The following is a 70148-nucleotide window of genomic DNA, read 5'->3' on the forward strand; positions in this document are numbered from 1 at the left end:
TGACAAAAATAAACTGCAGTGCAAGCTAAATGTTTAATTGTCGTATGTACAGAAATAACCTTCTACATCAATTGAGGACCCTCTTAATGCGAACTATAAGATTTGTTAAGATCCTACATATTTAAATGAACATGAATTATCAAAACCACTGCCATTCTCAGTTATTTTATTTACATAATTTTTAAACGTTACATAAAGCTAATACAACTAAAAGCAACGCAATTGAGAATTTTTGTTCATTTTTTAAGCTTTAGAGTTGATTTATTAAGCCAGTAAAATCTTGGATGTAATGCTAAAACACGCCTTCTCCATGAACGTGCAAATGGCCCTCGCCACTCCCTGTGATGGCCTGAAGGTGAACACAACTACCCTCTACTGACCCCTACTGGCAGCCACAGACATTATTCAGACGGTCGTACAAACCATTTCCCCGATCTCAGGGATTCACTATAATAAACATGTTTTCGGGAGAATATTGTTTTCTTCACTTTTGCTAGTCAGTGCTGGTTACTCAGTTATGGATACACACATATTCTATTTCTGAAACGTTGCCTTAGTTAGTGATCTTGCAAGAGAAGCAAGCCATATTTTATACTTTATAATTAGCTATTGACTTCAATAGCTATGGTTTGGGATGTGCACAACGTAAAACAGGTTTACAGTAGCTACTGTAGATTTATGCATGACCATATTAGAAGAAAACATACATGAGTTATTTCTTATTTCATGACTTATTAAAACATGATTTATTTCTGATATAATTTGAAATATGCCTGTTTATCGTAACACTCAAAAGAAACAAACATCTGAATATATTGAATATTTAGAAGACTCACTCGAAAACGCTTCTGTACTTCTACTGTTAGTCGTCGCTTTGCTTGTACTACACTTTGCCATCAGCAGGGGGCGCCGATGAAGCATCATTGTTGCTTGAATGAATGTTGTTGACGGTGGTATTTAAAACAACGAAACGTCCTGTCCTGTATATCCCTAATATTCAGCACACCTACCATTAATTTTTCTGAGGAACCGGATAATCAATATTTTTTGTTTACACACATAACTTCAAGAACATGATGTATGACCAATTTTATTATTAACACGTTCAATTCAAAATAAAACCATTTTGCGATGTCCGGCACATCTGCAAAATATATTCGATAAATATTCAAATATATGTCGAAATGTACCTCTAGTCGAGTTCATTCCCAGTGGCGACTGCTTGTCCGTGTAGTTCGCCCTTAATGCCGCTAGAGCCTGCGAGATGACGGCTCCGCGTCCTCGCGCGCTCCTGCCGTCCGCGCGCACCGCTCGTGCGAGGTTCGAGTCGGTAATCCCGGCTCTCCGGTCTGTCGCGCGCACTCACACTACCGACGATGGAGCTGGCGTGTTAAGGAGCCGCACGTTCCCGCGCCTGTGTCGTCGGGGAGGTGAACTCCACCTCCACTAACATAACCGAGAAGACCGTGGGGCGCAATGTTGAACGTTATCTCCGTGACGGACGATTTTTATGGATTAGTAACCGGACGTGGATTAAATTGGACTGTAGGCTCATCACGTTGATTAGTTCGGGTTCGGACGTACGGAAAGCGTGGAAACAACTATTTTCTTGAAGTCTGGATTGCTTCTAAATTAGCTTAACATTCAACTTTGTCACGGTATTTGTGTGTGTGTACATTTTAGGACTACGTGCACACCGTAAAAAAATAAAATGAATATATGAACATTTTAAAGATACACCTTGCAGTAACGCGAAGTAGCGCAACTGTTACGATCCGTTCTAAGTGTTACGAACTATTTAACGAGGTGCAACTAACGAGAACGCTGTAAATGTAAACTTCTCTAGTCTTGTTTGTAAATAATCGTGAAAGTCATAGTCGATCGTGAAAGTTTGTTTACATTTCCATGTAAAATGCAGTAGGTTCTGCGCAGAAGGATGCGTAAACTTCTTAACTAGACGAGGAGTGTTACTTGTGAATGGGAGAAGCGGCTCCGGCCCAAGCCACGACTACTGGGTTTTCTCAGATGTTGGGTGTCGGTATGGTAGGACCCACACCAGCAGGAGCGACTGGACCAATATCCGCTCCACGGGGACCGGCTGCGCCCCAACTGCACAGCGCCATAGTGGAGCGTCTGCGTGCGCGGATCGAGCTGTGCCGACGGCATCACTCCACCTGCGAAAGCCGGTACCGGCGCGGCCAGGCGGAGAGCTCGGACCGGGACCGCGAGGCCACCCTTCAGCTCCTCAACATCGTGCAGCAGGGCACAGGAAACAGGAAAACCAAGGGAAACAGGTCCGGTACTCAACATCCCTCGGAGTACAATAGGGTGAACGGAGAACAGAAAGCTCACACCTCGTCAGATGCAGAACCGAAACTTTCTACGCGGATTGCCGTAAGTATTTCTAAGTGCGTTTACCCTCCCACTAATAATAATGTTCTTATAGTATATTGATTAATCTATACAGTTTGAGGACGTCCTCGAGGAGAACAGCACTGCATGGATCTGCTCTGTCTCATTACATTAATTGTTTAACACGTTTTTAAAAGCAGAAATGAAGTTTGTCCACTGGGAGTTCCCACACTGAGATGTTAAGTGTTAAGCACATCCCTGTAGTACAGCACAGCTGTACTGAAAGATACAAGTACTGAACTCGGGATGTTGCAGTTCAGTAAACAGGAGAAAAAAATTACCTTGCTGTTCATTCCATACTGTCCAAGCCATTGTCTCTTATCAAAGGGACTAGGGTTAGGGTTAATTAGGACTAAGGTTATCTATGGTTAGGGATAGGTTTAGGGTCAGCAAATTATTCACAAATCACTGTCAATCATTGTCTATTATTTGTCTATATATCCATAACTTCATGAATGGATGAGGCTCAGATAAGCAACTATGGTTCTAGAGTCACAGTCAAACTTATCTGACTTAATTTTGTGATGTTTTTAGCTTATAGTAAAAAGCTTTTGTGCTGTGTGGATGTCTGTGCCATGTGAGCATGTGTCTACATACATAGAAATGTTTAAAATCTTGCAGTTATTCAACACGGTGAGCGTTAGGTGGAGTCTCTTGGCTGGTGAGGTGTGACCCTTAACACACTGTATCCCAGAACCACGCTTAGCAGCTACTAACTACACTCCCTGTTCTGGCTCTGGAGTAACATTACCGGACCTTCTGGAAGTATTAATACCAATGTGCCTACCGTAATGTATCTGCTCCAAAACATGTCTGCCTTAAAAGAGGAAAGCACAGATCGAGCCATGAAAAGGTTTAAGTTAGAAAAAAGATAAAAGTTTGTGTGTGTGTGTGGAGTGGGGGTGGGTGAAAGATTTGCATGTGTATGTGTGTGCATGTGTTTATGTATTAAGAGAGTTGGCAAAGGAGTGGAAATATGTGAGGGGACTTTGATGGAAAACTCCACTGGGGTTGTTCATTCTGCTGAAATCCAAGCTGTTCCAGTTTCATGTGTGCAAGCATTCCCTGTGCATCTCTGTGCATCTCTGTGCATCCCTGTGCATCCCTGTGCATCTCTGTGCATCCCTGTGCATCTCTGTGCATCTCTGTGCATCTCTGTGCATCTCTGTGCATCTTTGCAAGCTGCTGTGTGATGCCTCATGTTTTATTCACAGCCCGTGAGACGACTGAAGCTTTGAGGAGCTGCTCTGATCTGCATTTCCATCCCCTGGTCACATTAGCACAACATAATGGCTCCATTTTGAGATTTTGCCAGCCTGGTCTAGGGCCCTAAAAATCCTCCTTAACTGTTGTGAGTAGAATGATGAAACTGATCTCAGAAAAAAGGGCAATTTCATCCACCTCCATACAATGGTTAGCGATCAGTGGGCAGTCTGGTTTAACCCTAACTCTAACCCTAGCCCTAACCCTAACCTAACACATTACAGTCCTAATCTTAATCCTATACTAAATCCCAAGATCTTCAACACCTTTGGTAAAACCTACTGAGGATGCAAAATAGATAATTACACTGAAATAGCTTTGACACTTAAGACATCTGCACATTTTCTCTCTGCATATAATTGCTGTTAATAATATGTTCAACCACTGGCTGTTATTGTAATGAAATCATTAAAGCTCATGTGCGGCTTGTATTCACCAAATTATGCTGCCATTATTATTATGAGAGAGTTTAGTCAGAAGCTCCATGACAATGAGTCAGAGGATATGGCTTTGGTGGCAGAAATCTACTTCACGTCTGGTCTTAAAAAGTCAAGTTCTTTCATTTAGTTGAAAACTGAGCAAAGTAAAATATAGCTCTTTAAATATATTTTCTTCATAAGCTAAGGCTTATTATGCAGCGACTGCTCATAAACCTTCCAATAGATGATTGTTGGACTGTCCAGCAGGTTAGGCTTAGAGTTAAGATTAGGGTTATGGATTGTGTGTACATTGTGGCTATTCAAGCCTTTGAATAACCTGAGAAGCATTGCCTCTCCTGTCTGAGGCCAGGGTTAGGTTAGGGTTAAGATTAGGACTGTAATGGGTTAGGTTAGGGTTAAGATTAGTACTGTAATGTCTGTCTGAAGCTGAGACTGCTGGGGTTGAAAGGATCCAGTTGAAAGATTTAGTGCAGCAGGGAATATATTGTGCATATCTGTCCGTGCTCCATATAATTTAAGCAAGGTTTTTGCTGCTTGACTAAGCAGGATGATCTGGAGAAAAGAGGGTTAAAAAAAGAGATGATGTGAAAGAAAAGGTTTGGCTTACGGTGTCTTTTGACAATCGCTGTGAAATTCGACCCTTGTGGGAACCATCGCCTGCAGGTGTGCATGTGTTCACGCATGCCTGATACAATCTCTGAATCTCTGAGTCCTGTCTTCCACTGTTCAGGGAAAACAGCTAGTTTCTTTCTACCCTTCACATTTGTACAAACTGCAATAAACCTAAGCAATGATGCATTAGTAGTTTGTTTTATAAATGGCATTATTGCATAATTGTTGTAGGTTTTTGTTTATTGTTGCTCTGTAGTAGATTATCATAGACCAGCAGGAACCATTAGCCTATTTTATTTGGCACTTATGTCTGTCAGTTTTAGCAAGTCTAAACAAACTTTAGTAACATCTCAATCGTTTTGCAAATGTTGCGTCGCGATAGACTTCGTTTTTGGGCTTAAAGTAGGATATCATTTGAGGGACATAAAATACACTCCAGACTCCTGAGAAGTCATAAAATGGGAAGAATGGGTTCTTGATGAAAGCATTGGACCTCTGGGTGGGAATGTCGGGTCAAATTGGGGCCTTTCTGACTGAATCCAAGTTCAGTACTGTTTACATTACAGCTCAGGGTTTTTCTTGCAGAAATAGAGCTCTAGGGTTAGGGCTGTAGACCATATAGAGCTGTGTTCCCATGCCCTATGCTCACACTCTTCCCAGAGCCCTCCCCTGGAGCATGACACGCCCAGATTCTTAGGTTAAATGTTGCAATGAATGAATGATCCACACTACAATGTTTTGCTTGTGTTTTAACCATGTCTACGGAGACTAACTTAAATGAGCTGTGTGACTCTATTGATAATACAGCATCACATATCCCAAACATAAATGTCCTCAAATAAGAAATGTTTTTTTTTTTATGCAGAAGTGCAAACCAGTGGCAATAGAAATACATGATGAATGTTTTAAAAACTGGAAATATGGGATGTAAATACAGGATTGGGTCGATTTTTTACAAGATGTTTGCGACACAAAGTCTCAGAGAAGATGGTATTTTTCTCATTAATACTTATTCTGTTCTTTTAATTTCATACAAAACGGATGTTTGGTGTTTCAGCTTTCATCCACCCTACTCACTGTAGCTCATCCACCCACCCACTGTAGCTCATCCACCCTACCCACTGTAGCTCATCCACCCTACTCACTGTAGCTCATCCACCCTACCCACTGTAGCTCATCCACCCTACCCACTGTAGCTCATCCACCCTACCCACTGCAGCTCATCCACCCTACACACTGCAGCTCATCCACCCTACTCACTGTAGCTCATCCACCCTACTCACTGTAGCTCATCCACCCTACCCACTGTAGCTCATCCACCCTACCCACTGTAGCTCATCCACCATACACACTGTAGCTCATCCACCCTACCCACTGTAGCTCATCCACTCTACTCACTGTAGCTCATCCACCCTACACACTGTAGCTCATCCACCCTACCCACTGCAGCTCATCCACCCTACCCACTGTAGCTCATCCACCCTACCCACTGTAGCTCATCCACCCTACCCACTTTGGCTATGCCACCCTACCCACTGTAGCTCATCCACCCTACCCACGTTGGCTATGCCACCCTACCCACTGTAGCTCATCCACCCTACCCACTGTAGCTCATCCACCCTACTCACTGTAGCTCATCCACCCTACCCACTGCAGCTCATCCACCCTACACACTGTAGCTCATCCACCCTACCCACTGTAGCTCATCCACCCTACCCACGTTGGCTATGCCACCCTACCCACTGTAGCTCATCCACCCTACCCACTGCAGCTCATCCACCCTACCCACTGTAGCTCATCCACCCTACCCACGGTAGCTCATCCACCCTACCCACGTTGGCTATGCCACCCTACCCACTGTAGCTCATCCACCCTACCCACTGTAGCTCATCCACCCTACCCACTGTAGCTCATCCACCCTACCCACTGCAGCTCATCCACCCTACCCACGTTGGCTATGCCACCCTACCCACTGTAGCTCATCCACCCTACCCACTGTAGCTCATCCACCCTACCCACTCTAGCTCATCCACCCTACCCACTGTAGCTCATCCACCCTACCCACTTTGGCTATGCCACCCTACCCACTGTAGCTCATCCACCCTACTCACTGTAGCTCATCCACCCTACCCGCTGTAGCTCATCCACCCTACCCACTGTAGCTCATCCACCCTACACACTGTAGCTCATCCACCCTACACACTGTAGCTCATCCACCCTACACACTGTAGCTCATCCACCCTACACACTGTAGCTCATCCACCTTACACACTGCAGCTCATCCACCCTACACACTGCAGCTCATCCACCCTACACACTGTAGCTCATCCACCCTACCCACGTTGGCTATGCCACCCTACCCACTGTAGCTCATCCACCCTACCCACTGCAGCTCATCCACCCTACCCACTGTAGCTCATCCACCCTACCCACTGTAGCTCATCCACCCTACCCACGTTGGCTATGCCACCCTACCCACTGTAGCTCATCCACCCTACCCACTGTAGCTCATCCACCCTACCCACTGTAGCTCATCCACCCTACCCACTGTAGCTCATCCACCCTACCCACTGTAGCTCATCCACCCTACCCACTGCAGCTCATCCACCCTACCCACGTTGGCTATGCCACCCTACCCACTGTAGCTCATCCACCCTACCCACTGTAGCTCATCCACCCTACCCACTGTAGCTCATCCACCCTACCCACTTTGGCTATGCCACCCTACCCACTGTAGCTCATCCACCCTACTCACTGTAGCTCATCCACCCTACCCGCTGTAGCTCATCCACCCTACCCACTGCAGCTCATCCACCCTACACACTGTAGCTCATCCACCCTACACACTGTAGCTCATCCACCCTACACACTGTAGCTCATCCACCTTACACACTGCAGCTCATCCACCCTACACACTGTAGCTCATCCACCCTACACACTGTAGCTCATCCACCTTACACACTGCAGCTCATCCACCCTACACACTGTAGCTCATCCACCCTACACACTGTAGCTCATCCACCTTACACACTGCAGCTCATCCACCCTACACACTGTAGCCCATCCACCCTACCCACTGTAGCCCATCCACCCTACACACTGTAGCTCATCCACCCTACACACTGCAGCTCATCCACCCTACACACTGCAGCTCATCCACCCTACACACTGCAGCTCATCCACCCTACACACTGCAGCTCATCCCTGGCTCCTATGTGCTCTTGGAGGTCACATCTTGTAAGATGTTGTGTTAAGAACACTAAGATCAGTTCCCAGAGAACACAAACTCTGCCACACTGATGCATACCTGTGAGCCTCTCTAAGCAAGAGGATCTGTGCAGTGCTGGGAACACGGTGATTTAAGTGTGTTTGGGTACACTGGAGATTCTTGTGTTGTAAAGTGAACAGCAGCAGTCTGTGAGTTTGCTGACACCTGTGGGTGTATTGTACTTTAGCTCTGACTTGTTGAGTCATCAAAAAGAACCTGTTCTGTCAGAATTGTCCGACCAGTAACTGCTAGAGCCAGTAATCTTGAGTCGGATTTGCCTCATACTCTAGATATTCCCCACGGTGAAATCGGTGACTAAACGGTTGTTGATGTTCATGTAGTCTCCCATTCAGTGAATGACTGATGTTGAATTCCTCTGAATAATTGTTACAAGGTGTGTGTGAGTGTGTGTGAGTCTAAAAGAACATTCCTTTCCCAGTCTCACCCCAGTTCTCCCCATTAGCCCACTGCTGCCCCCCCCACCCCCCGTTTCCTTCCTGTTCTTATTTTAGAATCTATTGGACGTTTCCCCCACATCCGGGCGGGTTTGTGCCACATCCGGGCGGACACTCCTCCACAGCCCGACTCCAGGGCATCAGATATGTTCATAAAACATGTGTGTGTTTCTCTCCTTGCACACACACTGTGTGTCTTGTGTAGTCTTGGTGAGATAGGCAGGCTTTTACTTCCCCTAGCACTGCCTGTTGCATTCATCCTAAGCTCAGAGGCATTTAAACAGTATGGTCAAATAAACGTAATTAAACTTTTTTGGCACAGAGAATGGCAAAAGGTCTGAGTATGTACTATTAAAAATGCAAAGGAATAATCCAACTTTTTGTTTATCTCTATATACTACATCTGTTATGTACAGTCAACTTCCACAGATCATCATTAAACACATTTCCCTCTACTTGGGACATAAATATAATGTTCATGAATATCATCTGTAGTCAAATCACAGTTAAACGACCATGCTAAGGGCAGTTGATGAATTTTGTGAAAATTTGGAAAATAAATAAATGTGAAATACATGATTAAATAAATAATAATAATAAATAATAATGGGGCAGTCATGGCCTAGTGGTAGGGAACTGGTCTTGTGACCGGAGGGTCGTGGGTTCGATTCCCAGACCTGAGGCCATGACTGAGGTGCCCTTGAGCAAGGTACCTAACCCCAACTGCTCCCCGGGCACCGGGCTAGGGCTGCCCACCGCTCTGGGCACGTGTGAAAATGAAACTTCATTCTCTTAAAAAAAAAGGTGAATCATATGGTTCCAACAGAACATTGTCATGTATCGTAACATATGGTCCCAACAGAACATTGTCATGTATCGTAACATATGGTCCCAACAGAACATTGTCATGTATCGTAACATATGGTCCCAACAGAACATTGTCATGTATCGTAACATATGGTCCCAACAGAACATTGTCATGTATCGTAACATATGGTCCCAACAGAACATTGTCATGTATCGTAACATATGGTCCCAACAGAACATTGTCATGTATCGTAACGTATGGTCCCAAAAGAACATTGTCATGTATCGTAAGCATAACAATGACAGGATGATGTATGGTTCGTATTTGCCCCATATCTAACGTGTATAAAGAATATAAAACTGACCCTAAAATGGACCTCCAGTGGACCCCCAAACACAGCCACAGCTGATGGAGAAATGTTCTCACCAACACTGATGAGGATCCCTATATATAAAGTAAACCATTTGTGTTAGCTGTGTCTTTACTTTGCATTCATATTTACATTAACTAGTATGTTATTTGTTACAATAGATTTTCAGTGACAGGCAGATTGTAGCTAAATTGGCATTTTTTCTATTTATAATATGTGCTGTTTTATTGGTACAAACATTTGGTTCTATACTGACAAAGTTGCATAAGTAAATTAACAATCTAGATTAATTCCCAGATCAGCATGAGGAGTTCAGTTGTCACGTGTAAACATCTTGTTGTCATTGTCTATATCATTGACTGCCTGTATGTAGTACTAAATTAAAGCTTATGGTCAGCATTACATATAGCTTGTATTGTAACTGTAGGATGGACAATGTACAGTGGGGAAAATAAGTATTTAGTCAGTCACCAATTGTGCAAGTTCTCCCACTTAAAAAGATGAGAGAGGCCTGTAATGGACATCATAGGTAGACCTCAACTACGAGAGACAAAATGTGAAAAAAAATTGAGAAAATCATTTTGTCTGACTTTTAAAGAATTTATTTGCAAATAATGGTGGAAAATAAGTATTTGGTCAATAACAAAAGTTCATCTCAATACTTTGTTGTATATTCTCTGTTGGCAATGACAGAGGTCAAATGTTTTCTGTAAGTCTTCACAAGGTTGGCACACACTGTTGCTGGTATGTTGGCCCATTCCTCCATGCAGATCTCCTCTAGAGCAGTGATGTTTTGGGGCTGTCGGCGGGCAACACGGACTTTTAACTCTCTCCAAAGGTTTTCGATGGGGTTGAGATCGGGAGACTGGCTAGGCCACTCCAGGACTTTGAAATGTTTCTTACGAAGCCACTCCTTTGTTGCCCTGGCAGTGTGCTTGGGATCATTGTCATGCTGAAAGACCCAGCCACGTTTCATCTTCATTGCCCTTGCTGATGGAAGGAGGTTTGCACCCAAAATCTCACAATACATGGCCCCATTCATTCTTTCATGTACACGGACCAGTCGTCCTGATCCCTTTGCAGAGAAACAGCCCCAAAGCATGATGTTGCCACCCCCATGCTTCACAGTTGGTATGGTGTTCTTTGGATGCAACTCAGCATTCACTGTCCTCCAAACACGACGAGTTGTGTTTTTACCAAATAGTTCTACTTTGGTTTCATCTGACCATATGACATTCTCCCCATACTCTTCTGGAACATCCAAATGCTCTCTAGCAAACTTCAGACGTGCCTGGATATGGACTGGCTTAAGCAGGGGGACACGTCTGGCACTGCAAGATCTGAGTCCCTGGCGTCGTAGTGTGTTGCTGATGGTAGCCTTTGTAACGTTGGTCCCAGCTTTCTGCAGGTCATTCACTAGATCCCCCCTTGTGGTTCTGGGATTTTTCCTCACCGTTCTTGTGATCATTTTGACCCCACGGGCTGAGATCTTGCGTGGAGCCCCAGATCGAGGGAGATAAGTAGTGGTCTTGTAGGTCTTCCATTTTCTGATTAATGCTCCCACAGTAGATTTCTTCACACCAAGCTGCTTGCCTATTGCAGATTCAGTCTTCCCAGCCTGGTGCAGGTCTACAATTTGGTTTCTGGTGTCCTCCGACAGCTCTTTCGTCTTCACCATAGTGGAGTGTGACTGTTTGAGGTTGTGGGCAGGTGTCTTTTATACTGTTAACGACTTCAAACAGGTGCCATTAATACAGGTAATGAGTGGGGGAAAGAGGAGCCTCTTAAAAAAGAAGTTACAGGTCTGTGACAGCCAGAAATCTTGCTTGTTTGTAGGTGACCAAATACTTATTTTCCACCATTATTTGCAAATAAATTCTTTAAAAGTCAGACAAAATGATTTTCTCAATTTTTTTTCACATTTTGTCTCTCATAGTTGAGGTCTACCTATGATGTCAATCAGGCCCGTTGACAGTCTTGCTGGGGCCCGGGACAAGAAAGTTTCATGTGCCCCACCCCTCCCCCCCTCCCCCGGCTTACGTCATTTGAATTTCCTCTGTAGCAGACAATCCTTGTGTTATAGCCACACATCAAAAGCTGTTTCTGACAGCTCACTGGTTTATATTTGAGGCGGCGCGAGGGTCCGTGCGGCGAAAATGTTGTAATCGCTCTGGCTCCGCCTGTGCGCGAGGGCCTCACGCGCTGTCGATTCGCGAGCTCGTGCACCTCTCGAATTTTGTAACATCGCGCGCACTGCCCCTCAGCGCAATGAACAAAGTCATGTTTGCAGGGTTCATACACCTTTGTAAGGTGGAATTAAAGCACTTGTACGTCACTTTAAAGGTCCATTTCAATATTTCCCAGCACGTTAAACTTCTGATAGAATGTCTTCACGTTCTCTCATGTTTCGTCCTGGAATTACATAGGGCTGCCATGATTAGTCGACTAGTCACGATTATGTCGACTATTAAAATAGTCGACGACTAATTTCATAGTCGATGCGTCGTGTTTTTTTTCTCTCTCCATACTGCTGCGGTCGCGTCTGCCTTTCTGTCCCTAACGCACATGCGCAGTAGTGGAAACCGAGGTAGACAGTGGACGACATCCCAGGACATTACACAGACTGGTATCATGGCTACCCGGCTACGGAACTCAAAAGTGTGGGATCATTTTCCGTAACCGGGTTCCGAAACGCGTGCAATATCTGCAAGGCAGAACTTTCCTTCCAAGGCAGCACAACCGCGATGTACGAGCACCTGAAGCATGTTGTGGCTTATTGTGACAATGATGAAGAGTGACCGTCATCTCTGTAATCTAAATCGCTAGTTAGCTGCTAACGTTACCGTAAACAGAGCGTTAACTTTGTACTTACTTATCGTGGTAACTGTAAAAGTTACTGCGATTTGTTTCATTAGCCTAAGCACGCATTCGTGTGTTTTCTGTAACGTCAGTGAGACCAAAACTTTATTTTTGTGAATAATTCCTTAGTTTCAGGTACCTACCTAATTTGATTTTATATGTAGCTACGTTTGATGCCAGAGACAAATGAAAGAAAGAAAAACCTAAAAAAAGAAAAATTCTTTATTAATGTATTTATTTTTGTGTTGTTTAAACCAGTGCCTTATACTTATTTTAATAATTGTTGCAACAAGTTGCATATTTCATTAAAGGTTTAATGAACTATGATCTTAATTGTTTTTATTTTTAGCTGAAATCGAATGATGATTATATAATAGCAGCTGCATTCTAGTGTGATAAGCTGTATGTTTTATATTCAATTAACGCACGATCCGATTAGTCGACTAATCATAAAAATTAATCGGTGATTAGTCGACTATAAAAATAATCGTTTGTGGCAGCCCTAGAATTACAAGAGGTTCGTATTTGTTAACGTAATACAAGAGAACTGTTCAGTCAGACAGATATTTGTTCTGAAATGAAGTAGTCACAATTTCAAGCATTTTCAAGTACTTTAGCCTCAATTATTTCAAACCTGGAACACAATCCAACTTTAAAATTCGTCAGGTAAACGTTTTTCCTTTCTTTTCTGCGCTCCAGATTTCTGTATTTACTTTAACTATCCACCACTGTATTTCCCGCTGTTGGGCGGGTACCAGCCGGCTACAGTCGGTGCTGGATCAAACCATTTTTCAGTGGCAGGCGGGGGTGTATGCACTTAATGGAAAATATGCAAATAGGTAAAAACATATATATTTTAGCCATTGAGCTTATTTTGAGTACAGAATTTTATATTAATGAAAGATTTCAAGATTATATTTAAAATTATAGACTTTAAATAAAAATAATAAATTGTTGGGCTCTTTGATGGGCCCCCCTGTCCCTGGGGCCCGGGACAACAGACCCGGTTGTCCCCCCCTGTCGACGGGGCTGATGTCAATTACAGGCCTCTCTCATCTTTTTAAGTGTAGCTGTAGCTGTTGGTTTAGGAGACTTGTGTCTCTCCCTGCGGGTACACGTGTCCTCTCCCTGCGGGTACACCTGTCCTCTCCCTGCGGGTACACCTGTCCTCTCCCTGCGGGTACACCTGTCCTCTCCCTGCGGGTACACCTGTCCTCTCCCTGCGGGTACACCTGTCCGCGGGTACACCTGTCCTCTCCCTGCGGGTACACCTGTCCTCTCCCTGCGGGTACACCTGTCCTCTCCCTGCGGGTACACCTGTCCTTTCCCTGCAGGTAAACCTGTACAGGTATGGGTATGGGTACATCTACCATTGCACAAAAAGGTTTTAAACCTTGATTCTAAACCTTATTCCTAAAACATAACCCAAGAGTTAACCATAATCTAATCTACCTTGTACATATGTTTCATATACAGCATATATACAGATTATATATTTGTAGTTTTATAGTTGTTATGGTTTGTTAACCACCTTAAAGATTGCTGCTCAAATTCATTGTACACTGTGCAATGACAATAAAGTATCTTATCTTAACCCTATCCCTAGAGCAAACCCTAACCCTAGAGTGAACCCTAATCCTAAAATAAGCCCTAATCCTAACCCTAGAGTAAACCCTAATCCTAACCCTAGAGTAAACTCTTATCCTAGCTCTCTTTGGCTTTATCTCATCTCCAACTTCCTCCTCTTTCATTAATCTGCTACAGACCACTTAATCTTTGCAATGCTAAGTGGATTGCTGACTGAACTGTTTTGTGTGTTTCATCATCAGTGTGATGTGTCTGTAGCTGATGATGAGCTCACAGATTGAGTGTGTGTATTGAGAGACTGAGCTTACATTTACATTTACATTTACGGCATTTTGCAGACGCTCTTATCCAGTGCGACTTACAAAGTGGGTCCTTACATCCTAGGTAATAGTATGGATAGGCCAGAATTCAAGACACCATTGAGTCAGACTACTACTAAACTACAGGAGTCAATGTCATTACCTAGTGTTTTTCAAGTTAGACGTTTGCCAAGAAGCACAAATAACCATAGACAGACATACAATTTAAGAACAACGGCAAGTGGAGATAGTGTTCTGGTAAGAACTCAACAAACAGGTGGGTCTTCAGTCTACGCTTGAAGATAGCGATAGACTCTGCAGTCCGAACAGCTAATGGAAGATTGTTCCACTATCTTGGATCCAGGACAGAGAATAGTCTGGACCTTTGTCTTCCATGAGACTTTAAGCATGGCGTTTCAAGTCGAGCCAAGCTTGAGGTTCTGAGTGTTCGCTGTACGGATCGGCTTTTTACCATGGACATCATGTAGGGAGGGGCCAGTCCATTTTTGGCTTTGTAAGCAAGCATCAAGGTTTTATATCAGATGCATGCCGCTACTGGAAGCCAGTGAAGAGAGCGTAGCAGAGGGGTCACATGTGAGAACTTGGGTAGATTGAAGACCAGTGGTGCTGCAGCATTCTGAATTAATTGTAGAGGTCTGATGCGCTGTACTCTTCCTGTCAAAACTACACAGCTCAACCGTCGTGAGGCACTTGCATGAACGCCTGATGAAACGCCACAGGACCATATAACAGGAGTCAATACGTAATGCATGTTCATCATATGTAGCATGTCCTATAAGGACGTCATGTACATGTGTTGTGTAAACATTTTGTATCTTCACATCAGCTGAATTTGGTCACTGCTGTGTATGGGGAATTTTTTTAGAAGTATGTATTTGATACATTTTGGAGCAGAGTATAATCATATGAGTACTAAGCCTACAGGCATTCAGTGCTCGCAGGTTTACATAGTGGTCAAGAAATTCAGTGACAGCAGACAGCTAACTGTTGACTTATCAAATGATATAAAAGCATAACATTAGGGTTACATGGCCATTAGGCACATGGCCATATATGGCAGAGAACCTTCGGCCAATATTTACACCAGTCAGTAAACAAAATCGTAAATGTATTCAGTTTGTTACAGTGTCCAGTGCCCCCTATGCAGAATCACCATTGCTGATCTCTTACATTGAAATAATTCTATATTTAATTTTCAATGTGTGAAAATCAGACATGCATTTACCATTCTATAATATATTTTTCTTGTAATTTTTGTTTGTTTGTTTTTATACATTTGGGGGAGCAAGTTGTGCTTTAACTGATTGGTTAGTGTTGGCTCTAGTCTGCTTCAGTTCAGACCTTCTTTACGTTTGGCATGTCTGGCATAATTCAGTTCAGACCTTCTTGCGTTTATTTTTTACAGCATTTGGCAGATGTCCTTGTCCAGAGTGATTTACAGAAGTGTTTTGTAGTTTAATTGAACTGTGTTCTCATAAGAATTCATCCTTATATCTTTATGTAATATTAGCACTCTTGAATGTAATATAGTTTAGTTGAAGATTGCAATGATAATATTGCACAGCAGAAATGACTTCCCCAAGTACAGACACTCGTATGTCATGCAAGACATTTCCTCTGCTTGCCAGACATCACTTTCAAAGGTCTCAGAATCTTCAGAGTTCATTAAAGCTTAATCAGAAAATCTATTTTCAGATCACATCAGGAGTATTTTCCATAAACACAGGCCGCTGTTTCTGCACCAACTTTCTGCCAAAATGAATTAGGATTTATTTGTTACGTGTTTCCTCTAAAGTATCTGTCCTGCAGCTTTACACCTTTCCTGTTGAGTCTTCCATATGTCCTACAGACCTTTTAAAAGTATGTCTGCAAACGGGTCTACTATATATTTGCATAGATCAATAGGTCAATTTCTAAAACACTATGTAATCAATTATTTCTACATAGCCAACTGACAAATTTTGCACTGTATTCATTTATTTACCATTTTATATTCATTCACCATCTACAGCTTTGGATACATTGGCCAAGTCTGCATCAGTACATATTAGATGAACTGTACCTATAGTCATGTATACCTTGCAAATGAGGGTTAGTGTATGTGGTGTTAAATATGCATCTTGTTTTTGATGTGTATAGTTCATGATTTGGTCTGTCTTATGCAGGGACCCATTGCAAATAAGCATGTAGCATTATTAGTATCATCCATGTCTTCATAAATGATTGAATTCATATATAATGGTGTGTCTGTCCTGCATTTACATGCATTTTCACGGTCATCTTTAAGCTGACAGGTCAGACATTGGGAAGGTGATCAGGCATTGATGTCAGCATATGATGTCATTTTTTACAAACAACAGAGAGGGAGAGAAAACACGGTGTTCACCCCCAACCACCAAAGGTGTCATTTACCCTGCTACTGCATAATATTTCCAGTAAATGAAAAACCTCCAGTTTGGAACTGTCCGGTTAACCCCTAACACCTGACTCCTAACCCTATCCCCTAACACTAACCCTAATCACTGTGTTGGGAACTGTGTCCTTTTCTATATTCCTGCACTAATATTATTGAAGAATACTCCCTGGTCGTAGAATCTGTTTATGGAGGAACAATTATGCATGTAATAGCTAGATTGACAACTGTCAACTTGCAGTTTTATTTAAATGTTAAAATTAAACAACATACTTGTTTATCTTTTATTTGTTTTTTTCTGATTCATTTTTTGGATTTTTCATCAATTTAAATTGATTTTAATTGATTAGTTGCAATATAACAGACACTGTTTACAAGAATTTCACATTAACCTGGTAACATTCTTTGTCTTTTTCAGCTCCAGGGTTCCCTGAGAAGAAAGTTAGAGGGGCCACCTGGCTACACTTCTAAGCAGAATGGCTTATCCCGTACGGGCACAACACCAGACTTCAAGCGTGTTCGCATGGAGAACATCTCACTTCCACCTGGATCTTCTGCTGTGGACTCGGTATCGTCTCAAAACTTAGCAGGAGCTGTGGCTATGGGTCACTCACTTCAGACTAAAGACCCTTTCTTGATGCCCCTTGGTGCTGGAAATGATCTTTTCAATATGACTCTCAGAGATGTGAAGAAAGAGCCAACAGACGTTCAGACCTGCAGCCATTCTTTAATTGATCCTGCAATGGCTGTGTTTGACTTCAAGGATGAGGGTGGAGGTCCAATTGACCCTGAACTACAGGATCTGTTCGATGAACTCACCAGGTCAGTCCCACCACTCACTGACCTGGAACTGGACAAGATGCTGAAGCAAGAGGAGGATTTTGGGACGGGTCTTGGACGCCCCAACTCGGCAAGTGCAGCCCATCCCTGTCATCACTTAGATAAACCAATCAAGACGGAATACCCATCTGATTTTGGCCAGGTGGCAGGAAGCTCTCCACAGCATCGGCCAGCATCAGCTGGACCATCCTTCTCCATCGCAAACACAGCTTTAGCATCTTCTCCAGTGATCATGGGGCACATGGCCCATGGTCATGTGTCTCAGGTATCAGCAATGTCTTCTAGGGGACTACCAGCCTGGCCTGAGATATCACATGCTGAGCAGCTAAAGCAAATTGCAGCCAATCAGCAACCCAAACAACCTCACAACTCAATCATGCACCACCAGCAGCAGAGCCAGGCTGCAAGGCTGCGGGACTGGCCTTCTGCCATGGACCCCAATACCAGTCCCTTTGGTCAGGAAATTATTGCCACACCCAGTCTACTAAGCCAGCCAGGAATTGGCCCTCAGAGCTCTGGTCAGAGCAAATGTGTGGCTAACTGCCTCTTGAAGCCCAACAGATATAATCAGTCAAATCCCACAGACATAAAAGCTCTCAGTACTAAACCTATGCTTAATTTCACTCCTAAAGCAGCATCTCCCATCACAAGCCATATGTCTGGCCCACAGAGCAAACCATCCGTACAAAACCAACAGTCTACAGAAAGCCAAATCATGCCATTTCATATACCTGTGCAGTCATCATCTTGCCTACAACCCAAGCCGCTGAGCCAACATGGTCCAGTTAATCTTAAAATTACCCAACAAAGACAGGTAAGACACCAACAGAAAGCTTAATATGTCTTTTTCTTCTCCGGGTTTTGTTAAAGCAGAGATGGGATGTTTATCTTTCGTGACAAGTGAACAGGTATTTTCTGCTGTCTTCTTTTAGTCTATTCCTAGTATTAACTAGGAATTAATACAATGTTATGAGACTCGGACTGAACCGTCACAGCTATGCACAAGCTTTTAGCACATTTGCCAGGGACTCTGTGTGTCTTTAAAGTAATCTTAATGGACATACTAAAAAAATTTAAAGTGAAGTTACTAAGGTAATTACGGTACTAAGGTAATTAAGGTGCACATAACAGTTTCGTTCATATGCCAACACGCTCATAGTAACAGTTAGTTGGTCACAGTAGTCTGTGTAGTGATTTTGGTGTAGTGATCTGTTCATTAATATTTTATTTTGACTTTTATATTTAATTAAGTTAAACCTTTGTGCAGGACAAACAGGAGATTTTCCCCTCCGTTTACTGGGGCTTTTAGCAGCCTCCTGCTGGAGGTGGTGGCGTGAACAGCCTCCCTGGACCCATCAATGGGCCGTTTGCCTCGAGTTCCTCTCACGATTATTGCTGGAGTCTCAGTTGTGCCGGGACATTTTTAGTATGTATATCCCCTTGAAGCATTTTGATGATTTTGGCTTACTAAAGTGTGGTGGGCTGGCATGAGAGACTCATAATTTCACTTCCTGTCACAGATGCTCAGTCAGGCAGACATGCACAGTGAGTTTTGCAAATTGGAGGCTGATAGCCATGAGGGTCAAGCTCCGTAATCGGCGTAGTCTGGCGCTGGATGTTCAAATACTGATATATTATGATTGGGGACCATCACAACTCCGCTTGTCAGTATTTCATGCCTGACTATATAAACACGTGAATAACACAGAATTTATGCATAGACTTTAGTGTATAGTGCACTGGAAGAGCAGTAAGTGTGTGTGTGTGTGTGTGTGTGTGTGTGTGTGTGTGTGTGTGTGTGTGTGTGTGTGTGTGTGTGTGTGTGTGTGTGTGTGTGTATATATATACAGGACAGGACATATAATCACACACACACAGGACATATTCAAGGAACTTAGTTTTGTGTGAGCAATTCTGTGCAGAGACATTAGGCTTTAATACAGAGCAGTATGGTATATTATATATTATATATATATATATTATATAATATATTATGTATATTGTGACTGTACTCATGTGAATTGATGCACAGCTGTATCGATATTTATGGACATTACCGTTCTTAAGCCAGAGTGAAACGCCTGCATTCATGTTTATGTGCAGTATTTAAAATGCCCAGTGTAAAAACCCTCAAACAGACCAAATTAGTGGGTTTAGGTAAAATCATTGCATTAATCTAGGAAGAGCATGACAGACGGATGGACAGTGTCCAATTGAGCAGACATTAAAGGTGTCAGTGGAGCTGGGTACAGCCTGAGTTACCAGTGTGGGTTAATGTTTAAAGTGATACGTCTGTGGTTTAAAGGTTAGTTTGGAAGGGGGGTGGGTCTGGGATGCCAGACCTTACTGTTGAGCTTTCCCGAGGTATTGTGGGATTAATAGAGCCAGATACAAATAAAGGGAGGTGCTTTCTTGATGACTCCTGTAAAGAGCTTACTGGGTTCTTAAAGGTTCCCGTGAGTAAAGTGAATGAGCTGAAACTATATGAACATTATGAAACACTAATTTGGTTTGGTGCAGGATATTTGCTATCTTATCCTCTGTACATTTACATTCAATATAAGAAACTGAAGAAAATCTAGTTGAGGGCAGTCGTGCCACAGCACTGACGGGGTTAAACTGCTGAAGTGGAGACAAAGGCCCAGAACTGAGACTCTTCCCACAGTCCGCTGAATTAGTAATGCTATGGAAATAAAGGTCCCACACTGGTGTCACGATCCCTCAGGAACTCTCACAAGCTCTGCTCAGCATCCACCCACTGTCTCCAAGGAGGACAAGATGTGGGGCTGTTTTTTGTTTCCTGGTTCTCATAACCTGCTTATCACTGATTGGTTTACAACATAAAAATATGTCAAAACTGGGATCCATGTCTTCTTTGGTATTTAGTGGGTAAAATCTAATGGAAACCTTTTTGTCCTGAGGGCATATAATGCCTTTCATACTTAATATGGGAAAGTACACTGAGGGTGTGATATATACATGTGCCATAGATACCCCCTGCTTTCATCAATGAGGATTTAAGGCAAAATGTCTCATTCTTTTGATACATTCTAGTCAGAATCTGGATCAGTTATTTGTGTGTGGGCTTAGATACTTTTGCAGTGAGTTTGAAATTTGTGATTAAAAGTGAGTAATGTTCGCAAATCTAAAGCTGAAGGTCAAATGGGACAGACATACAACGAATTATCTTGGGTTTGGGGTTAGGTTAGGGTTGGGTTATATGTCATATTTTGTGAGTATTTGTGTTTTTATTTTTTCTGTTTGTTGTTCCCTCCATTTCACTGCTGAATTCTGGTCCGTGTGTGAGGGTTGTGGTGGAGGCCTGCCAGGTTGTTGGAGCTGCCTGCGGGGCAACTGCTTGTTTCCTGGGAACATGATCCGGGGCCAAGCCCAGATGCCGTGCGGCTCCCTGGGGAGCTCCTGCCTCCAGCCCGCCGGATGTGAAGTGAGAGAGTAGCCAGGCTCTGTCAGCTGCTGCTAATGCAGAGCAGAATGTGAACCTAATTCACTGCACAGTTTTAAGGAGTTCGTGGCTACATGTGGTATTTATTTAACCGCACACCACAAACTCGAGAGAGGAGCAGAGATGGAAAACAGCTTTGACACATCAGCACGATGGCGTGGATGAGAGTTGACCACACGAACTGCGTGACTTACTACACGCACCTTTCCACTTCTGAGAACACCCATAACCGTAACCCTAAACCTAACCCTAGATTAGAGAACGGACTGTGCTAACAACACTTCCAACTCCTACACGCAGCAAAGTATTCCAGCAATGGAGTTAAGTCTAATGTAACCTGGCTCATGGTCAGACTGGTCATGGTCAGTCTGGTTATGATCACTCACTGAGGTTTTTTTGTTTTCTAAATGTGTTAAATGTGTTGAGTTGGCTGGTGTTTAGTTCCTAGTGTGGTATGTACTGCTCTTTTTGCTGTTGTTCAGTGTGGGCCAATTTAAACAAGGTCATCTTAAAATTTAAGAACAAGAAATTGGGCTTCAAAATCTATTACTGCAGTTATTTCATTTCCTTGAAAAAGCCACATGTTGGATGAGAAGTTAATCAGAAGACTGAGACTGTTCTTTCCTTTGCCCTCTAATTAATTGCTCCATGTCCCATGGCTGATCTGTCTTGGCATGTGCTGACAGCTACTTCCTCCTCATCTACTCTATGGGACTGTCTGTCTCTGTAGATAGGGTTGCCTCTGAATAGTGCCTCTCACTAAAAGGGTACTTTCTCTGCCCCTCGCCCCCTGCTGGTCAAAGTGGGCATTTCCTCTCTGATATAGGAGGGCCTTCTACTTCACTGCTTTTATGGGACCTCTAGTGTGGGGTTTGGGACCAGTGTCTCTGTCAGATGATTCAGACTAATAAATCTTTGTCATTCTGCAGCTGAATCTGTTGTGCCCTGGTAAATGTTTCATATCAACACTGTGAATGACTGACAGTACATTCAAAATGCTCCTTCAAGAGGATGTTTGTATTATTTGTATTTCGTAACTATGAACTTATACAGATGTGCATTGGCAGATGTGCATTGACAGGTTCAGCAAAAAACTCTGGAAAATGTATGTATATTATGTAAAATTATGTAAATAACTTGTGTAAACAGTTCTGTTCATACAACGATTCATGTTGTAACAAAATTTCATGCCTCATGCCTTAAAAGGCTACGTGGCCCATACCACTTGTCTAGAAATGCTATTCATAAATGTTCCTCGTGTTGCAATCAGATGTTACAAGATGTTGACCTGCACAGCAAATTGTAATAGCATCAAACCCGTAACGTAACAGCTAGAACAGCTTCAGCTCTTCTGGGAAGGCTGTCCACAAGGTTTAGGAGTGTGTTTATTGGAATTTTTGGCCATTCTTCCAGAAGCGCATTTGTGAGGTCACATACTGATTTTGGGCGAGAAGGCCTGGCTCTCAGTCTCCGCTGTAATTCATCTCAAAGGTGATCTATCGGGTTCAGAGTTCCTTTCACTGAAGCTACGTGAAAAACAACTCCACACCATAATCCCCCCTTCACCAAACTTTACACTCGGCACCATGCAGTCAGACAAGTATAATTCTCCTGGCAACCCCCAAACCCAGACTCCTCCATCAGATTGCCAGATGGAGAAGCGTGATTTGTCACTCCAGAGAACGCACCTCCACTGCTCTAGAGTCCAGTGGCGGCGTGCTTTACACCACTGCATCTGACGCTTTGTATCGCACTTGGTGATGTATGGCTTGGATGCAGCTGCTTGACCATGGAAGCCCATTCCATGAAGCTCTCTGGAATATTTAGGAGCGAGGAAATTTCACGACTGGATTTGTTGCACAGGGGGCATCCTATCACAGCTCCATGCTGTAATTCAATGAGCTCCTGAGAGAGACCCATTCTTTCACAAATGTTTGTAAAAACAGTCTGCATGCCTAGGTTCTTAATTTTATACACCTGTGGCCATGGAAGTGAATGGAATTCCTGATTCCGATAATTTAGATGGGTGAGCGAATACTTTTGGCAATATAGTGTATGTGGTTTAAAAACTGGACCAGTCATCTGGTGTTTTATATGAGATGAAAGGAGACCCATCTACAGTTGATGAGCAGTTGAGGAGTACTGGTATTCATAGAGAAGTACTGGTATTCAAAGTAGAGTATTGGTATTCATAGTGGAGCTTTGGTATTCATAGTGGCATACTGGTATGCAAAGTGGAGTTTTGGTATTTATAGTGGCGTACTGGTATTCATAGTGGAGTTTTGGTATTCATAGTGGAGTTTTGGTATTTATAGTGGCGTACTGGTATTCATAATGGCATACTGGTATTTATAGTGGGTTTAGCTGGATATATCAGTAAATACTAAAGGGAAACAAGACAGAATGCAAAGAGGGACCATATTCTGTAATATGATGTTAATAGTTTCCTGAAATACGAAGCTGTCAGGTTTATAAGTTATCTTCACATGAACATCTCCATGTAACAAGGTAGTATTTGTGGAAGTCTGTAGAAATTACATACTGAAATTTGTAAGTATAGTTTTTAGACTTTGTACTTTCAAAATGTCAGAAAATGCAGGACTTTAAAGCAGTGTTGTTTTATTGCCGTTTGGGCCAAGCTGTGGAGTTTGTGTAGCAGCATACACAGGAAGTGATTTGGATGCACCAAAATAACTATCAAAGTTTGCCATCTAGTGGACCAACAATGTAATCACAATGCCCATATATACAGTGAGGAAAATAAGTATTTGAACACCTGAAACTGCAAGTTTCCCCACTTAGAAATCATGGAGGGGTCTAAAATCATCTCAGGTGCGTGTTCACTGTGAGAGACGTAATCAAAAAAAAAAAAAAAAAAAAAGCATCCGGATATCACAATGTTACATTTTAATTTTTTTGTGTGTTAACTGCTGCAAATACAAGTATTTGAACACCTGTCAAAATCAATGTTAATATTTGGTACAGTAGCCTTTGTTTGCAATTACAGAGGTCAAACGTTTCCTGTAGTCTTTCACCAGGTGTGCACACACTGCAGCAGGCATTTTGGCCCATTCCTCCACACAGATCTTCTCCAGATCAGCCAGGTTTCTGGGCTGTCACTGAGAACCATGGAGTTTGAGCTCCCTCCAAAGATTTTCTATAGGGTTTAGGTCCAGAGACTGGCTAGGCCACTCCAGAACCTTGATATTATAACTATATAACTAATCATTTTAGCTTATTTCAAAGTGTCTAATACATCTTAATCTCAAGGCATATTATTCATCAATGACCCTGTACATGAAGGTTATCTATAATTATATTTTATGTTATTACATTGTAATGGTATTTACTGTTGCATGTTTTAGACTTGTTATGTTTTTTCTGTTTATTTTTTATTTTTGGGAACTACATTTCCATTAATGTAGCAAGTTCTTCACAAATAATTGTATATACTGTAACTTTAGTAATTAAGTCTTTTTTATTTATCAAGCACATTTTTAACAATAAGAGTCCTGGAAGTGACATAGACAGAAAATGGAGATCACAGATCTTAGGTTTGCCGTGCAGGTCATTGGACATCTGGATTAGTTCAACTACATGAGAATCTCAGTAGTGGAGAGCACACGCACCCATGGTAGAGATTATACTAAGTCAAATATAACCCGAACAAACACGAACCCTAACTAACATTAACCCGAACGCTAACTAACCCTAGATCTCACACCTTGGTTTTTTTCCAAGGCATCATGTGTTTTTTTTTTCCCCCTCCGTGTCCCATAAGTCCTGACAGCAGTGGTTGACCAAACTGCAGTACAAAATCAACAGTTTAGCTGACAAGATGACAAAACATACAATGCAAAGACTCCCTGAAAACAGACACACTGACCACCCACTTTCAAAATGCAGTAGAGAGACTGCACACGCACCTGGGTAGAGAGTGCACACGCACCTGGGTAGAGAGTGCACACGCACCTGGGTAGAGAGTGCACACGCACCTGGGTAGAGAGTGCACACGCACCTGGGTAGAGAGTGCACACGCACCTGGGTAGAGAGTGCACACGCACCTGGGTAGAGACTGCACACGCACCTGTGTAGAGACTGCACATGCGCATGGATCACTTCCTGTGAGAAAAAGGGCCGTGTTCTCCGTATGTTGTAGAGAAATCTTCAGGGTCTAGTGAGGTTTGAAAAATGTTGAAAACAACAACTTGTTGTCCAAAATGACACTCGGGCATTGTGCAACACCCAGGTGACAAAAGTGTGTTCTTGAAAGAAATTATGAGGTTGGTGTGTGTGTTTGGGTCTCCAGGAATGTACAGAAGGTAGATGTTGCTAGCGTTGAGCATCAGGTGAGCGGTTTCCCTGACATGTTTGCCTGGAAATTGGAAAACCGATTCACTGCTTTGGTGCCATCACATTGTCACATTAGAAGATGCTCTCAGGGACTTCTGGAACTAGCAGGACATAGCAGTACAGTTGGACACAGGGGTAAGGTGAACTCTGCAGAACTAAAATACAAGTAACAAGACACATATGAGCACAGCTAATCTTGAAAAATGCAACTTTGAACTATAGTAAAGTTTCAAGCCATTGGTGTGGCCTCCCACCTCCCTCTCTTAAAGGTCCTGGTTAGTCTGGTCTTTCATTACCCACAATCCATTGCCTCTCAGCCCTGGTGAAAGGCAGACCTGGTGTTGCCAGCATAGCAATGTAAAGAGGTATTCCAGTTTCCAATTATATTACCCATCGAAAGCAATTTACCGTGATAAAACTAGTGGCTCTGAAAAGAATTATTGAGAAATCCCAGAGTTATCTGTGGCAACGTGTAAAAACCGACTAATCTTGTGATCTACAGTGCCGAAAGAGGACTTAAAGGATGGCACACTTACCAGAATCAACAGCAATTTCAAAGACGGTCATCAATTAAAATAATTTACAATATTTTTCCTCTGTCCACAGGCAATAGCACCACATTTATCAGCAAACGGTCATCTTGGTGAGCTGTGTTTGCCCCAGCAGCAGTGTTCCTCTGCTCTCAATACTCAGCAAAACCATTCAGGCAAAGGCCAGAGACACCCGAGCCAACCTCAGCACCAATCCAGTGACACAGTAAGTAAACCAGTACTACATCCTGCAGGCTACCGGTTACAGAAATGGCCTCTGATGGATCACAAAAATCTATTATCCCAAGAAATACATCTGATGCATCAACAAAATGTTTGGATTTCATGATTTTAGGACCAACAACGCACTATGTGGGTACCTGTGTTTCAATTTCCTCTGTATTTTTGTGTTGTAGGAGAAGTTTAACACGCAAGATCAGTTTAATCGGCACTTGACGAGGCCTCCACCTGACTACAAACAGCCACTGGGGCCAGGAGTACAGCATTCAAACCTGTACCGAGGTGCAAAACCGACAACACTCGTGTACATAGTGCCTACAATTTAACATCCTAACCCTCTGTGTAATGCTTTGACTAACAGCATTAAACTGAAAATGGAAAATGTCTAAACTACATTAACATGATTTCCTTCTAACAAACATTATTTTGTAATTACAGTGGGAAATATAGAAATGTTCTTAATCTGTATGTTACTGAGATTAGATTAGATTAGTTTAGAGAGTAACAAGCAAAGTTCTGTGATAATTGGAGTGAAGCACCTCATTATGTTAATGCTCCAGGAGTGACACAAAACCAACAATGATGATATTAGTCATTTATCTACAACTGTAATGCAGAGCAGTCTGGTGATGTAGAGCTGTCTGGTAATGTAGAGCAGTCTGGTGATGTAGAGCAGTCTGGTAATGTAGAGCAGTCTGGTAATGTAGAGCAGTCTGGTGATGTAGAGCAGTCTGGTGATGTAGAGCAGTCTGGTGACGTAGAGCAGTCTGGTAACGTAGCGCAGTCTGGTGATGTAGAGCGGTCTGGTGATGTAGAGCGGTCTGGTGATGTAGAGCGGTCTGGTAATGTAGAGCGGTCTGGTGATGTAGAGCAGTCTGGTAACGTAGCGCAGTCTGGTAACGTAGCGCAGTCTGGTAACGTAGCGCAGTCTGGTAACGTAGCGCAGTCTGGTGACGTAGAGCAGTCTGGTGACGTAGCGCAGTCTGGTGACGTAGCGCAGTCTGGTAACGTAGCGCAGTCTGGTAACGTAGCGCAGTCTGGTAACGTAGCGCAGTCTGGTGACGTAGCGCAGTCTGGTGACGTAGCGCAGTCTGGTGATGTAGAGCAGTCTGGTGATGTAGAGGACTTCCTGCCCCACACACAGTGGTGCACCAGCAGGCTCAATAGGGAACATGCAGTCATAAGCAGTCACAAGGGACAGTGAGGAACAGTGAGCAGTTGTTAGCCAGTGCCTTGCATGGAAGGCAACGATCAAATACCTTGCAGAACCCCCATGTTGGTTCTTGCACATATTAGCTATGACAGTCCTACAGTGGTCCTTGGTAAACACCAGAGTACCAGTGTGGTTCAGTTTTTCGTTTAGTTAGGCTTGAAAGGTTCACCCACTGGGACCTTTATATCATGTTAATTAATCAATATTAATGTTCTTAATTTTCCATGAAATCTTAATATGCATTAGGATTTTCACTGAGAATTTCAAACTTTCTCACACTATGTACATAGGTCTGACATCTTCCCCAGTGACGAGTAATGGCTCAGATCAAAATGATATCCAGGCCCTTTCATGCCATGTACATAACGGCCAGCGAGTGAAAGTGATGCCCAGCTCTGGAGACAGAAGGTTCCACGGTAGATCAGATCCACATTCAAGTCCTCTAGAAGACCAAACTTGTGCAAGCAAACTGCACCAACCACATAACAGCCAGGTCCAGATGGGCATACATCAAAACAAGCCACAGTTTCAGGGATCAAACACCCAGGCTGGTACATTTCAGTCAGGTGTCTCGACTACACAGCATGTAAGGATGAGTGTAGGCCAAGTCACGATGCCAGGCCAAAGACTGGATGGAATCACCACCACTACAAGCAGGGAGCCAAGGATGAGCTGGGGAGCTGCAACAGACAAAAGCGAACAAACCAATGGTCCCTTCCCAACAAGACCGATTGGTCCACCAAATCAGGTAGCACCTCATTCTGGACAAATCCCCTTAAACTCTGTAAGTAGGAGCTCTGGTCCCACAGCAAGCCACATGCACATCCCCCCTCTCCCTGGGATCAGCAGTCTAAACCAGTCATCTCCTGAACAGCAGAGGTGCATGGCCACATTTGTGGGCACAACCCAAAGTCCAGGCGTCTACCAGAACAGCCGAGCAGGCCGGCTAACGTTCGACTTCCTGCAGGATGGGGATAACACAGTGCCAGGAATCAATGCAGACTCAGACTTCATTGACTCTTTGCTCAAGTCAAGTTCAGGCAATGATGACTGGATGAAAGACATCAACCTAGAAGAGATTCTGGGTGGTCACCCTTGAACAAGAAACAAGAATACTGATTGTAACTATTTTGCTTTTTTTTATAATGTTCAATAATAGAAGCTTTCTATAGAGTCTGATGTACCAGGCTTTGTAAATCAGCATTTTCTTAAAGCTGTAATTCTGGTATACTGTCATTTTTGTATTCATGTGGACAACAAATGTATTATAGGTAATGTGTTTGGATTCAACTTTTGTCATCTAGTTTTATTTTGTTTATGATCAAAGTATTTGTGGTCTTGATGGTATCTTATATAATGTAACTATACACCTTCCTTTGTAAATCCATACAGTGTATCCATCTGTTCAGTGGACACTAATTGCTGTCAATGTAAAAAAATATGGGATGTGTACAGAGATGATACATTGGCAGTGTTGGGTTAGGATATAGGGGTTTGGGTTAGTGTAGAGTGGGGATATGAACAGAGATGATACATTGGCCATGAAGTGTTGGGGTTAAATTGGCCATGTTGAGTTAGGGTATAGCGGTTAGGGTATAGGAGCTCAGTTATGGTATAGGGGTTAAAGTTAGGGTATGGGGTTAGGGTTTAGGGGTTAGAGTTAGGGTATACCCTATAGGGGTTAGGGTTAAATTGGCCACATTGCCACATATTCCACTTGTGCTCACTGCCCTTGCCATTCTTTTGACTGCAACAGCAATGTTTAGGATGAAAGATGTTTCAGCCATGATTAGGAACCCTGTTGCAATTATGTGTTACATATACATGTAAGATACATACACACAATAATACATAGGTAAAAAACAAACACAAATTTTGACAGTTGCTTGTAAGAGATGTATTTTATTCTGGTGCAGATATGCACCAATGTGGAATTTTCAAGCCAATTACTGTGAATGAGCAACAAACTTGTTGTGGACATTTTTGATACAGGTAACCATTGTGTTTATTTTTTGCACTTTAAAGTCACCCTAAACTTCATAAATGTTTTTAATTGATTTTTCAATTTAATATTCTTTCAAATTAATTGTTTTGATGGGTCTGAGTGTGAAGTGTCTGTGCAGTGGTTTGCTGCTTTCTTTTATAAAATATTACATTATAAAATTTAAGCTTGCCATATTCTAATATGCAAATGCAGGACAGGCACCAATCAAACATGGAAACCTTAGTCAAAGACCTGCTGTATGCCTAAATAACAGTGAAGCTAATGTTAGCTACCTAACTAACAATGAAGCTAAATGTTAGCTAGCTTACCTGCCTAAATACAGGCCAGTTTACTGCCCAGTTAATGATGCATATGGGAAATGTAAGTCAGTACCTAAACATTGTTATGATGCATCTGCCAGCAGCCATCTGCCATCTGGATTTTTTAAAGAGAGTAAAAGTATATATATGCTTTTTATTCAAAATAACAATAGTTTGGGGTGACTTTAAATTAACTTCACACTATAATTCATATGGCATTTAATGAATGGCTAAATAGCTATATTACAATAAATGTTTTATTATAAAATGATTAACTGTCTATTCATGAAACCAGATTTGTACATTATCACAGTCCATACCGGTCAAGTTTTTTTATTTAAAAATAAGGGAAAATGTCCGCTGGTTGCCCGAGTCATTCCCACCAGCCAAAGTCTTGACTTTTTTGGTAGGACCTCCTTCTCTCTCGTTACATTCATCCATCTCTAATTTGTTTTTCTGGTTTGTTGTTCCCGCTGTCAGCACTAACCTCGCGAGAACTGACACTCGGCTTACTGCAGGTTGCCATTCTCGCGAGGCTAGCGACATAATTCATCTTGGAGAGGCACTTGAATGCTTTAAAAAAAAACGTATATTATATGGTAGTTTCCCGGTCAAAACGGGAGACTTGACGGGTATGTCACAGTGTTGGTTAGCTATTACAGTTTGTCATAAGCGAAGGAGAGCACCCACTGGTCTAATCAAACTGTACACACCAAAACAAGACAGCTTGACGTGTAACACAGCCTTTTTTGTCCACTTTGGTTGTACCTGACAAAAGATAAATCAGTGACTTGATTAAAGTTTTCTTATATGTGTGTTGCGTGGTTAGGAATAGGTTTAAGCAGAAATTGTTCTTGCACAAGCAAAAGTGCATCCCATGTTACATTGGATGTATCGGTGGAAAGTCCAATATTGGGTCAGTAATAATTGTACACATTTAGTAAGCAATGGGATAGTAATAGTAATCTATTACATTTAGTAATCATGGGATATGATGGCAAAATACTAGGCTACTGTCTGTGCTTATGTCTCCTATTGCAAGACCTTTGTTCAAGATCAAAGCAGTGTGTGTTGCTATTAGGTATCACCGAACATACACCCCTAAGACTGACTCAGGTTTTTATGTATGATGCATTTGTTTAGTTTCAAGTAAACACAAAATAAAGAAAATAAAAACATGATTGTAGTTCAGTGTAAAAGGAAAATATATAAGAAAACCCAAACTGATAATGGCTCATCTTGTTATAGTTTTTATCATAAATCAGAACTAACTTTTTAGATTTTGTTACACAGAATTAATTGGACCATTGCTCAGTGAAAGTGATATTTTGAGCATACATTGTCTTGACACATCCTATTATTGTTTTTTAAAATGAATTAAGTTTCATCCTGGTTTTTTCTATGACTAGTTTTCATAATGTGTTTTAAAGATGTAATACATATCTGCTGATGTCATGTCTGCATGACTGTTATCAATTTAGCCTTTGTATACACACAATTAACTGGTGTGATGTAAAGGTACTGTTTACAGTACTTTGTAAACCTTTGGAGAAGACTTGAAAAATGGGCTATGGCAGAAATTTTCATTTGTAACTAACTAAATTCACAGACTTTCATTGTAAAAAAACGTCCACATACCATGAATAATTAAAGGCATTCACAGGAAATTACTAATTTGTTTGGGTAAAACAAAGTCTTGAGTAAAATCAACTGCCATATCTTGTTTTTGATTGTATGCTTTTAAATGCATGCAGCATGTCAATAATGAGTTGGCTATATGTATTTTGAACTAGGAATGAAAGATATCTTAGGGTACTGCATTTTCATAATGGATCAAAAAGTGTTAACTGGTTAAAGGTCTACTGCTAGGTTATTACGGGGCCTTTTAGAGGCTCAGAGTTCCTCAGAAAAATGGCACTGTCCCATTCCAGTCAACAGCTGCTCCTGCCCACTTGGTCCTGATGGTCATCTCCACTGAGGGGAACCTTCTCTCCGGGTCTCCTTGGCTGTCACCCCTTCTAGCCTCCCAGTGATGGGAATGCGTGTCTGAAACAAATCATTGACAATCCAGGCAATCATCTCTCATCATCTCGCATGACCCCTCCAGTGCACTGCTAGTCTGATCTTCATTTTGATTTGCTTACAAAGCTCTCGGGCCAGCTCTGGTCCACCGAGGCCAGAACACGATGACACCAACAGCCTTTTCGTCTGTTCTGGCTAAGCATTTACAACATTACAGGTGCTCATTATATTCTGCTCCTGTTGACGAGCAGGTGCCATTAGTGAAACGAGAGCAAATGGTCTCGGTTCATTATTAATATTAATTAAACCATGTATAATGGGTATAACCTTACCTATGGTGAGCACCGCAGTATTGTCTTGACTTGGTTGGCCATTATAGAAGCAGAGGTGGAAGTGATGCTCCGTCTTCCAGTCGGACATCAAAGATCGTTGAGCACTAAATAGGACGCTGTAAGTGCCGTTGGTATTGCAAACCCAAACAGGTAATTTTGGGGTCTTTAGCATACTTCCAACCTAATACAACAGAGAAATTTAGTTAGAGTTGTGAGAGGAGTTAGGAAATTACTGTTTTTTATGTTGGTGCTTTGTTAATGGGCTCTGATCATATGTCTCTGCTAGCCTGATCTGCTAATCTTAAGTTTTTTGTTCCCCATACATACGAAAACCCAAGAGTGTAAACTGCACAGGACGTGTGTGTCCCTCTGGGGGCGCTGGGGCGTGTCCTGCATACTGGGTGGTGTACCGCGAGCGTTGGGGCGTGTTCTACCTGCTGGGTGGTGTACCGCGAGCGTTGGGGCGTGTCCTGCATACTGGGTGGTGTACCGCGAGCGTTGGGGCGTGTCCTGCATGCTGGGTGGTGTACCGCGAGCATTGGGGCGTGTCCTGCATGCTGGGTGGTGTACCGCGAGTGTTGGGGCGTCTCCTGCATGCTGGGTGGTGTACCGCGAGCGTTGGGGCGTGTTCTGCATACTGGGTGGTGTACCGCGAGCGTTGGGGCGTGTCCTGCATACTGGGTGGTGTACCGGGAGCGTTGGGGCGTGTCCTGCATGCTGGGTGGTGTACCGCGAGCGTTGGGGCGTGTCCTGCATACTGGGTGGTGTACCGCGAGCGTTGGGGCGTGTCCTGCATGCTGGGTGGTGTACCGCGAGCGTTGGGGCGTGTCCTGCATGCTGGGTGGTGTACCGCGAGCGTTGGGGCATGTCCTGCATGCTGGGTGGTGTACCGCGAGCGTTGGGGCGTGTCCTGCATACTGGGTGGTGTACCGCGAGTGTTGGGACGTGTCCTGCATGCTGCGTGGTGTACCGCGAGCGTTGGGGCGTGTCCTGCATACTGGGTGGTGTACCGTCAGCGTTGGGGCGTGTCCTGCATGCTGGGTGGTGTACCCTGAGCGTTGGGGCGTGTTCTACCTGCTGGGTGGTGTACCGCGAGCGTTGGGGCGTGTCCTGCATGCTGGGTGGTGTACCGCGAGCGTTGGGGCGTGTCCTGCATGCTGGGTGGTGTACCGCGAGCGTTGGGGCGTGTCCTGCATGCTGGATGGTGTACCGCGAGCGCTGGGGCGTGTTCTACCTGCTGGGTGGTGTACCGCGAGCGCTGGGGCGTGTCCTGCATGCTGGGGGCCATACCACGAGTGCTGGGGCGTGTCCTGCCTGTTGTTGGCTCCAGTACAGGTATCCCACATCACTTCGGGTCAGAATACCATGAAGAGGATGCTCCAATGCACAGCCATGCTCATCCAGCAACTGTGTCCCATTGAAGACATTAGGGCTGGCACGGCCCGTCAACAGCAGGTTCAGAAGAGCCTAAAAAATACACATCATCTGTCTCCTTTTACACAGCAGGGTTATAGGAGGGATAGAACAACTATAACATTTCTTAAGGAACTCTTAGACACCTTCAAAACAGGGTTTCAATCAGGGAAACATTTTATAACATTTCCCTTTCTTACACATCTTGATTATTGCATTCTGCATTAAGAATGTATTTTCATTATGCATAATTTTGACTTTTTAACCATAAAACACACTTTGTCTACCTGCTGGCACACAAGGTTGCCCATGCGGAAGTGTAAGAGATGAGTAGTGCTGAGATCCAGGTCTTCTTGTAACCTTGGATAAATAGAAGGGAAAAAGATGAGCAAGTTAGAGTTAGGGGTTAGGGATAGGAATCAGCCTATGGTTGGAGGTTAGGGTTAGGGAGAGGGCTAAAGGTTAGGGATGGGGATAGCATGTCATGCATGATTTGCCACACTAGGTTATATGCTTTATGACCTCTATACATCTAATTTGTTGACTCCGAAGTATTATTACTTACCCAGCAATGGAGCGAGAGAAGATCAGGCTATACAGAAAAAGAATAACACCGTGGCTTCCCTCCTCACTGAACTGTAAATAAAACTTTGCTTTCTCAATTAATGAAATTAATGAAATGGAATTAATGAAATGTCTATTTTTTTGTTAATACTGTATCGTTGTTTTTACTTCATTATTGATCACTGTCTATTATTGTTATTAATTCTTTTTTTTTTTTTAACGACACCAATAATTTTGATATGATTGTGTGTGTGTGTGTGTGTGTGTGTGTGTCTCTGGAAGAAGATTTCAGGTAAGTAACTGCAGTGTACTTAGATGAGATACGTAGAGATATTAAAAATTGTAGTAAAGTACACAGTTTCCAGAGACGCAGGGTGTTTAAAGTGTATGTGTATGTGTAAAACGAGCAAAGTCCAAAATAAGATCCAGAACATTCTCATACACTAAAAAATACTCACATATTGAATATGTTCACCAATGAATATCTTCATGTCTTCTTTCTTTTTAAAGGTAAAAAGTTGCAACTTAAAAAAAGAGAGAGAATGTCTCAAACAAACTGTTTAAAGTCTTATTTACACTATTAAAGACACTGGTCACATAGAATTAAACAGTACCCTTTCTGTGAAGTTGTCTGGTTTGTAGTCTACACAGGGGGTGAAACAGCACTCTGATGTAACCAAGGCAACAGTGGCACTACACTCATCACCAGCTTTCCATAAAATGTCCGCCAGGGCCATCACCAGGGCCTTCTGCTGTTCTCTCTCCCCCACCTTCCTCAAACTGACCTCAAAAGGAAAACACAAATTAAGAGTGTCATTATAGAGCCAACACTCCTCACATATAGTCATCACTCATAAGTGCTAGTACTATCACAGAACAAATCACATATTAAATGTTACTGCTGGCTGGACATTTTAACCTAAATGACCAAGAACACATTACTACTGTTTAAGAAACAATAAGAAATTCAAAACATTTATTATAAATGAGAAAATAAATAAGATATTTGCAATTTTGTGTGTTTTATTTGGTGACAAATCTGTTTGACAATACAAACTAAATATATATATGAGTTAGGCTACATCTGCTATATGTGTGCAAGCTGCCACATTTATTCAGCCACCTATATTTATTGGTAAATATATGTGGCTGAAGGCATCTTTGAAAATAATATGTGTAATACACAATGACCTTTGAACAAACTGGTAATGGATTTGACACCAGAGGAGGCCATGGGCCAGGACTTAATCCGTGTTTGTTAGTTTGATCTTCCTCCAGAGCCTCACCCCTCTATCACCTCTACAGGCTTCTCTTTGTGAAGCCCTGGCGTGCACAATATGTGCGTTATGCTCGCTGGTAACTGACATTCTTGAGTGTTGTCTTTCTTATTTGTCTTACGCGTCAGTGTCTCTTTCACAGATGAGTTAAATGCGACAACTTTTGACATGTAAAAAAATCACAAATGGTCAATAGGCTCTTTTACTTAAGACCAAAAACACAGAAGAGCAGTGGAGCCAGTACTGTGATGTTGTACTTACGTCTCCATGTCACAGTACTCTGAGTTTGATGACTCGGTAAAAAGCAGGTATTTAATAATGTGGGCCTGGACTGCCATTTGAATAGCCTGGGCTCCACCCTACAGAAGAATTATTCGGCTTTTACATGTATGATTATATACTGTTCCAACAGCATATTTGCTTCCCCTGTTAATGGACTTTCCATGTTAGCCTTCTTATAACTGTTATCATGCTTCTCCAAATATAGATAGTCTACATTATTGACAAACAGTGACTATTTTTTACCATATTCTGATCATGTCCTGGTAACATTTATGCATTTTCAACTGCATATTATGACAATAGCTAGATGCTAAAGGTACCAACTTTAATTACCAAAAAAACCTTGTGCAAAAAGGAGTCAGAAGAAGCTCAAATGGTCAAGTTATGAAATATGGTTATGTAATATGGATCATGTAAAGCTGTGCTTAGAACATTACGTCTTAAAGTAAAACAATTTTATGAATAATAATTTTTGTATTCATTAAAATACAGAGCAGGTGTTCCCAACCTTTTGCAACTCACACCCCACTTACCACTGCAAGTTAAAATATAAACAAATACAGCACAATTTTGATTTCACAATAACACAATAATCCTGGTTTCTCAATCAGAGATACAGTGGCTGCTTCACTTGTATATGGTCTGGCCTCGGGATCTTTTGATGTAAAAAAAACCTGATTTTAACCATTAACCCATGTTTAAATTAATATGTGTTTGTATATGTTGTATATGATTCTCTTTGGATCAGGTCTTGAGGCACAAGCCATGATTGCCTTTTATAGTTCAGCTGTCACCTTTTCGGCCTCCAGAGCATAGGACAGGTTTGAGTTGGGCTTGCGGAACTTAAAGAATGACTTCTTCCATTCATAGTTGAATACGTTAAATGTGTTTCCAAACAAAATCTTCCTCAGACTCTGTGAGAAACAAAATCAAACACGTCTGTATAAATCATTTTAATACACAAATGTGATACTGATATTGATAATTTGATAATAAGGTTCTAAACAACAGCTTCAATGTGAAGGTTGTGCTCTTTATAAGGCCAACATGAGGCAGAAACTGTCTCTGAAATCTCAAAATAAGTTTGTAAGGGTGGGCTTCAGCGCCAGACTGCCACTGGCCACCAGAGGGAGCCAACAGGCCAATCAAGCCAGATGAGCCACACCTGATCACTTGTCTTTATAAGGCGCTCTAAGCCAGCCTCTACTCTAGTCTCTTCTCAGGTTGTACCCTTTCCTTCTCTTAATTTTCGGAAATGAAAAGGATGTGTTTGTCCTTCTCTCTCTCTCTCTGTTCCCTTTTGGCTCCTCTTTCAGTTGGGAAGTTTATTTCAGCTCAATCTGTCTCAGTGTTTGAGAGTCTTTCCCCTGCTGTCCTTTGTTCACTTTTTCCTGCCCAAACTGTTCAGGATCTTTGTCTCTACTTGCTCCATGGTAGGTGTAGGAGTCAACACTTCTGTTCCTCTTCAACTGGCCTCTTTTAAATGTTCTAATCCTGGTCTCTACAGCTCATTTTTGAAGTTAATTAAGTTGCCATATTTTCAATTGTCATTTTCACCCCAATACAAATTATTATTCTGCATTTACCCATCTGTACATTGAGCACACACACCTAGTTGATTACTTGGCCTTTAGTCATGGCCCAGGAATCAAACCCACAACCCTCCACTCATAAGACTGGTTCCATAACCACCAGCCGGCCCCATTGTTACCTATTCACATTACTCAGACTCAAAGACAGCGTTTGGGTCCTCATATACACACTCTGTGGTGGCTCACCCAGTTGCATTCTGAATTTCATCTAGGGGACCTGAGTTTGCTTCCCACCTGTGGCAATCTGCCATGCTACAAAGTTAATAGTTTACTGGCGTTGCAAGCATGCTGTGAAACACAGATGGACTCTGGTCCACTAGACTGAAATAAGAGGCTTGTTTTCTTTGACTTACTATTGCAAGTTCAGGCAACACTGGGTAGCCACCCAAACCTGGAGAGGCGGAGAGGGTGACACTGTTTGGCTGACGGGTGTAACTCTGGAGTACTGGAGCTGAGGGAGGGGATGTGGAAACATCTCCAGACTCATCCATAGCTTGACTTCTCTCAGAAGATCTCTAAATGAGACAGTTCAATGTCGGTCTACTGCATGTATACCCTAGTCAATCCTCTCAGACTTAAAAAATTACCATACAACTTGGAAAATAAACATTGACTTTTATAATAAAACACAGAAGGATTTTTTTTCTCTTTCTCAAAGTAAAATGGACAGAGAAGGCCTATTACTTTAAAACAGTCTGGGTTAGTGTAACCCTAACCCTAAAAGACCGTTTGCGAGGGCAATACAGTTAATTAGGAAACTGACTTGGCTTCAATCATATCAAAAGCACATGGAAGTGCATTCAAATATTTAACACTGTGTGATCTTTTGTGCCTGGAAAACAGTTCAGTTTTCTCCCTCTCCCCTTCAATTTTTGTTGCTATCATTCATAGCTAATGTTCACAAAGACACTGAATTATTAAGGTATTATTACTTCAAAAACAAATCCAGGCACAGAGAATATATCCGATCCACGACAATAGCAGCTTACTCACATGCTGGCTATGTTTCACGTCCTGCTGAAGGAGCTCGATGTAACTGAGCCTGGAAGGTTTTAGTTTATTTCTGTACTCTAGCGCCTGCTGATGGTCCACCATGGCTGGGCCTTAATGCCCTGGTTCACATGGAAACTCTCACAAATAATCCACCATCCCAATATTTTCAATCAACCAACCCCTAAAAAAAGACAGAGAAATGCTCTCTACTAGATTCATTAATAGCGTCCACACCCCCTGCATTGCCCCCCTGGTCTATTTATTGGATATCAGGTTGATGACAGGTGTCCTACACGCATGTAAGCATGCACTGTGATTGGACAGAAATGACAGCCTGTTACCTGAAGACACTCTACCTGAAGGATCAGTTATCACATGGTAAGGCTTAACCACATTAATAAAAAGGTTTAAACAAGAGTCAGATCTCTGGAGTGCATCCCTTGCATGGTAGTCCAAGTTGCATATACATATAGAGAGAGCATGAGGATGAAACCTTGAGATATATATATATATATCCTAACCCTATATACCAAGGCTACATGTGTTTCCTGTAGGACACTGAGTGAATTAAGGGGGCCAAAGATGTGATTTAAGTATTTTTATCCAAATGAAATTTAAAATTGCAGCTTCTGATCATTTTTTTCATGACTATGGTCTGCAAATAACTTGACATCATGTGTTGATAGCAATGTGCTAATTTGTGATGTTGACTTTTTAAATTGTGATGTTTATTTCATAATTCTCGTGAAAGTAATAGACTACATTTAAAAGCACATTCTAACACCACCAAATACCTTCACCTTTTCTGCAAAGCATTTTTGTATAGATGTCTGGGTTCTGTGAGCCACAACGCTCACTCACACATCTAAATGACATCATTTTAATCCAGACCTGTTAATCTAGATTTTCAGATATGTTTGCATCTATGACACGAACCATTCATGAGGGGAAGAGGAAGTGTGTATTCAACCATAGACACGTTGTCATGCCAACAGTGCAAGGAACTCCATCGTGTAAATCTTATATGAGGAGGGTGATTCATTCATCACTGTGTATCAAGTTAGTTCATGTGTGCTGTGTGGGTGCCATAGTCATGGCAGGTGAGTTTCCAATGTGTGCTTATTTATTTATTTAAACTGATATAGGCCACAGGTTATTGTACGGACTATGGATTAAAGTTACTTGTATCATGTGGCATAAGCAGATATACTGTTGTCCAACAGATGGCAGCATTTTTAGAGTTGGGGTTTTCTTAGTTCATGGCAAAAAATTCCTCTAAAATGGATAATGCAGATAATGAATCATAATTACCAATGAATTTATATTTAATAATGGAAGAGACAATAATTAAATTTTTTACATTAATTACATTTTTCAGACACTTTTTTAATTCTTGTATTATGAATGATCAGGTAGCATTTCTCAAATTCATCTACTGTATATTTATATTCCTAGCCTGCACAGAGTTCTGACCTCAACCCGATAGAACACCTTTGAGATGAATTATAGCAGAGACTGAGAGCCAGGCCTTCTCATCCAACATCAGTATGTGACCTCACAAATGCGCTTCTGAATTAATAATCAAAACTCCATGGTAAAAGCTCTCTTTAAGTACCTCAGGAAATGGAGCCTCTGGGGACCTTTCTTGACTTGTCGTGTTGATGGTCCAGGTCATATCGTGGCTGATGCCAGTGCCGAGGTACTTGATGCTCTGCACGACCTTCACTCTCTCCCTGCTGATTGTGATTGGGTGATGGACAGGGGGTGTCATTCTCCTGAAGTCCAGGATCAGTTCCATTGTTTTTGCTGCATTGATGATCAAGTTGTTTTCTCATCTCCAGTTCTCCAGGTTCTCCATCTCTGATCTGTAGGTCTCGTCTCTGGATGTAACCCTTCCTACCACAATGGTGTCATCTGCAAATTTTATGATGGAATTGGTCTGGTAGAGGGTTTGCAGTCCTGTGTATAGAGGGAAAAGAGGAAGGTGCTCAAAACACAATCCTATGGCACTCCGGTGTTCAGGGTGATGCTGGAGGAGACTCGTTCCCCCATGCTCACAGTCCGTGGTCTACTAGTAAGAAAATCCAGGATCTAGTTGCTCAGGTGTGTGTTGGGGCCCAGGGGGTCCAGCTTGGTTCCAGCTGGGCCCAGGGGGTCCAGCAGATTCTGTAGGGAGAGATAGTATTAAAGGCAGAGCTATAATCAATGACACATAGCTGTCACACTGGTCCAGGTGGGTCAGGGCAGAGCGGAAAGCCAGTGACACAGCATCCTCTTTGACCTTTTTGCCTTGTATGCAAACTGGTGCTGGTGCAAGGAGGAAAGGAGATGCTGTTCTTCAAGTGACCTAAAATAAGTTGCTTCATCCCCACCAGAGAGAGGGCCACTGGTTGAAAGTCATTTAGAGACCTGATGGCTGATTGTTTAGGTACAGGGATGATTGTCGCTTGACTTGAGGCAAATGGGGACAGAGGCCCGCTCCAATGAGATGTTAAAGACTTCTGTGAGCACTGCTGTCAGCTCCTTTGCGCAGTGCTTCAGAACCTGTCCTGGTACTCCGTTGAGTCCTGTAGCCTTTGTGGGGTTGATATGTTGTAGGGTCCGTCTCACCTCATGGGGGCTCAGCACCAGTGGTGAGGGTCCCTGTTTTGCCCATGTGTTTTGTGGGTCGTTAGCCCCATCAAACCTGGCAAAGAAGCGGTTCAGGACATCTGGAAGGATGGAGTGGGTGAAGCTGGTGTGGGTGCTTTTAGAGCCTGTGATGTTTTCGATGCCCTGCCACACACGTGGGGAGTCAGCACTATTGACCTGTTCCTCAATGCTCTTCTTGTAGTAGTGCTTCTCTTCCTTGATGCCTTTCCTGACTTTAGATCTAGCTGTTCTGTAGTCCTCACCATCACCTGTAGTAAAAGCAGCATCCCGGGCCCTCAGCAGACTGATACCAGCCCCATTTATCCATGGCTTATGGTTGGGGAGTGTTTGAAGGAGTGTTGGTCTTCTGTGTGGTCACACTGTCCATGCAGAAGGTGATATAATCCAGTACAGATAAAGTGTAGATGTTGAGGTCTGTGTCCTTGAAACAGTCCTGCAGTCTGTCCATCTGGCCAGACCCTAATGGTGCTCATGCATCTTGTTGACAATGGACTGGACGTTCGCCACAAACAGGCTGGGCAAGGCTGGTCTTTCGAGTGAGCTCTTTAGCCTAGCATGGATGCCAGCCTGCTTTCCCCACTTTTGCTTTCTGTTTCTCTTCCATTATCCAGGCAGGCAACGTGCAGCTCCTCCAGTATGTAAAGAGGGTGGTGGAATATAGTAACTGTTTGATACTGTAAAATGTCCAGACTGTTGTAACATATATGGGTTGAGCATGATTGATGGGAATTACCTGCAGTGCAGAGATAAAAGAGAAAAACTATATAAACTATATAAAACACTAAATAGTGGCATCTAGAGTGAGAGCTCCAAGCCGCTGCATCTGTGAAGAGTTGTAGATTACATTTCTGAGGATAATCACACGAACAAATATAGTGCACAGGCCAGTGATTAGCATATGCCTCCAACAGGTTTATCTATAGCAGCATATCTTAGAGGGAAGGCCAGGGAGGACAACAGTCCAGGGGGGACAACAGTCGGGGGGTCTCTGAGACACTGCAGTCTAGCCAGGTTATTGTCACAGACCTGAGTGAATCCATGAAGTGCCTGGATGACACCAACATCTGATTACCATAAAACTCTGACCAGGCCTCTAGACATTTTTATATGAGAAAACATTAATTATCATTTTTTATATTTATTTTTAAAGACACAAGGAACAGACCGTCTCAGTTAAGTGGTACCTAGGTGACATCATTGCAGCTCACAGACTGTCGTCTGTTGCATGGAATCTGCTCTGGTTGGTCAGTTCCCATTAACTGTGTCTGTGACTGCGACTATGACCACGTGTGTGACTGATCTGGGCAAATCACTAAAAGGTCCCAAAGACACGTGACTGTAATTATATACAGGATGTAAATATATATATGTAAATGTAAAATTACAATTGTGTCTGTTACCTTTTTGTGGTTTGTTGTACCTAGCAAAAAATGACAAATGATTAATACGTGACAGCAGAAGTTGATTGGAATTTAATGTACAATGGCAACAGAACTACAGTTTGGCAGATTAAACTTATTAACAAAATGCCAAATCCACCAGTGACCGACTGTTGCAGCAGCTACCAGGTCATTACTAACACTAATTGCCACACAATTACCCCTCACACCTTCCATATCATTACTAACACTAATTACCACACAATTACCCCTCACACCTTCCATATCATTACTAACACTAATTACCTCACAATTACCCCTCACACCTTCCATATCATTATTAACACTAATTACCACACAATTACCCCTCACACCTTCCATATCATTACTAACACTAATTACCTCACAATTACCCCTCACATCTTCCATATCATTACTAACACTAATTACCTCACAATTACCCCTCACATCTTCCATATCATTACTAACACTAATTACCTCACAATTACCCCTCACACCTTCCATGTCATTACTAACACTAATTACCACACAATTACCCCTCACATCTTCCGTTCCTTTGAGTTATGTTTGTCTGATGTGTCATCTGCTGTTCACATTAGCCTACAGAGGTGGGTTAGCAGTGGCGGCCTCTGACAAATATCTCAGGGGGGGCAATTGTTGTGATGACATCCAAGGTGACCATTTCAGTGGGTAAATAAAAAACAGTGAAACCAATGAAAATATAATGATAAATATATTGTGACGATGCAAGGTATGCGGACTGACAGGCCCTGCCCTCTTCAGAGAGGATGCTGGGTAATGTGTGGAGACTAGTTATTAACATTACTGTTAATGTGTTAATTGATGTGCAGTTATTCTGTTTTTGAAAGTTATGGGGACATGGGCAACACGCTCAAGGATGCTGAAGTGTCTGATATGTAGAAATTGACACCATCACCGTGATGTGAATGTGGCTGAGTGAGGTGGCTGTCAACACGAGCAGAGGGGTGAGGTGAAATGAGTGGTGTATTGTAAATAAAAGACATTTGCGACAATATATTTCTCTTTACATTATAGACTGTACAGTATTTGTGCACCGATCTTGTAAATATCATCTTGGTTAAAGCTCTACAATGACTGAACATTTAACTGAGATTGTCATCTCTCAATTTGCCCTTACTTTAAACATGGAGAGAGGCCAGATTTGCCATTAATTAAATAAAGTGAATCTTTCCCACTCACAATAATTTCTGTATTCCTCAGACAGTATTTTATTGTAGGTGTTAGAATATAAATGGTCAACAGCATTAAGGATGTAACAGAATGCAGGGAATGCAGAACAGGGCGCTCTACTTCACAGCCTGCTAGCCATGTTTCCCCTTCATACCAGTTTCGCAAAAATCCTCGGTTATATTCTTTTCCTCCCTTTGTGGACACTTCACTTGTTTGATGTTGAAATTTGGTCTCGGTGGCCCTAATTCCTTAGTTGCTAGTTTATCTTGATTATTACGATGACTGAATGGCACTTCTCTTAATGAAACGATTGAGTTGTTCTGGGTTGAAGGTACGCTGGCCGTGTTAAGCAGAATATTTTCCCTACGTTACGTCTGACGCAAGCACGTAAGGGCGAGCCCTCCCGGAACCCAAAGACATTGCATTGCAGCGCCTACACTTTAGAAAAAAAAATTAACATGAGAGTCTATGAGACCAGTAGGGGCGATTTTCAGTTAGACTCAAATCTCCCCAAAAGGGGCGGGCGGTACTACAGGAAATGCATGTAACGCAGCTCGCGCTGCGGAGCGAGGGGACGGACACAAATGGTGAGAAGAGCGAGATTTATTACAGGGCATACCATCATCGTCGTCAGAAAACCAGTCCGGGTTCATCACGGGAGGGCAGTCAGAAAAACAGGCATAGACAGGCATGACGAAGACGGGGAAACACTGACCAGGCAGGGAGACAAAGGGCACAAGAACAACGGGCGGCAGAATACAAAACTAGAGAGTACAACGAATGAACAAACCATGAACAATCAAGAGAACCAAACAACCAAAACAATCTACGAAGGACAAGGGAGACTCGGGGGCTAATATACACAGAACTGAAACAAGGAACAGGTGATGACAATGACACGGGGGCGTGGTAATTAACAGGGAATCACGGAGAAAAACGAGCAGGGCGGGATGAACAGGCAAGGAACACAGACACGAGGGAACCCGGAGTGACAGCTAAGGGAGGGGGCGAGGCCATACGTGACAATGCACCTCAACGCTGATTGGACAATGGCATTCAGAGGCAAGAGATGCAGGCATAGCTAATTAAATACCGTGATAGAATGTGAGAAAAAAAAACTTCCGTTTCATCCTTGGTGTGTCGCCCAATTGCCCTAATGAACAAACCGTCCCTGTGGGTTAGGGATAATGTTAAAGAAGGACCAAAATGTTGCATACAGTCAAAAGGCTCTTTATTTAACAGCTATAACAGTAGACAAACTTTTTATTTAACAACTGTCACAACAACAACAGGGAAATGACTGACTGCTAATTGGGAAACACAAACATGTGACGGGCGAGGAGTTCAGATAAAAAAGTAGGCGATCATGCCAGTTTCAGGGGGATTTAATGGATAAAGTGCACAAATTCAAAACCCATGAATTAATCCAAATTAAGGATACAATAACCATCAGTGAACTGGTACAAAGACGAGACATGTATAGACAGACAAACAGGGATGAACACAACATCACTACAACAAAATAACATGAAATACTGCTGCTGCTGACGGGGGCATCCAACAAGGGGCCTCTGTACCGTGACAAAACAATTACTACTCATTTGTATTATAAACAAATCACTACAATCACTACAAATTTAAATTATAAAATAGAAACTGTACTTGACAATCTAATCACTCTAGTCTCACTCTAAACTATTCTTAAGCCTGTAAATTACTAATGAAACCAAGGAAGTAAAGGGAGCTTGTGCTCCCATGGAAGGACAGAGATTATACATACGAATGACAATATAATGTTGGATGTCCCATGCCTTTTCTAAAATATTAACATTTAAGTTAATATTAAAGCTATCTTTCTAGCCAAACAGAACAAAATGGACAGCGGTGATTACAATTTGAAAAGCCTTATGATGTTCTCCCATCATCTGACCATTGATAAACTTCTGTAAAAATAAATAGCCTCCCCACAGGGAGATGCGACTCACTACCTCCAAAGGCTATGTCTCTTTTGAGAGTAAAAACATACAGCTTAATAGGCTCTGATATACCTTCATTAGACAGCTGTAAACAAACTAGAACAGCAGCGGTTTCAAGGCTCCTATTGAAAAGTGCTAATAGCTGTGGAAAGATCTGGAAAGGCACTGCTTCTGAATAGAACTGAAGAACTGAACTCATCAGTACATGAGATCTGCAGCTCCTGCATTTGCATTTGACACTTTGGTTTCCCAGAAGGGAAACTGGACCCCCACCAGACGGATCAGTAAGATATTAAGGCAATGCATGAGGAGAACTAGGAATATCAGCCAGAAGGAGTATTGAAACTTCTCAGTGTGTGTCGTGTAGACAAAGTCACTCTCTTTGTAGTTAGCGATGCTCTCTGACAAACGATGCAGTTTGACCTCAGATGTATAGAGTATTAGGATGAGACAGCTGCACAGACCTGGCAAAAAGGACAGGCTTTCTGATTACAAGGTTCATCTAGATATTAATCCACATGTATTCATTAGTATCAATGATTAGTATGATTATGATCATTCATTAGTATGATTATGTTTATTCATTAGTATGATTTTCAGGATGGATGAGGAGACAAAGTGGACCCTCTTCACTGATTTCAACTTTAGTCATTGCACTTGATGCACACAATACTTGTTATTTCAAATCATTTCAAATGAAGAAGCATTGTTCTGTAATATTTATTCTTCATTACTGCTTTAAATGAGCTTTTGACTATACTGTATTGTATCTGTATTAAGTAAAGATTTTATATATCAGGGGTGGCCAACCCGCGGCTCTTTGCCTGGTTTCATGCGGCTCCCCAGCCGGTCCGCGGGCTCACCTGCACAAACGGGGCGACACACCATTTTCGTGGTGCGCGGTTAGTTTACAAGCCTAGCGAGCCGCTAATACTTTTAAAACCGGCGTAGTGGAAAACACGCATTTGACTGTCTTCACAGCTAATAATTTACACTCACCCCCCCCCCCCGCTCAACAGATTACACTCGCCCATGTACGATGTGGCTCTTTGCCGTAACACAGTAAGAAAAGTGGCTCTTGGTCTATGACGGGTTGGCCACCCCTGTTATATATACAATATATATATATATATAAAGTATCTATTATAGCATTGTTTGTGTTCCTGTTTGTCAATATGATGTTACTGAGCAATACAGATTCACAATGCCAAGCTTCAGACACAGCCTTTACAGTTGTGTGTGTGTGCATGCATGCGTGCATACTGCTAATCATGTTCCACAGGTATAGGCCTGGGGGTCCATGCAAGGTCTCATATGGACTTCCAAAGGCGTTGTACATGAAGGAGGCTGAGCACACAGATGAGAACAGAAGGAGAATGGCACAGAGGAAGAGCACGCTTCCATGGAGGCCAACGGGGACCACACCCATCAGCTCAGGAAAAACTGGATACGGTGAGAAAAACATAAAAGACATTTGTTATTTTTTTCATTGCAATCAGTGATTCTTTTTTTTTTTTGGAGGGGGGAGGGGTTATAGGTCAAAATTTAACCCATCTATTGCTCCTGTGAATAGTTTTAATTTGTTATTATGTCCAGGTAAGCTTTGTCATTTGCACAGACAGATATCAAAACTTCAGGTGATGAATTTGTTAATTCATGCTTCACTAGTACTGAATAGACGATTAAAGTAATAATGATGCCATCTGATGTCCTATTATATGACCGTTTGTGTAAAGGAAGTTGCAGCAAATATTGAAACATGCTGAGATCACTTAAAAGGATCTGGGTCACCACCAACTTGATCGAGCAGGTTTTCTTACATTTCAGATTAATATCGTTAAAAAGAACTTTAGTGAACTAGTAACGTGTTTTAAATCAATATGTTCATCTTTACATTTATCAGGAAACCTATTATCTATTATTATCTATTATCAGGAAACCTATTAACCTATTATCTATTATCAGGAAACCTATTATTGTGAAAGCTTTGTCTACATCGCTTTTGAACTAGTTCACTTGCTTTTTAACACTTTTCTTTACGCTTGATTACAACTCGCAGCTTGAGCGAACAAAGCGAATATCTGGTTTCTTTGCGAGTACGCTTGACGTATGGTGGCATTCATTCGTTAATTCATTAGTTTTTAAACTATGACAGTTCACATTCGAGTTATTTATAACATATATGTTATTAATATAGTGTTATATAGTGTAACTATATATAGTGTTATTAGCACTGCATAATTTGTGTTTACATACGCTTTTATCAACACGTACAAGTGTCCTTTTAACATAAACAGCTACTCACAAGAGAAGAAAAATGGTCTTCCCCCCAGTCCACATTGTTTCAGTCTTTGTCCTTGGAAGAGACCGTAGTTTAAACTCCCAATGAATTTATCCAGCTCAGGTCCTGTTGCGTTGACCAGCTGCGCACCTGTTTTACACAGAACCGTCGCTTGAACCCAGAACCGCGTCCCCATCGCCGCCACGACCATCAACACGCAAGCGAAACTCAACACGCCGCCAGCAGAAAAGATGATTTTCTTTTGACGATTAGGCATTATGTTCGCCGAGGCGAAGACTTCATCAGTCTTAGAGATCTGGTATCTCTGAGTGCTATTCTACACGGATATCGGTACGACGTGCATACTGAACGCGCATGTGTCGCCACTAATTATACACTAAATAAACAAATAAACAAAACAAAAACACTGCATAATGCCTCTATCTGAATGTTTACATATATGGCTGAAACCGTAACATGTCGTCTCTGGATAAAGTTACAGTAGCCGACTCGTTTTCTCTGTCTTGTCTCCAGGATACCGGTGTGAATTTCCAGTAGGGCAATAAACGACATGGCAGGAGAGTCGTTTCTCCTGACCTTAAGTTCGATTGGTTATAGAGTGGGCTCTCAACAAATTGTGCTGCTCTATTAGGATCATTGCATTGCACCGAAACGAGTAGCCTGGCATGCCGGATAAACGAGCAGTCTGCATAAACAAACACGTTTTGTTATTTGTCAAGGGCTGCACAGCTTTAGTACTTGCATACTAGCGATACTAATGTCGGGAGGGTCAAAACAAACGGGACCTTATCGAATATACCCTCTTTGCAGACCACACGTTATGCTATTTTTTATGTTTTAAGGTTTAAGGTTTTTAAGGTTTTAATGTTTCCATACCGTGTTTTGAACAGTTTGAACGTCTCCTTCAGTTTCTTCAAGTTTTCCAAGGAAAATTGTTAAATGTATTCTCTATAAGAATATCAGATTAGTTTAAATAATGTTTTGTTACTCGTTGACAAATATTTGCGCACATGTCGTCAGTGACCCGCAACATCAGTCAGTGATTGAATGATTATTTAAGACGTTCATATTAGTCTTGAAATTTCTGTACATAAGTAAAACTCAGTGTTCATTTCGACTGCAACAGCATAGTCATTTAATAATCGGAATGTATGTTGACAGAAATGCAGCATGGTTGATTTTAAAGAGGATTAGCTTCATATGAATGCAGGACTCCTTAAAATGCCCTAGATAATGGCTGTGTTCGAAATAGCCTACTACATACTACTGGCGTACTGATCGAGCCCCAAATCAGTATGCCGTATGCAGTATGTGACCAAAGTGAAAATATCCAGTACGCGAAACATACCCGGATGACCTACTACTTCCGCAAAATATTCCAGTACGCAAACAGAGCTATCTTCGTGGTGTACTGCATCCCATCATGCAACGCTACGTTCACGTTACCCCGTAGCATGGACGTAATTTTGATTTCAAAAGTGGGGGGGACATAGATTCGTCGCTATTTAAATATTTGGTTTTAACCGTAAAAACTGGGGGGGACCAAAGCCGGCTTTTGAAAAAGTGGGGGGGACATGTCCCCCCCGTCCCCCCCCAAAATTACGTCCGTGCCCCGTAGTATGCTTTGCTTTTGTCGCATACTGGAAATTGTACTGCATACTACTACGAGGACCAGTATGCAGTATCCAGTATCCAGTATGTAGTAGGCTATTTCGAACAGAGCCAGGCTCCGTCCAAAATGCCGTATTCCCCTGCTGTTCAGTATGCCAAAGCAGTATGCAATAACACGTAGTATGTTCGAATACATACCCAGCCATCAATGTGTCTTAAGATGTCTTGACAGTCTTATACAAGATGTCTTGAGACAGTTTGTTGTAGCAAGACATCTTAAGACTTATAAGTGAAGACACTATCTCTATCTTGAGACATGAAGGCTAATGTCTTAAGACATGGAAGTAATACATTTGTGTGTCTTGAAGACAAGGCATGTCTTAAGACTTCACCTTGTCTTAAGGTACAACGATTTTATGTCTTGAGACGGTTCAGTCAAGACCAAATACTATTTAATACTAAACCTATGATACTAATTAATAATACTATATTAGTGTTTCATGATTTAATGTAGTCAGACATTAAATTTCAGAAAGATTAGTTAATGTAAATATTATACAATTTTATTGCTGAACAGAAAAAGGTTATAACATGAATTTGATTGGGAAATATAGTTTTAATCAGGAAAACAAAATAACAATAACAAGAATTAAATATTTATATATAAATAACATCAAAATGTGTCACACAGAAGGTTATTAAATTTACAAAATAAATTATATTAAAGCTCTAAAGCTCAGAGTCCATCAATTTCACTGCTTCACTTGCAGCCTTCTCTGCATTTTCATTGGCCTTAAGTGCATCCAGCCACGTGCATAAAAAAACAGTTGTTGTCCTATAGCAACCTTCATTTAAGACCCGATCATTGACCAAGACATGCTTGAAAGCAAGTCGTGTTGCCTTTGGTATCATTCGAGTGATCTCCTCTTCTGTGGTGTTACTTCTGATCTTCTTTGCTGCACATTTCTTAAGCACACTGAACATGCAGTATCTGAAATTACAGAAAATATGTGTAAATATTTGGACATAGGTTTAAATATTTAAAATTTCCATTTCATGGCAGATAAACATGTATATCATGCATTTTTTTGTCACGGGGAGCTGGCGTCCCACATAGACATATATACATAGACGCCTCATGGAACGCTGAGTCGTACGTAAATGCGTCCGCCATATTGGTGAGGGCAGAAGAGCGATCGGAGAAGCAGCGAAAGATGCCTCGCTCATGCTCTGCGTATAACTGCACCAACCGCTTTTCAACTGAAACAAGATCAATTGGCATAACCTTTCACAGGTAAGAATGTAAATGTATTAATGCTTCTATTTGTCCATTACGGAGTCATTTTACGTACAGATTTTCCTGATTTTGTGTTCAATACAGTTCATCACGGACGTAATACTGTGATTTCCCGCGGTGAAACCAGTCTCAGAACAAACAAAGAAAGTATATTTTTACTAAATTCGACCGAAGTAGGTACTCTGATTATTGTGATTTGTTTAGCAAACGTTTGTCATACTATGTAGGTTTCCAAAAGATAGAGATCTCAGAAAGAGATGGGAAACAGCTGTCAGACGAGAAGGGTTTTCTGCTAGCTTGTCCTCCATGCTCTGCAGTGAGCATTTCAGGCCAGAGGATTTTGACAGGACAGGTCAGGCAGTCAGGATCAGAACTGGAGCTGTTCCTTCAGTCTTCTGTTTCCCAGCTCACCTCCAAAAGGTCGGTGCTTCTAGAAAGCCAAGATTCAGAGCCACACCATCCTGGAAAACGTATTTTCCCTTTTTGGATCTGCTTGTTAGATAATTTTTTATCTTTTATCATTGGTTTTAGCACGTGTCTACCAGGACATCTAAGAGCTCAAAGAAGGCTCAGGAGACCCCGTCACTAGACTGCTCCCAACCTGTTCAGGAGGCTGAGCCAGTGTCTGTGGGCAAACATGTGAGTCAATACATGATAACTTTGTCTTAAGCAGCTGTTAGCATTATGACAGCCATGAACAAACGCTGAAGCATGTCATTATGGAGCATTCTTCAAACACACACAGATATTAACAATATTCACATCTCTGTTATAGGATCACTCCTATGCTCTGCCTTCATCCAATGAGGATCTGAGGGCCAGACTCAGGGAAGCCTTGGCTAGGGTGGAGAGTCTGGAAAGGGAGAGGAGGAATGCAAAGGACAGAGAGAAGAGGGCAAAGAACACTGTGAGTGGTCTTTTGGAGGATCTCAGGATGAAGAAACTGATTAACGAAGATTTGAAAGAGCAGCTCGATATATACTCAGATATAAACAAAAATTTTTTTCTGGATTTTTAACTGTTTTAGATATTGATTGATTTTGTAGTTGTGTTTAAGAATAAGTAAAAAAAACGAATAAATAAAATCAACAAATATTAATTTACCAATAAACTCTAAGTGATGCAAAAAATATAAAGGAAACTAAGAATAAACTATATATATATATATATATATATATATATATATATATATATATATATATATATATATATATATATATATATTAATGTGTACATATATAAATAGATATTTTATTTATTATTTCATATATTGATGATGTGTGTGTATATATGTTCATAAATGTTAATTACTGTAAATATAAAAACGGAATCAATTGTATCATAGGTTGACATTTTTTAATTCAGAAATTACAATTAAAATATAATGAAAAGTCATAAATGTGGTTTTTGGTGATTGTTTAATTTCCAAATATATTAACGTTTATATGTGAGTGGGTCGATGACGAACATTAGCTAAAAATACTTTGTAGAAGAGCACTTTCTGAAGTTCGCTCCATTCACTTGCATTAGCCTTACTGGCACATATGCCCTCACCAATATGGCGGACGCTGTTACGTATCGCAGCAGCGGGCTGCCCCGCTCGATGAGGCGTCTATGTATATATGTCTATGGCGTCCCAGGTCTCAGGACCAGGGGCAAAACAGCAAATTCTGGGCCTTGGACACTCTCAATGTCAGTGGGCCCCTATAAATGCCAGTAAACGAGGCACATGAGCAAAATGGGCCCCTCTCCTTACTCGGGCCCTGGGTAGTCAGGTCCACTTCCCCCCCCACTACCACGCCCATGCTCAGGACACACCCACTACCTCCGTTCCTCACCCATCACAACCCCGTACACGCCTAGCTTCACGCCTTCCTCATTCCAAATCACCTAATTACTAATCATGCGCACCTGTCCCTTGTTTTCTGCCTCATTATTTATTCCCACAGGTATCGCCTATCCAGTGCGCCTTATCACATCTATACTATATAAAAAAATATTATATAGCATTGTTTCATAATCAGTATTGTGTGTATAAATTGGAGAAAACACAATGTTACTAGCCTAATTTAATACCTGTAGTTTATGAACCACTTGTTGACATTTTTTATTGAGACCCCATCAGTAAGCAACTGCATCTTATCTTCATTCATGGGAAAACGTCTCTCAAGAAACAGTGTCTTGCTTTTCTCCAGACTTCTTTTCTGAGCAACTTCACAGCTGGAGCCTGGAACAAAAAAATAAAATGAACTATGCAACCTATTACAATTTAATGATTAAGACTAGCTTTTTAATAAGTGCTTGATAGTGGAAACATATCTCAGTATAAAAAAAGTGTAAATTACAGGTCAACCCTTACTAATGTTCCTGCTGGTGCTACTGTTTTGGTGACACTGACATGTGCACTTGTTGCAGGGACAGCAATCCCTCCCTCTCTCTCTCACTGATGAGCCTATGTAAAAATAATAATAATAATAATAATACCAATAATAATAAATAATGGGTGACCCCTAGCGGAAGGTTAGAAAGGTTAGAACGCTGGGTTGGAGTCTCAGGCACAGCCCTTTCATGGTTTCAGTCTTACTTAACAAATCGCTATCAGTTTGTAGAGCTCAATAATATTTCATCCAAACGTACAATGGTTAAATATGGGGTCCCGCAAGGCTCCATCTTAGGACCACTATTATTTACATTATATATGCTACCATTGGGCACAGTTATAAACAAACATGGTGTCAATTTTCACTGCTATGCGGATGACACTCAACTTTACATATCAGCCAAACCCGATGACAAACTCAGTTTAGGAAAAATTGAGGCCTGTGTAAGAGATATTAAATGCTGGATGTCTCTAAACTTCCTACAATTAAATGAGGACAAAACAGAAGTTCTCTTTGTGGGCCCTAAGGCCGCAAGACAGAAAATTCCAAATTTAATGCTTAATCTTGCAGACTATCCCATTACACCTGGCACAGTAGCCAAAAACCTAGGCGTCATACTCGACTCCGACCTATCATTTGATAAATATATAGATAATACTACTAGGATAGCTTTTCTACATCTCCGCAACATTGCCAAATTAAGAAATGCATTATCACAGGATGATGCAGAAAAATTGGTGCACGCCTTTGTTAGCTCTAGACTAGACTACTGCAATTCACTACTGTCAGGATGTTCAAATAGGAATCTAAATAAACTTCAAGTAGTTCAAAATGCCGCAGCTAGAGTTCTGACCAGAACTAGAAAATTTCAGCATATTAGACCAGTCCTATCAGCCCTGCATTGGCTCCCAGTTAAATTTCGTATTGATTTTAAAATTCTATTATTAGCATATAAAGCACTACACGGGCTTGCTCCTAAATACCTCCAGGAACTTATTTCCTACTATGAACCCCCACGTCAACTAAGATCACAGGGTGCTGGTCTGTTATTAGTTCCACAAATTAACAAGGTAACAGCAGGGGGAAGGCCCCCCAGCTTTGGAATAATCTTCCTAAATGTGTCCGGGACTCTGACACAGTCACAATCTTTAAATCTAGGTTGAAAACCCACTTATTTAGTCTAGTGTTTGATAATTAATATCCCCTTAGATAAAGGTACAGATCCAGGGGTTCATAGACGAAGGGTTTTATGGTAGACTGGGGTGCTGGTGCTGTCATCCTGTCACTGCTCGTGGTCACTCAAGTTTGTTGACAGTGCAGTGGACGGATGCCATTGTCTCAGAATGCCCCCAAGCCTATGTTACCTTCTGGTTCTGCCTTTTTAGCTAGGCTGTAATAATTTAACTTAGTGCCGGAGTTGCTGCCACACTCCAGAAATGTTTATAATTTTACCTGTCCTGTATATGTCCTCATACAGAGCTAATTTTCCCTGTTTTATTTCTCCACATGGCTGCCCGCCTGCTTGAGGAATAATGAGATGAGGAGAGACAAGCGATCCATCCTGGCCGGCCACCTCCTGCCTAACCGGATGCCTACACCATGATGGACATTATTACATCTTTTTCGGTCTAAATGGACATTATTGCATCTTTTACATCTGTCTACATTCTGTCTATATTGTTGTTGTTGTCATGGTGACCGGTGTCGGCCAGAGGAGGATGGGCTCCCCCCCTGAGTCTTGGTTCCTCTCAAGGTTTCTTCCTCATGCAAAAAACTAGGGAGTTTTTCCTTGCCACTGTCGCCTTTGGCTTGCTCACTGGGGGCTAGGACTCGGCACTTGTAAAGCTGCTTTGTGACAACAACTGTTGTAAAAAGCGCTATATAAATAAAATTTGATTGATTGATTAAAATGTCCGGTATTTAGTTTCGGTTCGCTTGAGTGACATGTCATCGTCACTGAAATAAATTTCCAATTATTTTGCTTTTGTGGCTCCGAGTCAAAAAGGTTGCCGACCCCTGCTTTAGGTCATGCTAGTCTGTAAATATTGGCTGCAATGTTAAGGTTGTCACGGGACAGCTCCGGACCCTTCCCTGTGGGCGTGTCATTTTGTTGTCTGCGTGCAGTTATGTCCATGTTTGTGCTTCCATGGGTGTGGGTTGTTTGTGAGCGTGTTCGTTTGTTACACTTGTGCCTTGTCTCGAGGTCACGTGGGTCTGTGTAACTCACCTATTTAATGTGCGTTCGCGCAGTGTCGTGTGCTCGTCTTTGTCTAAAGCTACGTGTCAGCGTGTTTGTTCTACTTGCGCCCCACACCGTGCTTATTCGTGTATTGTCATTAAATGTTCATCGTTCACCGTAATCGTCTTGGTGCCTGCTTCCCACACCCAAGCGTTACAGAAAGACGAGCCTAAAGACAAATGGTATGCCTGGATACGCCACCCGGGCACCTAAAGGGAAGAGGAAGAGCCGTCACCACCACGGCTCTTCTCCAGTTCGGCGCCGCAAATCCCCCGTCACCGAACAGACCATGCCGCAAGACCCCCTGTGTGTATACTTGCTCTGCGCGGCTCGGGAGACGGAAGACGAAGAGATGGCAGAAAGCATCCGCCAGTCCGCGGAACGCATATGGAGGGAGAAGCACCCTCTCGCGTCCCTAGGGCGGCCACCCAGGGCGGTGGGCAGCAGCGGATCGAAGGATGGGAGAGCACCGCTCCTGGACTTCCCGGAGGAAGAGTCCAGTGAGCCGTTTATGGTAGGGGTAGGCGCCTTTGCTCTCACTCCTCCCGAAGACGAGTTCGGAAGTGAAGACTCTGGAGAGGAGGAGAGTGAGGGTGAAGCCAGATGCCCGTCCCCCTCGTCAGCGGCTCCCACGACGTCGGACGAGGAGAGGGAGACCAGCCCCACGCCATCAGTCTACTCCACGCCGACTGTGTGCTACGGCGAGGAGAGGGAAGACACCAGCCCTCCGCCGTCGGAGTGGTCAGAGTACACGGGGCACTCCGATGGAGAGGAGTATTCCCCGTCCGTGTGCTCAAGGAGCACGGTCTACTACGGGGAGGAAGACGTCAGTCCTCCACCGTCTGACTACGGCGAGGAGAGGGAAGACGTCAGCCCCCCTTCGTCGTTGTACCCAGCTCCGTCGGGAGAAGAGGAGCGGAGCGAGGAGAGTGAGAAGGAGAGTCTGCGGTCGGTGAGTTCACTCTCGACCGTGTGCAAAGGGGGTGGGAGCAGACCGAACAGTCCGTCCGCGTCGGAGAGTGGGGACTCCTGTGGGGAGGAGCCCATGGACCACTCCCGATGCGAGACCTCCGCACAGTCCATGGACTGGAGCGTGGCTGAGGAGGAGATGCCGGCGATGGACACCACTCCCGATACCAGTTCCAGAGGGGGCTGGCCTGGCAAAGGAGGGGCTTCCTACGGGGGATTCCCGGAGAGGGAGCGCCGGCAGGCCTATAGGGCGGCAAGCCCCTACGGCCCTCCCGGAGGAGGAAGCCGCGGACCCGAGAGGTGGGTCGCCGCGAGACCCGCCAGTCACGCTGCATCCAAGTGGGCTGCAAGTCGCGCTGCACCTCGCGCGTCCGCTAGAGGGACTGCCCCCAAGCGGTCAGACAGTTGCGCTGCACCTCGCACGTCCGCCAGAGGGACTGCCCCCAAGCGGTCGACCAATCGCGCTACGCCTCGCGTGTCCGCCAGAGGGACTGCACCCAAGCGGTCGACCAGTCGCGCTACACCCAGCGCGTCCGCCAGCCGTGCGGCACCTGGCGGTGAGCGGGCGGAACAGGCGGGAGGAGTACCGCCTACTGCAGCGTCTCCAGCCCCCGGAGCCTTCGCGCCGCTACAGGCGTTGCCCCAGGCGGGAGGCCTGGCTCCGGGAATGAATGTCTGTTTCCCTGTGTTTTTGTCTGTCCCCTTGTGTTTCCCTAACCCACTGCTCCCGTTTGTGCCCTTCGTGTTTACTGTTCCGGTGTGCGTGTTTGTCCTCGTGCCCATGTTTAATGTTTTCTCCCGTCTTCCCAGGGAGGGTGTGCTAGAGCTGTTCGCGGCGGTTCCCGCCGTCGGGGGTGTCGGCTCTCGGAGGCTCGTGATCCCGGCGGCTCCGGACCTGCCCGTCGGTGTTGGTTCGGGGCTTTCCAGCTGCGCCGGACGCTCCGGGAGTAGCGAGCCCCTGGTAGCGGGTTCTGTCACGGGACAGCTCCGGACCCTTCCCTGTGGGCGTGTCATTTTGTTGTCTGCGTGCAGTTATGTCCATGTTTGTGCTTCCATGGGTGTGGGTTGTTTGTGAGCGTGTTCGTTTGTTACACCTGTGCCTTGTCTCGAGGTCACGTGGGTCTGTGTAACTACACAACTGCATAGTCCTTTAAGGCCCCTGTTTCCATTTCAAGTCCCCTCTTCATGTGTGCTGTTTGTCGTGTCCCTCGGATTATCCTTTCTGCCAGGCTTTCTGCAGCACCTGGACCTCTAACGTAGCTCACCTCTCTGAAATGTGAGGCAGTCACTCTTTCTCTCCTAAGTTAATGCCACTCAGGTGTAGCACTTTGGGATCTTGTTGCCTCCTCAATAAGGTGTGACTGTGACAAGGTCACAGAAAGTGAGCTTAGGTGTAGCTGTTCTTGGTGTGTTGGCACAAATGAATATTCAGGTGGGCTTAGATGGTAACATTCTAGTGGCAGACTCGGGAATGGGGGTGCATCCTCATGTATGACAACACTGTCAGATGGAGGTGGTGGTTGTTGATAGGACAGTACACTGCCAACTTGTACCTTCCCAAAGATGGAGTCCACAAGTTGCTTGTCAGGAGAGATGTTCATTGTGCAGATGAGTGGAAGAGAATCTGCTTTCATTCCAGCGTAGACTGGTCCAGGATTGAGGGTGGCCGGGTGTGGGAGCTCACCGCTGTAGCCCTTGAAAAGTGTACTTCTGAAATAAAAGAAGAGTGAATAACATTTATTTTTACACATTGTAATCTGTTCACCAGCACAACTGATTGTGAATCACATATCACATGTCATCTGAAGTACAATGAGGCTAAATTAAATTTTGAAGAGAACAGGGTCTTATCAGATGATCAAAAGCATTTATTTTTTTTACCACACACTGTAATCTGCCTATTAAATTTGGTACTACATACCTAACTCCACTGGCTGTAGTAGCACCTGGTTTTGGCTTTAGGACAACCATGGCATCCACGGATCCAGGCTTCACCCCCTATTCATTTAACGGTGTTAGTAAAGTGACTGTGATACATTAACTAACATTAAATAATGAAATAAGACAAACCATTGTTCGTGGTTTATGCCACTTCTGTTCTGTCTGTGTGCATGAAAGGACAGGAGGGACGACAGACATGCCAGATTCAGAATAATGAGCAGTCTGGAAAAGCAATGCAACCAAGTGGTTGCAGATTCCACAACCAGCAACACAAGAGCAGTTGCTGTTAATGAGCACAACTGGCATTGAATCACGTAATGTCTCTGAAATACACAAGAGGCTAAATTTAATATCTTGAAAAGAAGACTTCAGCAATGTCAATAGGCGCAATATCTGTCCCATCATGTTGTTAGTGGTGAATGTCACATGTCTATTGTCTCAAGTAACGTTTGTGCTGTTTTGCATCACTCTTAAAACACTTGGCTATACTGTCTTTCTATTCTACAGTGTTGTGCATGGTTCAATCTACTAGTTCACTGAGCAACTATAAACTGAATATATTTTAGATTTAAACTTCATTTTCACTCCAGATGAAATGCTTACACATAGGAGTGAAACAGGCCTACTTATATTTATATTATTTTGTTGTTTCCACCACCAACAACAGAACAGTGCAGGTTTTACTTCAACTGCTTCTTGAAGAGTGTTATCAGAATATGTTAATAGGTGTAAGTGTTGAAGCCATATGTTAATAAAGAAGTTAAGATGAAGGATTTGAAAGACAGATTGACAGATTTTAGAAAATGCAGTTTGAAGAATAGCTGAGGTGGACTATATTCTGCTTTTGAGTCATAGAGGTAGATAACAATAGCTCAAACTGTAAAATAAACTCCCATTTGTTTACTATAGGCAAAATAGACTGCTAATGATTCCCACGCAGCTACTCTGCATTTGGCTACCATTGTAAGCTTTGAAAACCAATGCATATGGTTATCACAGCTTACGTGAAGTAAGAGCAAGGATAAAAGATTGAACTTGTGCTGAACTAACTTTTGAACTTGTTCAACAGAACTTTGAACGTGACACTGAACAGAACTCATGTCATTTTAACCAGTCCTACTCTCAGCTGGTGTGGCATATCTGTTTTCTTCATAGATCTGTAGCAGTGAGCCCTCACTGTTATCTCGTTAGCCTTACTTTTGCCTGATACTTCCATCAGAAATACAAACATGTTTTTAAAAGGCATTTCTAGTACTAGGACAGGTTGGTTCGTTACTAAAAACAACCTCACTTCATTAGACTGCCACCTCAGGCTAGCTAGCTAACTAGCGTCAGCGACTTACCTTCAAAATTGCAGAGGTAGGATGAAACGTAGAACTTGAAACCCTTTTCAAGTTTACTCTGTGGCGTTGTACTTGATGCTCTGACAATACGACGCACATCGTTGATGGTAAACTTCGGGAACTCCAAGAGGCACCTTGTGAATTTCATAGACCCGCATACCAACCGGAAATATGGTACCATCCTTACACCAAACGAGGAAGTGGTGCGTGCACCTAGTTTCAAATGACAGTAAAATTGACCAATCATATCTTCCCTCTTAGTGGGCGGGCTTAACTGTATGATAATTTCCGCCCGCTGTGGTGACGCTAGCTGACATTAGCTGACGTGCGCGTTGTTTACAAGGACGAACACGGAGTTGTGGACCTTATTTTCTGGGACCTTATTTTGCTTAAAAAGTTATCTAGTACAGATATTATTGTTTATTGTGTTTCTAAAGCTGTACTGTCTCAGTTTTTTATTTATTGCAGTTAATTAGGAAAAGGGGGGGGGGGGATGGGAGCGGGCCCACTTTTAATGGTCACGGTTCGCTACTATCTACTGATATATTATATATATGGTGTCTGGTATGAACCCTTTGGGTACAAGCCAGGCTGCATCAGGTTATTGTAGCAGCCTGGCTGATTTGGTGTTTTAGATAAAAAAATAGGAAATTATGATATGACGTGCTACTCAACTTTGGAATGTTTGGATTAGAATGTTTGTTTGGGAAGGTGGAATGTTTGGATTTCAATTTCGATGCTGAAAACCTGAGAAGTGGTCGTATGACATTTTGCTGTGATTTACAATCCTTACAAATATTACAAATCTTACAAATAATATCTAATTTACAATCGCAGATCTTTCTATTTGTTCTATATCTTTCTATCTTTCTATTCTTTCTAATTTTTTATCTTGAGAATGAGTTTTTTCCACAGGAGAACCGACCAGCCAAGGCCTGGGCAGGAACAGAAGAACTTCATAGACACACCAGGTTTTACCACTCACATTAGCTGTCGCATACTACCTGTTACAGTTTAGGACCCCGGATAAAACTTTTAACAGAGCCGGAGTGGCTAATCGGGAGATTCGGGAGGATTCTCAATGGGCCGGCTCATGTCAATCTCTAGTTTGGGCCGATTGGGATGGAAAAATAATTTTGGGCCGGATTTGGGCATGAAACTCCCGGGCTGAAAAAGTGGCCCTGAACTCCGGCCCTGAACTTTAATATATGTTACTGAAATGGTATAATTTAATATCCACCATTGATAAAGTCTACAAGCTACAACAGTTCCATCATTTAAAAACTAAATTATAACATTGACATAATAACTTAATAATATATAATAATATTATAATATATAATAATAATATTAACAACACAGTTCCAGTTGGGACTCCTGTATGTTCGTCCAAGCTATAGCTACACTTTATAACATTTTGCAGCTCCTCCTGCATCTTCTCCACCTTGGCTGGGTTGAGGGCCCACAGGCAGCCCTTCCGCGCAGAGCTGCCATTCTTGTTCTCCACCTTCTCAAAGCACTTGTTGAGGGAGAGGTTATGGCGCACGGAGTTCTTCCAGCCGTCGGGAGCCGTCTGATGGAGCAGGAATGATAAGCAGAGACTGAAAGGACTGCTGGCTGCGCCATCAAGGGCACCAATGAGGACACCAGTGAAGGAACCAGTGAAGGAACCAGCTAGGACACCAACGAGGGCACCATCAAGGGCACCAGTGAGGGCACCAATGAGGGCACCAATGAGGGCACCAGCGAGGGCACCAATGGGGGCACCAGCGAGGGCACCAATGAGGGCACCAGCGAGGGCACCAATGGGGGCACCAGCGAGGGCACCAATGGGGGCACCAATGAGGGCACCAGCGAGGGCACCAATGAGGGCACCAGGAGACCAGTTGATCCTGGAAGAGGATTATGATGAGAATTATATCCCATCTGAACAAGGTACATTAGCTGTCGCATACTACCTGTTACAGTTTAGGACCCCGGATAAAACTTTTAACAGAGCCGGAGTGGCTAATCGGGAGATTCGGGAGGATTCTCAATGGGCCGGCTCATGTCAATCTCTAGTTTGGGCCGATTGGGATGGAAAAATAATTTTGGGCCGGATTTGGGCATGAAACTCCCGGGCTGAAAAAGTGGCCCTGAACTCCGGCCCTGAACTTTAATATATGTTACTGAAATGGTATAATTTAATATCCACCATTGATAAAGTCTACAAGCTACAACAGTTCCATCATTTAAAAACTAAATTATAACATTGACATAATAACTTAATAATATATAATGATATTATAATATATAATAATAATATTAACAACACAGTTCCAGTTGGGACTCCTGTATGTTCGTCCAAGCTATAGCTACACTTTATAACATAGAATCAATCTCCATGCATTATGGACTTAAATATTTGAATTTGTGGGATTTTGTCTTGATTTGAAAATATCATACTTATTGTGGGTATATTCTTCTTATCTGTATTGCTCCTCAGATATCCATGATTTTGCCAGACAAATTGGCATTGACCCTGAGAGGGAGCCAGAGCTCCTATGGCTGGCCAGAGAGGTGGCTGTAGCCCCACTACCTCCTGAATGGAAACCCTGGTAGGACAAGCTCATTCTCATACAGTCACCCATAATGAAACAGTTTTCTTATCCTTACACACAGAGCAGTGAGCGTTGGTTCCTTTTAGAAAAATCCAAGCATACTCTAATGTGCCCTTAATTGAGGAATGGCTTCCATTTCAAGAACTCTACGTCTCATTCATGCTGGCTCGTTCATTCAGGTTCTCGATTACCTGACATACCAAGGCCCTTTGTCCCCTGTAACTCAGTTATAATTTTAAGTACCATTTATAGAAGTAGGATGCATCAGGACTTTATTGTGAGTGTCATAATGTCACACGGACTCTCTGGAAGCTTGCAAGAAGTGGGCATTAAATCACTTATGACCTAGGTGATTAGATGAGCAAATTAGACAGCCCAACTTTTTTTTAAAGACCATGGAACTGCAAGTCTGGAGAAGACTGAATAATTTGACTGGGAAATAAGATTGGGCAAGAGAAAATATAACAGGCAGAAGAGGATTGTTTTTGAAGTTGGGGAGTTTGATGTGACATGAAAGATCAGACACATTTTAACATATGAAATCATTTTTGGATTCTGTATTCAAATGGTTTGGGGGAAAGTATGTTATAACCTTATTGTCAGGTGTAACAGTGGTGTCAGTACCTTCATAGATAAAACACACAAAGACAAGATCCAGGAGATATTTAATGTTAGTTGTCCCCGAAACTAACAATTGCAAAGTATATAATTAATATTTCATCACTCTATGCAGCAGATTTGCTTGTAGACTTGGCCTTCTGGCACTATTAATCTGAGCAATGAGACCCAGAGCACCACTCAGTGTTTCAGATGTTGTCCTGTTGACACCTTTGTGGACAGTCCTGTGCTGGATAACCTAGGCTTGTCTACATGTCATGTGTTTTTGTGTGTGTTTATCTCAGGGCCGGCGCCAGAACATATACAGTGAGGGGGCGTCAGAAAATTTCGGGGGGGCGAACGTAAGTTGTTGAGCGGGGGGGGGGGGGTTGGCGAACGTAAGTTGTTGAGCGGGGAAGGCGGTGCGTGTAACGATTGTCGAGCGGCCGAGGGGGCACCATGTAGCGATTGTTGTAAAATAAATGGGTCTTATTTTTTACATTGAGGGGGCGGGACACCTCGCCCCCCCGTGGCGCCGGCCCTGGTTTATCTGATGAGCTTGTCTCCTTTTTCTACTCCAGTCAGGATGTGACTGGAGAAGTTTATTACTTCAACTTCTCCACGGGCCAGTCCACCTGGGACCACCCCTGTGATGAGCACTACCGCCAACTAGTGGCCCAGGAGCGGGAGCGTGCTCACCACGGCCGGACTGCCTCTGCCATCTCAGGCTCCGGCTCCACAGGAACCAGAAAGAACAAGGAGAAGAAGAAGAAGAAGAAGAAAGAGAAGAAGAAGGAGAAAAAAAAGAAGGAACCAGAGGGACTGAAGGCCCCAAGAGTGAGTTTGGATCTGTGTACCCTAAAATGTATTTTATTACACAGCAGTTATATTTGTCACACTTTCTCTTCCATTCTACACATTCTTGACTGCTGTGTTTCTAATAACACTGAAATGAATTGAACAATTATTTGCTCATCGAAGTATATCAAAAGATTTAGGATAGCAGTCGCCTAAAGTTGAGCAGAAAGGAGAAAGAAAGCTAAATTGTGTGTGCCATTCTGCTAAAGCTCTCTCTCTCTCTCTCTCTCTCTCCCTCTCTCTCTCTCTCTCTCTCTCTCTCTCTCACACACTCACACACTCACTCACTCTATCACTGTCTCTCAGCTGCTGGCTCCTCTGGCTCCACTGAGAGGAATGTGTGACCTTTCAGTTCCAGGACTGCGAGGTTCCCTGGGCAACTCCACAGACCTTCATCCTTTAAAGTCCTCACTAGGGGTAAATGTATGGTCTATATCCTCTAGTAGGGGTGAACATGTACAGTCTATATCCTCGAGTAGGGGAATGAAACCTCATTGTATACTTTTATAATGTGGTGTAAGAACAAACCCTACATACGTCACTGGAGGTAAAAGAACACGTCACTCCTCTGCAAAGTTTAGCTTTTACCAAATTGACTTTGAAGTGATGGAGGTCTGAGTTCATGGCAGAGGTGAAGAGCGTATGATGAACTGTATCTTAGGATGTATCCGGAGCAAATTTGCATTCGCTAAGAGGACGACAGCTGGAGAGTCTGGCCCCGCCCATATTTAATTCAGATCTGGAGGTGGATGAAGAGGAGGAGGATGAAGAGCAGAAGGCGGCGTCTGTCCATGAGGTGAAAACACCTGCTAGAATATAATGATCTGATTTTTAGCTCACTGTCACCTTTGTAGTCTTTACAGTGCAGTAAAGTATGAGGAATGATTTTCTGTATCCGTGTTGTGGTGTGCGTTTGTGTGTACATAGAGTCTGCTAGGGTCATCAGACCTGTTGCAGAACCTACACTTGGACCTGGACGTCCTGAAAGGGGGACTGCAGTATGAGGTGGCCACGATGTTCTTCACTCTCCCTCACTCACACATTATGTTCCCAGCTTTTCAGACACATTTATACAGCGCCACTAACATCACTGTGTGTGCTCACGTGGTCTTGGTGTTACTGTAGCACCTTGCTCTACCTGTCACACACACACACACACACACACACACACACACACACACACACACACACACACACACACACACACACACACACACAATGATCTTGTGAATGTCTGTACATGCGTGTTCATGCATATGTGTTTGCATGTGTTGGTGTGTTTGTCTGTGTATGAGCAGGACAGTGAAGTCAGTGGCAGTGCTCCTGTGGAGGAGAGATCCGAACCAGAACGCCAAGATCTTGCTCCGTTAAGAGACCACAGCCCTGACCCACCCTTGCAGGTACTCATTAACACTCACATTGCCTCTCTTCCTATATGTCTCTCCCTCCCTCCCTCTCTCTGTCTGTCTGTCTGTCTGTCTGTCTTTCTCTACAAACACTATAGCAGTGGTATAAGTGAGGGGACCTCAAAGTTTATTTGAGGTTAGGGTTTTATTTGAGGTCATGCGCCAGAGTGTTTCTTTCTTTCAGTGTTTCTTTTTGTCTTCTTCTTCCATCTGTCTATCCATCTATATATGTAATTTCTATTACCTCATTCATTTGTATTGTGCACTAGTCCCCTGGCTCTCTGAGGGTCATGCACACTTCATACAGAAAAGACGAACCATATGTGGGTTCTATAAAACACCCTTTGGTTTCAGTTAAGGTGATGGCAATAAATTAAAGACTAAATAAAAAAATTAAAGGCAGGGAGAATTCATTTACTCACAGCTCAGTGATCACCTAAGAGGCCGAGCCAATGTGTGTTCATCACACGGTGTGTGTGCAGGAGAGCGTGGAGAGGGAGCGCTTGTTGAGGGCTCATCTGGAGGAGAAGGAGAGGATGCAGGCTACACACACATCCCAGCTGGAGCAGCTCAGATTACAGCTCGACTCTCAGCTCCAACAAACCCACAAAATACACAAGCAGAAAGTAAGATCCCACACCCACACGATACGCACGCGCAAAAACACCTCTTCTGCCGTACCCAGTCGGGTGTTTATGTGTATAAAGACGGTGAGAGTTGTTTGTATTTGTTTGTTTTTCTTGTGTGTGTGTTTAGGACTTAGAAGTGCAGAAGATGATGGAGCAACTGGACATGAAATCCAAAGAGCTCAAAACTCAGGAACTGCTACTCCAAACTCAGGTACTTTACCTGCGTTATTTGAGTGTGTGGGTGTGTCTGTGTGTGGGTGTGTGTGTGTGTATGTGGGTGTGCTACTCCAAACTCAGGTACTTTACCTGCTTTATTTGAGTGTGTGTAGGTGTGTGTGTGCTATTCCAAACTCAGGTACTTTAGCTACTTTGAGTGTGTATGTGCAACTGGTACACTGAGCTCCATTGTATTAGGTGCCCTTATAGCTGTACTTATAAGTTACTAATCATTCGTCAGTCAGTTCTTTGTGCTGTGAAGTTCACTGAGTTAATGACCTGTTTTGAAGGAAAAAAATTAATAGGTCATGTTTGGAGTGTGTGTGCGTGTGCGTGCATGTGTGTGTATCTTCAGTCCAGTCACTCAGTTGCCTGATAAAATGATCTGTGTGTGTTCGTACTGTTGGTCTGTAGGCTGCAGATTTGAAGAAGAGGAGACAACAGCTGAGTGATGAAGAAGATGAAGTTGAGAAGGGGATAGAGGTGCGTGTGAGTGTGTGTGTGTGTGACCAGGTGTGTGTGTGGCCAGGTGTGTGTGTGTGTGTGTGTGTGTGTATCTGAGAGTGTATGACCAGGTGTGTGTGTGTGTGTGTGTGTGTGTGTGTGTTTGTCATTGTGAACTGTTATGCTAGGTTGTGTGTCCCCCAGGTGTGTGTGTGTGTGTGTGTGTCATTGTGAACTATTATGCTAGGTTGTGTGTGTCCCCCAGGGGTGTGTGTGTGTGTGTGTGTGTATGTGTGTCATTGTGAACTGTTATACTAGGTTGTGTGTGTGTGTGTGTGTGTGTGTGTCCCAGGCTCTCTCACGTGTCCTGAGAGAACGGGACAGTCTGCGTGCGGAGCTGGACAGACTAAGAGATGAGAGGAAGAGAGAAAGGGAGGAGCTGGAAAAAGAGAGAGGGAAGGAGGAGGGAGAGGGAGGAGAGCAGAAGGATGATGGAGGAGAGAGAGAAGCTACTGAGCAATACAGTGCTTCTACAGGGAAGATGTGATGAACTCCACAGAAGGCTCAGGTAACACACACACACACACACACGCACACACACACCCATATACACACAAACATGCTATAATACACATCCTGAAGACTTGGGTAATGTATACGTATACCAACTTCGGTCAATGCGCTGGAGGTTTAGATAATATACACACGCATACGCATGTGCGGACACACACACACACACACACACACACACACACACACTCTCTGACACACACACACACACACTAGCTTTGACCGAGTCAGTACTGGTCTCTGGTGACACAAATACACGGTACACAGAGTGTGTACAATGTACAGATCTGTGTTGGTGTGGTTTGTGTCTGTCAGCGAGGCGGATCAGAGAGAGCATGGAGACGATAACCTGGAGAGAAAGAAACAGGAGGAGAGCAAGGAGAAGAGCAGAGAGAAGGAGGGCCCCCTCGGAGTGGAGGACCTGGAACCTCCTCTCTCCCCTGTGCCCACCTCCCACAACAACCACAGCAGCATAGACGAGTATGTGGGGGGGGGTGTGTGTGGGTGGGGAGGGAGACTGTCCGATTGTATGTATTTATCATACGTTTATATACTCGTTTGTAATCTCCTCTCTCTCTCTCTCTAGCTTGCGGGAGTATATCTTGTGTGAAGGTGTCTCTTTGCAGAGAGCAAGACAGTTCTTAGAGAAAGAGACCAGCTGTCTGAGAGCGAGACAGGCAGCACTAAGGACGGCCCACCCCAGCCCGCAGAGGTCCGCTGCAGGAGGTTCTGCTCAGCCTCTCTGCCAGGTCCGTCAAGTCTAGTCAGTTTTGTTTTTACAAAACATGGTGTCACAAAGCAGCTTCACGAGCGCATGGGTCCAGATCCCTAATGAGCAAGACAGGGGCGAGTGTGGCAGAGACAAACTCCCTAGGTGGATTAGGAAGAAACCTTGGGAGGACCAAGACCCAAAAGGGAAGCCATGCTCCATTGGCCCAGGAACTTTAAGTTCATATTTATAGTCCTGTGTCTATCTGAGCAGTCACAGTCTCTCCAATATGGATGCTGGGCCTCAGGTAGGATGCTGGCCGTATTGGCACATGCATCCACAGCATCAGCACATCCACTGGCAACCCAGAGCATCTTCTAGCTGCTTTATGGAATTGTCTTTGTAGAAACATGTAGTGAAGATACAGAATGCAGGTTAAATATGTAAAATCATATTAAACTTCCATATATATAGTACACGTGCCAGTGATTTAGCATGTGGCTCCAGCAGGCTTATCCCTAGCAGCATAACTAAAGGGAGGGGCCTGGAGGTGACCACAGGCATGAGGGTACTGAGACATTACTCTGCCTTCGGCTGTAATCTTGTAGTTTTCGGAGCTGAGCGCAATCCTGCGCTTTGAGAGAGCAGCAGGTCGTGCACCTCTTGAATTTTGTAACTTCGCGCCGCGCTTCAGCGCAATGAACAAAGTCACGTTTTCAGGGTTCATACACCTTTATAAGGTGGAATTAAAGCACTTGTACGTCACTTTCAAGGTCCATTTCAATATTTCCCAGCATGTTAAACATAATTAAGTTAAATATTTATACATATACTCGAAATAATTCGCTTTTTATCACATTATTTAATGGTTGTTTATTTAAAAAACGCCCAATCTTCACGTCTTCACGTTCTCTCATGTTTCGTCCTGGAATTACAAGAGGCTCGTATTTGTTAACGTAATAGAAGAGAACTATTCAGTCAGACAGCTATTTGTTGTGAAACCAAGTAGTTACTATTTCAAGCATTTTAAAGTACTTTAACCTAAATTCCAGCACTTTTCAAACCTGAAACATATAGCAACATTAAAATTGGTCAGGTAAATGTTCATTCCCCTGTTTTGAGGGGTGTTTCTACCACATATCGTTTCGGACAAAACGCCTATCGTTTCGGAGAACACTGCAGTGACGCTCGCGAAAGTATAAACGCCTCCACCACCGTTCGCGCACCGTCCCCCCCCCCCCCGCTCAACAACTTACGTTCGCCACCCCCGCCGCACCGGACCTCAGGTCACAGGTATCTGCCAAAATTGGACCGCGGACAAATTTAGTTGAGTACGCCTGATATATAATGAGAATAACATGGGACCCAATACAGATCCTTATGAGCATTCATTATTTTCAAGTACAAATTGGTAACGATCGTTCAGGTAGGATTTGAACCAGGAGAGTGATTGACCTTTTATCTGAGAATATTAAGAGATTGTTAACTACTTTAGACGGTTTCAGTGCCGTGGTGGGTCTAAGCACGTTAGGTCTTGCAGTGCCTACAGCCATGTAGCCAGGTCAGATGGGAGAGAGTAGGAAGCATGAGTGTAGTTCCTCTTAGATGTTCTGCTCCGCTGTGCTGTAGGAGGTGAGTTAGCTGGAGAAGCTGAGGGAGATGGTCCAGAAGGACCACACGCTCCTGAGAAAGAAGAAGGAGAGACTCAGCCAGCTGGAGACGTCACTGGCAGAGGAGGTAACACACACACACACACACGCGTATGCCTGCTCCCACACACTTACGTACAAACCCACATTAATACCTACCTGGGCTTTACAATGTTTTTCTCAGCTGTCATGTGATGAAGGCGAGCGGCTGGTGGGAGATCGGAGAGTCTCATTTGATGTCAGAGACTCAGAGACGAGCAGAGACGAGTATGGCCAAGAGGAGACGAGTGAGAGACAAACTCTGAATGCACAAAACACACACACGGGCAGACATTTTGAGAAGGCACTAATTTGGTTTTCACAAAGTTTACTACCACAGTTTTTTTTTATGGTGGCAATGTGTATTGATTCTAGATTGTGAAGAGTGATTAAATGAATTGCAATTAATTGCAAAGTCATTCCCTGTGATGAAAATGATTTTCTCACAAAAATTACTGCATTCCAGCTTCTCTATTTCAGCCCTACAAAATGGCATAAGATAATTTCAGTGTTGATCTCGTTAGTTCAGGAGAAAAAAAGTTAATGAGGATAAGACAGCTGACATCAATCTGTCATGCTGATTAGAAGAGAAGACTGGTTGCTTTAAAAGGGTAGTGGTGCTTTTACGTTTTCTCCTGTTAACTATGGTCACCTCCAAGGAAACACGTTCAGTCATCATTGCATCAAAAGGGTTTCACAGGCAAGGACAGTGCGGCTTGTACGATGCACCCCAATCAACCATTTATCCAGTCACTAAGGACTTTGGGGAGAGTGCTTCAGTTGCATGAAGGATGCTTCAGGGAGCGTCTCCTACAGGAGCGTCTCCTACAGGAGTGTCTCCTACAGGAGCGTCTCCTACAGGAGTGTCTCCTACAGGAGCGTC

The 70148-nt window shown here is 43.1% G+C and overlaps 7 protein-coding genes and 1 long non-coding RNA gene across 12 annotated transcripts in view; 5 read left to right on the forward strand and 3 right to left on the reverse strand.

Moving 5' to 3' along the window:
• The window catches only part of gab2 (GRB2-associated binding protein 2), a 42015-nt gene extending 41985 nt beyond the window's left edge, over positions 1 to 30 (forward strand). For all 3 annotated transcript variants that reach the window (XM_076976873.1, XM_076976872.1, XM_076976874.1), the window contains exon 10: positions 1 to 30. This exon is cut by the window's left edge and continues 3010 nt beyond it. The gene's annotated coding sequence lies outside the window, so the exon portion shown is untranslated.
• Positions 31 to 1248: 1218 nt separating this feature from the next.
• Positions 1249 to 31468, forward strand: maml2 (mastermind like transcriptional coactivator 2). 2 transcript variants are annotated; one of them, XM_076976870.1, is made up of 5 exons: positions 1249 to 2394; positions 17226 to 18461; positions 26070 to 26219; positions 26410 to 26515; positions 27737 to 31468. In XM_076976870.1, exons 1-5 carry the CDS (start codon positions 1978 to 1980, stop codon positions 28543 to 28545), a joined length of 2718 nt encoding a protein of 905 aa, XP_076832985.1. In that variant the 5' UTR covers positions 1249 to 1977; the 3' UTR covers positions 28546 to 31468. The 2 variants fall into 2 exon arrangements, with proteins under 2 accessions (XP_076832985.1, XP_076832986.1); XM_076976871.1 differs by lacking the exon at positions 1249 to 2394 and adding an exon at positions 3636 to 3763.
• Positions 31347 to 38394, reverse strand: mindy4b (MINDY family member 4B). Its single transcript, XM_076976877.1, has 11 exons — positions 38226 to 38394; positions 37586 to 37747; positions 36435 to 36554; positions 35620 to 35717; positions 34696 to 34861; positions 34540 to 34605; positions 34083 to 34153; positions 33805 to 33877; positions 33395 to 33571; positions 32105 to 32285; positions 31347 to 31796 (listed from the first exon to the last, which is right to left on the reverse strand). The coding sequence occupies exons 1-11, from the start codon at positions 38325 to 38327 to the stop codon at positions 31654 to 31656; spliced, it is 1359 nt and encodes a 452-aa protein (XP_076832992.1). The 5' UTR covers positions 38328 to 38394; the 3' UTR covers positions 31347 to 31653.
• A 6315-nt stretch (positions 38395 to 44709) lies between these two features.
• Positions 44710 to 48658, reverse strand: clrn1 (clarin 1). The gene is made up of 3 exons (XM_076976876.1): positions 47771 to 48658; positions 46729 to 46908; positions 44710 to 45929 (listed from the first exon to the last, which is right to left on the reverse strand). Exons 1-3 carry the CDS (start codon positions 48021 to 48023, stop codon positions 45664 to 45666), a joined length of 699 nt encoding a protein of 232 aa, XP_076832991.1. The 5' UTR covers positions 48024 to 48658; the 3' UTR covers positions 44710 to 45663.
• Positions 48659 to 49859: 1201 nt separating this feature from the next.
• LOC143477972 (uncharacterized) lies at positions 49860 to 60052 on the reverse strand. 2 transcript variants are annotated; one of them, XR_013121671.1, is made up of 7 exons: positions 59549 to 60052; positions 59326 to 59414; positions 58335 to 58427; positions 58186 to 58262; positions 57818 to 57971; positions 52752 to 52902; positions 49860 to 50369 (listed from the first exon to the last, which is right to left on the reverse strand). XR_013121671.1 is itself a non-coding variant. In XM_076976875.1 (7 exons), exons 1-6 carry the CDS (start codon positions 59793 to 59795, stop codon positions 52825 to 52827), a joined length of 741 nt encoding a protein of 246 aa, XP_076832990.1. In that variant the 5' UTR covers positions 59796 to 60052; the 3' UTR covers positions 49860 to 50369; positions 52752 to 52824. The 2 variants fall into 2 exon arrangements, 1 of the variants encoding a protein (XP_076832990.1); XM_076976875.1 differs by having other exon boundaries at positions 57818 to 57974.
• LOC143477975 (uncharacterized) lies at positions 50360 to 51751 on the forward strand. Its single transcript, XR_013121672.1, has 3 exons — positions 50360 to 50672; positions 51207 to 51314; positions 51451 to 51751. It is a non-coding gene; the product is annotated as an uncharacterized LOC143477975 (long non-coding RNA).
• Positions 60053 to 61185: 1133 nt separating the features above from the next.
• LOC143478286 (uncharacterized) lies at positions 61186 to 64154 on the forward strand. Its single transcript, XM_076977249.1, has 5 exons — positions 61186 to 61483; positions 62034 to 62145; positions 63327 to 63582; positions 63910 to 64020; positions 64125 to 64154. The coding sequence occupies exons 1-5, from the start codon at positions 61186 to 61188 to the stop codon at positions 64152 to 64154; spliced, it is 807 nt and encodes a 268-aa protein (XP_076833364.1).
• A 2148-nt stretch (positions 64155 to 66302) lies between these two features.
• The window catches only part of LOC143478287 (centrosomal protein of 164 kDa-like), a 5457-nt gene continuing 1611 nt past the window's right edge, over positions 66303 to 70148 (forward strand). Inside the window, exons 1-6 of the mRNA XM_076977250.1 lie at positions 66303 to 66337; positions 66651 to 66866; positions 67184 to 67348; positions 67455 to 67617; positions 69219 to 69314; positions 69411 to 69513. Of these exons, the coding sequence (XP_076833365.1) occupies positions 66712 to 66866; positions 67184 to 67348; positions 67455 to 67617; positions 69219 to 69314; positions 69411 to 69513 (682 nt within the window). The 5' untranslated portion in view covers positions 66303 to 66337; positions 66651 to 66711. The remainder of the gene's footprint in view (positions 66338 to 66650; positions 66867 to 67183; positions 67349 to 67454; positions 67618 to 69218; positions 69315 to 69410; positions 69514 to 70148) is intronic.

The sequence above is a fragment of the Brachyhypopomus gauderio genome, chromosome 16, assembly GCF_052324685.1.
Source record: "Brachyhypopomus gauderio isolate BG-103 chromosome 16, BGAUD_0.2, whole genome shotgun sequence".
NCBI lineage: Eukaryota > Metazoa > Chordata > Actinopteri > Gymnotiformes > Hypopomidae > Brachyhypopomus > Brachyhypopomus gauderio.

Bases quoted from the DNA above. Each gene is read 5' to 3' on its own strand.
- maml2 (XM_076976870.1), top strand. From the start codon at position 1,978: ATGGGAGAAGCGGCTCCGGCCCAAGCCACGACTACTGGGTTTTCTCAG. The intron at 26,220-26,409 runs GTAAGTAAACCA...TTTGTGTTGTAG, and splicing joins AGCACCAATCCAGTGACACA to GAGAAGTTTAACACGCAAGA. The intron at 26,516-27,736 runs GTGCAAAACCGA...CTATGTACATAG, and splicing joins GCATTCAAACCTGTACCGAG to GTCTGACATCTTCCCCAGTG.
- mindy4b (XM_076976877.1), bottom strand. From the start codon at position 38,327: ATGGTGGACCATCAGCAGGCGCTAGAGTACAGAAATAAACTAAAACCT. The intron at 34,862-35,619 runs GTAAGTACAACA...TTTTGAGGTCAG, and splicing joins GAGTACTGTGACATGGAGAC to TTTGAGGAAGGTGGGGGAGA. The intron at 31,797-32,104 runs GTAAGGTTATAC...GATTTGTTTCAG, and splicing joins TACTGCGGTGCTCACCATAG to ACACGCATTCCCATCACTGG.
- clrn1 (XM_076976876.1), bottom strand. From the start codon at position 48,023: ATGCCTAATCGTCAAAAGAAAATCATCTTTTCTGCTGGCGGCGTGTTG. The intron at 46,909-47,770 runs GTGAGTAGCTGT...CACCGTATCCAG, and splicing joins AAGACCATTTTTCTTCTCTT to TTTTTCCTGAGCTGATGGGT. The intron at 45,930-46,728 runs GTATGCACGCAT...CCTTTTTGCCAG, and splicing joins CCTGTGGAACATGATTAGCA to GTCTGTGCAGCTGTCTCATC.
- LOC143477972 (XM_076976875.1), bottom strand. From the start codon at position 59,795: ATGATTGGTCAATTTTACTGTCATTTGAAACTAGGTGCACGCACCACT. The intron at 58,263-58,334 runs GTTTGTCTTATT...TTAAATGAATAG, and splicing joins GGCATAAACCACGAACAATG to GGGGTGAAGCCTGGATCCGT. The intron at 52,903-57,817 runs GTACAAGTTGGC...TTTTTGTTCCAG, and splicing joins TGGACTCCATCTTTGGGAAG to GCTCCAGCTGTGAAGTTGCT.
- LOC143478286 (XM_076977249.1), top strand. From the start codon at position 61,186: ATGAGGACACCAGTGAAGGAACCAGTGAAGGAACCAGCTAGGACACCA. The intron at 61,484-62,033 runs GTACATTAGCTG...ATTGCTCCTCAG, and splicing joins TTATATCCCATCTGAACAAG to ATATCCATGATTTTGCCAGA. The intron at 62,146-63,326 runs GTAGGACAAGCT...TTTCTACTCCAG, and splicing joins CCTCCTGAATGGAAACCCTG to TCAGGATGTGACTGGAGAAG.